The following is a 72,089-nucleotide window of genomic DNA, read 5'->3' as shown; positions in this document are numbered from 1 at the left end:
AAGTACTAGTCTTATGACTGATAAAATCTGGGTTAGGGTTTCACATTCCTTGCTACCTGACTCCACTGTTTTCTCCAGTACCAAAATATGCTAATTCTTTGGGGTTTTTTTAACTTTTTATTAATTAATTAATTTACTTATTTATTCACTTTATATCCCAAAAATCCCAAAATTAAGCCTTTCCTCCTCTCCTCCCATCCCCATCCTCCTTCCCACTCTTCCCTAACTCCCCTCCCCCACTCCTCAGATAAGGAGAGCTGCCCCCTCCCAACTCAGACCAGCACAACCAGTCCCATTAGGAATTAACACATCTTCATCCCCTATGAAGGTAACCCTGCCAGAGAGAAGTGACTGAAAAGCAGGCAACAGAGTCCATGTCAGAGACAGCTTCCTCTCCCATTTCTAGGGGACCCATATGTTGGCCAAGCTACCCAACCTCTATGTATGTGTAGAGGGCCTAGGTCAAGTTCATACTTGGCCTTTGGTTAGTGCTCCATAGACCCCTGGGCCAGTATTAGTTGGTTCTGTTAGACTTTTTGTAGAGCTCCTATCCCCTCTGGGTCCTTCTATTCTTCCCCCATTCTTTCACAAGACTCCCTGCACTCCACCCAATGTTTTGCTGTGAGCCTCAGCATCTGTTTCAATCCATTATTGGGTGGAGCCTCTCAGGACAGATATGCTAGTCTCCTATCTATAAACATAGCAGGGTATCACTAATAGTGTCAGAGGTTGGCTTTCTCGCATAGAGTGTGTCTCAGGTTGGGCCAGGCATTGGTTGTACATTCCCTCATTGACTGCTCTATCTATATACCTTCACATCTTATAGGAAAGGTAAATTTTGGGTCAAAGTTTTTGTGGGTGGGTTAGTGTTACCCTCCCTCTACTAGAAGTCCAGTCTACTTAGAGGGACTGGGCATATATCCAAAAGATGTTCGACCATACAACAAGAAAATTTGCTCAACTATATTCATTGCAGCTTTATTTATAATGGCCAGAACTGGGGCTGGAGAGATGGCTCAGAGGTTAAGAGCACTGTCTGCTCTTCCAGAGGTCCTTAGTTCAAGTCCCAGCAAGCACATGATGGCTAACAACCATTTATAATGGAATGTGATGCTCTCTTTTGTGATGCATACATACATGCAAATAGAATATTCGTATGTATAAATAAATAAATCTTAAAAAAAATAATAGCCATAAATTGGAAACTACCCAGATGTCTCTCATCTAAAGAATGGATAAAGGAACTAGTACATTTACACAATAGAATACTGCTCAGCTATTAAAAACAGGGAAATAATGAAATTTGCAGAAAATTGTATGGAACTAGAAAAGATCGTTTTGAGTGAAATAACCTAGATCCAGTACACATATGTATGTGCTCACTTATAAGCAAACATTAGCCTATAGTACAGGATAACCATACTACAATTCATAGAGTCAAAAAAAGATAAGTAACAAGGAGGATTCAAGGGAGGATACTTAAATATCACTCAGAACTGGAAATAGAATAGAGAGTAGTTGTTAAAGAGAGGGAACAGGATTGAAGCATAGAGAGAAATGAGGGTATGGATCAGACTGGGGAGAGGGGGTGGGAGGACAGAGAGCTTGCAAAGGGAAGAGAAACCATGGGGGGCATCTCTGAGACAAGCTGGAAGTATATGGGGGTGACTCTAATTGAGATTCTTAGTAGCAGGGGACATAGAGACTGATGAGTCTACACCGATTCTTTGTACATTGGTTTCTGGGTTATTTTGCACTGGGAGTGAATTGAGATTGGCTTGAGACTTCCCCCTAGTGGTTCCTGAAGAACATGTGGACACAATCACCTTTTCTTCAGCATTTAGACATGAATCCCTACATCCAATGCACCTCCCATTTGTCTTTCAAAGTGAGGATTGATCATCTTTCTTGTTTATCTTCTTTAGGTGCATAGATTTCATTATGTTCATCATATCTAATAGGATTATAAGAGTGAGTATATACCATGTGTGTCTTTCTTCTTCTATGATACCTCACTCAGAATGATCTTTTTTAGTTCCCACCATTTGCCTGCAAATTTCATGATTTCCTCCTTTTTGATTGCTAAGTAGTATTCCATTGTGTAAAAATACCACAATTTCTGTATCCATTCCTCTGTTGAGGGACATCTGGGTTGTTTCCAGGTTCTGGCTATTACAAATAAAGCTACTAAAAACATGGTTGAGCAAATGTCCTTATTGTGCACTTGAGCAAATTTTGGGTATATGCCTAGGAGTGGTATAGCTGGATCTTTAGGAAGCATTATTCCTAATTGTCTGAGAAAACGCCAGACTGACTTCCAAAGTGGTTGTACCAGTTTACATTCCCACCAGCAATGGAGGAGGGTTCCCCTTTCTCCACAACCTCTCCAGCATGTATTGTCATTTGAGTTATACATCTTAGCCATTCTGATGGGTGTAAGGTGAAATATCAGGGTTGTTTTGATTTGCATCTCCCTGATGGCTAAGGATGTTGAGCTTCTCTCCGTAGCCCATTTTTTAATTGGATTACTTGATTTATTGCTTTTTAACTTCTTTAGTTCTTTATATATGCTGGATATCAGCCCTCTGTCAGATATAGGGTTGGTAAAGATCCTTTCCCAATCTGTAGGCTGTCGTTTTGTTCTGACAACAGTGTCTTTTGATTTACAGAAGCTTTTCAGATTCATGAGGCCCCATTTATTGATTGCTGCTCTTAGAACCTATGCTGTTGGTGTTCTGTTCAGAAAGTTGTCTCCTGTGCCAAGGAGTTCTAGGCTCCACACACACACACACACACACACACACACACACACACACACACTTTTTCTTCTAACAGATTTAGAGTATCTGGTTTTATGTTGAGGTCTTTGATCCACATTGGATGTAGGAGAAAACAAGTAACAGGACAGGAGCTAACTGCAGAGGGCCCCTGAAAGACTCTACCTAGCAGTGTATCAAAGCAGATACTAAGTCTCATAACCAAACCTTTGGGAGAGTGCAGGGAATCATATAAAAGAAGGGGAACTTAGTATGACGTGGAAAGAATAGGACCTCCACAAGGACCAAATATATCTGGGCACAGGGGTCTTTTCTGAGACTGATACTCCGCCAAGGACCACGTATGGATATAACTTTGAACCTCTGCTCAGATGAAGCCCATGGTAGCTCAGTAACCAATTGGTTTCCCAGAGTAAAGGGAACAGGGACTATCTCTGACAGGAACTCAATGGCAGGCTCTTTGACCTCCCCACCCCCCGAAAGAGGAGCAGTCTTGCTAGGCCACAGAGGAGGACTTTGCAGCCAGTCCTGAAGATACTTGATAAAATAGGGTCAGATGAAAGGGGAGGAGGTCCTCCCCAATCAGTGGACTTGTAAAGGGGAAGGGAGGAGATGAGGGAGGGAGGGAGGCTTTGGGAGGGAATGAGGAAGCAGGATACAGCTGGGATACAGTTAATAAAATATAACTAATAATAAAAAAATTAAAAATTATTTAAAAAAGACATGAACCCCTGTCATGGACAATAAATAAAGGATATTATATTAACCAAAACAAGCCAGTGATAGAATACAAATGTTTTTTAAGATTTATTTTTGCTTACACATATGAACACTCTATTTGCATGTATACTTGCATGGCAAAGAGAGCATCAGATTCCATTATAGATGGTTGTGACTCACCATGTGGTTACTGGGAATTGAACTGAAGACAGTTCTCTTAACTGTCTTAATTAACTCTTAATTGAACTGCAGACAGCACTCTTAACCACTGAGACATCTCTCCAGCTCCAATAGAAATATAAATGTTACAGCATTTAACCCATGTGGAATCTAAAAACATTGATCTTGTATAAATGATATTACACAGAAACCAGAGACAGGAGATGGAAAGGGCATGAAGAAGTTGGCTGGTGAATGCAATGTTACATTTAGATAGAATGAATAAGTTCTGGTGTTCCATAGCACAGTAGGTAGCTATAGTTTCAAATAATAAGTGAATACTGTGCCACTCAAATTAGTTAGAAATGAAGTTCTTCTGACAGCTGTCTTATAGGATGCTTGAAGGAATCTGAGTGTTTTTAAGTGTGTCATTTTACTTGGACAAGAATCAGAATCACAACTGAATCTATTTTTCTAGTTAGAAAGATATCATCATATATTGATTTGAGATTTCTCTTATGGGATAAAGTTTTCTTGACATAGGATTCTTTTCTAGAATCAGTAATTATTTCTGTGTATTTTCATCTCTGCTGCCATCTATGTTAATATGTATTTTTGTCTTTCCAACACCGTCATTTCAATTGTATAAAACAAGACATTCTTCATAATAAATAGTCTAACTTCATATTCATATTCATATTTTACCTTCCCATCTCTCTCTTTTCCCATCTTCCTGTAGCTCCCCTCCCCTCTGCCTCTCTTCTCTCTCTTGTTCTCTCACTCCTTTACTTTGCTCTTTCTATCCCTCCTCTCCCTTTCTGTCTCTCACCTCTCTTCTATTTTCTTCTCCTTCTTGTCTCTCTCCTTCCCTCACCCCTTATTATTCTACATAAGTAATTTGGGCTTCAAAATTGAGAGAATAAAAATATCATTCCTAAAATGGACATGCTAACACAGAAAGGGAAACATTATAAGGTCCTACCTTTAGACAAAGAATTACAGGCAGCTAACATCTGCTGAGAAAGGAAGAAATAACCTTTCCCAAGGATGAGCTTTCTCATTGTATTTCTCAATACAAACTGTTTAGCCCTAAATCATACACACACAACCAACAAAAATAAACTTGGAAGATAGTATTTATACAGGTATGCATCTGTGTATATATAACACATATGTAACAATAATAAAGTAAAGAAGGCCATCAATAATGAAATTTGCAGGCAAATGGTGGGAACTAGAAAAGATCATCCTGAGTGAGGTATCACAGAAGCAGAAAGACACATATGGTATATACTCACTTATAAGTGGATACTAGACATATAATATAGGGTAAACATACTAAAATCTGTAAACCTAAAGAAGCTAAGCAAGAAGGAAGACCCTGGGGAAGATGATCAATCCTCACTCAGAAAGACAAATGGGATGGACATTGGAAGAGGGAGAAAACAGGAAACAGGACAGGAGCCTACCACAGAGGGCCTCTGAAAGACTCTACCCAGCAGTGTATCAAAGCAGATGCTGAGACCAATAGCAAAACTTTGGGCAGAGTGCAGGGAATCTTATGAAAGAAGGGGGAGATAGTAGGGCCTGGAGAGGCCAGGAGCTCCACAAGGAGAGCAACAGAACCAAAATATATGGGCTCAGAGGTCTTTTCTGAGACTGATACTCTAACCAAGGACCATTCATGGATACAACCTAGAACCCCTACTCAGATGAAGTCCATGGCAGCCCAGCATCCAAGTAGGCACCCTAGTAAGGGGAGCAGGGACTGACTCTGACATGAACTCATGTCAGAGTGGCTGGCTCTTTTATCACCTTGAGGGGGAAACAGCCTTGCCAGGCCATAGAGGAGGACAATGTAGCCAGTCCTGATGACACCTGATAAAATAGAGTCAGATGGAAGGAGAAGAGGACCTCCCCTATCAGTACACTTGGAGAGGGGCATGGGAGGAGATGAGGGAGGGAGGGTAGGATTAGAGCAGAATGAAGGAGGAGCTACAGCTAGGATACAAAATTAAAAACTGAAATTAATATAAAAATTTTTTAAAGAAAAAAGATAGTGTGAGGGAGGAACATAGGAGGAGTTTGAGAGATGAGAGAAAAGGAATGAAAAAAGTGATATAATTATATTTTAATTAAAAATTAGTAATGATTAATAATGATTCTTTGTTGCTTTTAAAGACTTAATTTTGACTGAACTTGGAGCTAGATATAGAAGCCCTCAGCAAGGATAGACTATGTTTCTTGACAATCTATTTCTAACATTTCCTTGCCTTTCTTAATTCTCTTGGCCAAAAGCTGAGCATATTCCACAGCTCACTCTTTGTTTTCCTTGGTGTATTGTTTCTTCAACACAATATTTTGGCATTTGAATTGCAGAACACCTTAGATAATGTCTTTATTAAAAAGTAGCTCATACACAATAGCTGGCATAAGAGGTGTAGTGAGAACTTCCCATCTATGGTCCACTTGACAAAATATTCTGTTTAAGAAAGAATGGGATTCACCCCAAGGAGAAAAGAGAAGGATTTCCTAAATCTACAACAGTCGTGCTATAACTGCTGAGCAGTGCTAAAGGAAGAGAGGGGCAAAACACTGAAGAGATAAATAAGTCAAAGGACTAGGAAATGGCTCCATGGCTAAACCACAAAGATAATGACTACAGTTCAGATTCTCAATTCCTACATAACAAAAAATGCCAAGTACAAAGAATAGACCACTTGTAGTCCCAGTGCTAAATTAGTAAGCTGTGAGTCAATTAAGAGACATTGCTTTTTAAAATATATATGGGTTGTGTGGTTTTTATTAAATTTTTATTTTTTATATTAAATAAAATTTATTCATTTTGAATTCCAGATGTAGCCCAATCCCAATCCCACCCTCTGTGACTTCACAAAATGAGTTTGGTAATGTTCTTTCGGTTTCTATTTTGTGGAATTGTTTGAAGAGAATTGGAGTTATCTCTTCTTTGAAGGTCCTGATGGTTTCATTCTGTGCTAAAACCATCTGGCCCTGGCCTTTTTTTGGGTGGGAGACTTTTGATGACTGCTTCTATTTCCTTAGGGGATATAAGATTATTTAATTGATTTACCTGGTCTTGATTCAGCTTTGGTAAGTAGAATCAATCAAGAAAATTCTCCATTTCATTTAGATTTTCAAATTTTGTGACATATATGGCTTTTGTAGTAAGACCTAATGATTGCTTGGATTTCCTCAGTGTCTGTTTTGCTGATTTGGATAGTTTCTCTCTGCCTTTTAGTTAGTTAATTTCTCCTTGAAGGTGCTTAGTGCTATGAATTTTCTTCTTTTTTTTTTCAATGCAGTTTATTCAGGAACCTTGAACAATCTTCTGACCCTGGAGAAAGCCAGCCCACAGCTTAAATAGCCTCTGGGTAGCCAACCCCAGCGTGCCACGTGGGCAATGCAGATAGGTCCACATAAATGGAAGCAAGCCAGATCCTCAGCCTTAGCCCAATATGAGTTGTTGTGACAGAGAGCACTCACCATCGGGAAGGTGGAAGGCGGAAACCAGCTCCATCTTTAAGGCGCGGCATTACGCAGCTCTCTACAGTTCCCCCTTTTTGTTTTAGACACATCAGGCAAGAGTAGAGGTCTGATCTCTGATATTAGAAATAAATTGGGACTTTGTACCGATGTTCATTTAGGTGTCATCCACCCAAAGAGCATCAGACCCGTCCGATACCTTTTTCTCAGAGGCGGGAACTGGGGCATCAACCCGCATGCAATCAGACATGCTCTTCTCTGGGTCGAAATCTTAACATTGCTTTCATTGTGTCCCATAAGTTAGGGTATGTTGTACCTTCATTTTCATTGAACTCTAGGAAGTCTTTAATTTCTTTCTTTATTTCTTCCCTGACCCAGCTGTTATTGAGAAGTGAGTTCTGTTTCCATGTGTGTGTAGGCTTTTTGCTAATTTCTGTTGTTGAGGTCTAGCTTTAGTTCGTGGTGGTCAGATAGGATACAAGGAATTATTTTAATCTCCTTGTATCTGTTGAAGCTTGATTTTATGACCAACTATATGGTTTATTTTGAATAAGGTTCCATGAGGTGCTGAAAAGCTATACTCTTTTGAATTTGGGTGAAGAGTTCTGTAGACATCTATTAGGTCCATTTGATTTAGGACTTCCTTAGGTGCCTTTATTTCTCTATTTAGCTTCTGTCTAGATGATCTGTCCCTTGGTGAGAGTGGAGTGTTGAAGTCCCCCACTCTTAAGGTTTGGGATTGATGTGTGATTTAAACTTTAATGATGTTTCATTTACAAATGTAGGTGCTCCAGGAGACAACTTCCTGAACAGAACACCAACAGCACAGGCTCTAAGAGCAACAATCAATAAATGGGACCTCATGAAACTGAAAAGTTTCTGTAAAGCAAAGGATACCGTCATCAAAACAAAACGACTGCCTACAGATTGGGAAAGAATCTTCACTAACCCTTTATCTGACAGAGGACTAATATCCAGTATATACAAAGAACTAAAGAAGCTGAAAAGCAGCAATCCAAGTAATCCAATTAAAAAATGGGGAACAGAGCTAAACAGAGAATTCTCGACAGAGGAATATCAAATGGCAGAAAAACACTTAAAGAAATGCTCATCCTCATTAGCCATCAGGGAAATGCAAATCAAAACGACCCTGAGATATCACCTTACACCCATCAGAATGGCCAAGATGAAAAACTCAAGCGATAACACATGCTGGAGAGGTTGTGGAGAAAGGGGAACCCTGCTCCACTGCTGGTGGGAATGTAAACTGGTACAACCACTCTGGAAAGCTATCTGGCGCTTTCTAAGACAAATAGGAATAGTGCTTCCTCCAGACCCAGCTATACCACTGCTAGGTATATACCCAAAGTTTGTTCAAGTACACAAAAAAGGACACTTGCTCAACCATGTTTATAGCAGCTCTATTTGTAATAGCCAGAACCTGGAAACAACCCAGATGTCCATCAACGGTGGAATGGGTACAGAAATTGTGGTATTTTTATACAATGGAATACTACTCAGCAATCAAAAAGGAGGAAATCATGAAATTTGCAGGCAAATGGTGGGATCTAGAAAAGATCATTCTGAGTGAAATATCCCAGAAGGAGAAAGACAAACATGGGATATACTCACTTATATAGACCTATAAGATATGATAAACATAATGAAATCTATACACCTAAAAAAGATAATCAATTGAGCGGACATGGGGTAAGATGATCAATCCTCGTTTAGAAAGACAGATGGGATATGCATTGAATGTATGACAGGAGTCTACTGAGCGCATCTGAAAGACTCTAACTAGCAGTGTTTTCAAAGCAAAGACTCATGACCAAACCTTTGGCAGAGTACAGGGAATCATAAGAAAGAAGGGGAGTTAGTCTGATGGGGAAAGGATAGGAGCTCCACAAGGACCAAATATATCTGGGCACAGGGTCTTTTCTGAGACTGACATTCAACCAAGGACCATGTATGGATATAACCTAGAACCTCCACTCAGATGTAGCCTGTGGTAGCTCAGTAACCAATTGGTTTCCCAAAGTGAGGGGAACAGGGACTATTTCTAACAGGAACTCGATGACTGGCTCTTTGGTCTCCCCACCCCCGAAGGGAGGAGCAGTCCTGTTAGGCCACAGAGGAGGGCTTTGCAGCCAGTCCTGAAGATACCTGATAAAACAGGATCAGATGAATGGGGAGGAGGTCCCCCCCATCAGTGGACTTGGAAAGGGGCACGGTGGAGATGAGGGAGGGAGGGAGGGAGGGACTGGGAGGGAATGAGGGATCGGGACACGGCTGGGATACAGAGTTAATAAAATGTAACTGATAAAAAAAAATAAAAAAAAATACAAAAAAAAAAAAAAACAAATGTAGGTGCTCTTATATTTGGAGCACAGATGTTCAGAATTGTGACATCCAGCTGGTGGATTTTTCCTTTGATGAGATGAAGTGATCCTCCTCATCTTTTTTGATTAATTTTGGTTGAAAATCTATTTTATTAGGTATTACAATAGCTACTCCAGCTTGTTTTTTTGGGTCAATGTGCTTGAAAAACATTTTCCCAGCCCTTTACTCTGAGTTAGTGTGTTTCTTGGATGTAGCAGAATGTTGGATCTTGTTTTTGCAACCATTCTGTTAGTCTGTGTTTTTTTAATTGGAGAATTGATTCCATTGATGTTGATAGATAATAGTGACCAATGAATGTTAGTTTCTTTTATTGTGGAGTTGGTGGTGTTACTGTATTTTATTGCTTGTTTTCTTTTAATTTATTTGTTGTGAAGTTATCTACACCCTGTTTTCTTGGGTGTAGTTGTTTTCATCAGATTGGAGTTTTCCTTCTAGTAACTTCTGTAGGGCTGGGTTGCTGTGTAAATATTGTTTAAGTTTAGTTTTGTCATGGAATATTTTGTTTTCTCCATCTATGTTGATTGAGAGCTTTGCTGGGTATAATAATCTGTGGTCACTTAGAGTCTGCATGACATCTGCCCCCAGGCTCTTCTGGCTTTCATAGTTTCTGTTGAGAAGTATGGTGTGATTCTGATAGGTCTACATTTATATGTTACTTGGCTTTTTCCCCTTACTTCTTTTAATATTTTTTCTTTGTTCTGTTGATTTAGTGTTTTGACTATGATGTGACATGAGGAGTTTCTTCTCTGGTCTAGTCTATTCGGTGTTCTGTGGGCCTCTTGTATGTTTATAGAAATATCTTTAAGTTGAGAAAATTTTCTTCTATGATTTTCTTGAAAATTTTTTCTGCACCTTGGAGCTTGAAATCTTCTTATTCATCTATTCCTGTTATTCTTAGGTTTCATCTTTTCATGGCATCCTTGAGTTCTTGAATGTTTTGTGTTTGGAACTTTTCCAATTTTACTTTTTCTTTGAAAGATGTATCAATTTCTGCAAGTGTATCTTCATTACCCAAGATTCTCTCTTCCATCTTTTGTATTCTATTGATGATGCTTACCCTTGTGATTCCTGATATTTTCTCTAAGTTCTCCAGCTCCAGAGTTTTCTCTGTTTTTGTTTTCTTTATTGATTCTAATTTTGTTTTCATGCCTTGCACCATTTCCTTTATCTGTCTGAATGTGGATTCCTGTCTTTCTTTGATGCCTTCAATTTTTTGTTTGTTTTCTCTCTATATGCCACTAATTGTGCCTCTATTTATGACTCTATTTGTTTGGCTGTATTTGCCTGTATTTCTTTGAGAGCTTTGTTCATTTCCTCTTTATGTGCCTCTAATAACTGAATAAGCGTAGCTTTAAAATCATTTTTCTGTTTCCAATGAATTGAAATATCCATTGATTTGGGGGGTTGCTGATGAAGCCATGGTGTCCTGATTTTTGTTGGGTGTGTTCTTAAGCTGACCTTTGGCCATCTGGTTATCCATAACCTTCACTATTTGATCCTGGAGTCTGTTCTGCAGACTGGGTTGGAGTGTTCTTCAGGAAGATGAGAGAGGTCTGAGAGTGTGAATTGGTGTTTCAGCTGTACCTAAGGGAGGAAGATCTGCAGGCATGGGTGCACAAGTGAGGGCAAGCAAGTGTGCATGTGTACATAGAAGTGTGCCTTAAAGCACAGGGTGCTAGAAAGTGTAGATGCCTGAAATATGGGACAGGAGGGTACAGGCACAGGAGGGAGTTCGGGTGCTGGTGCTGTTTGGGGGCACAATGCACATGCGCAGATTCCCTGAATATCTCAGGGCCTACAGGCCTATCATGCTGTCCTTCTGGTATTCAGATCTGTCTGGGCTCCGGGAGTTGTTTGTCTGGACTCTACTGGTAGACTCTCAGAACAGGGGCTTCAACGTTGAGAATGCTGTCTCAAGAATCCCTATGTTGTCCACATTGGGGCTATGGGTGGGAGGGATTTGATGTCTAGCTGCTTGGGTAGAGGTACCCTGGATCTGGGGCTCTGCACAAACTCACTTGAAGGCGCACTAATTCTCTAGCAGGCCTAATCAGAAAGCACAGGGGTCCTCCTGTTCTCTACTCTCATATTTGGGCCTGCCGGGCAAATGCAAGTGTAGGCTATCCATCAGCTCAGTGGTGCTACAGCCACAGAACTTAGAGGCTGGTCCACTGGTAGTCTAGCTACAGCAGCAGAACTGAGAAGCTGGTACAGATGCCTGCTGGGAGGCTCTGGAGAGCCACAGACCTGGTTGGCCTGGCAGACCTGGTTGGCCCAGAGGACCTGGGTTGCTCAGCCAACCTGGATGGCCCGTACATCCCGCCACCACAGAGGTACTGGGAGGCCTTTCTTCTCTGTCTCAGATACCGAACAGGGAGTTCTGTGCTAGGAGCTGGGGACACTGCACCCCACCTCCACTGAGGAGAGAGGAGGGAGGCCTATCAAGGGGAAGTGCAGGGGGGTTGAATATTCACCACTTTCAGTCCCCAGAGAAGTCCTCGGGTGACCTGGATCTAAATGGTCTCAGCTCACAGGTTGTCCCCTCTCACCCAGGAAGCCTCAGTGTTGAAGTTCTGGTTTCAGCTTCCCCTCCACTCACCAATTTCAGAGTTTCAGATCCTCTGCCCCTCAAATAGTGTGCGCTGGTTGCCGCCATCTTGGATCCCCGGTGTGTGTGTGTGTGTGTGTGTGTCTTTTCACTAAAATAGAATTATTTCATAAGTGTTGCTACTACTCTTCATCAAAGAAGTGTCTCTTTACAGCAAATGGAGACCATCACAGAAGACCACAACTGGTTAATCAACTCATAGTCATATCAGACATCAGTCTAAATTATCATAAGAGCATACATTCTAGGTTTAACAAATACATATGGTTTTATAGACAGGTCAATTACATAAAGGTAGGTAAGTCTTCAAAATTTTCAAAGACCTACAAAATATGGCATTTTAAAATGTCTTCATTATTTTAAAGATTCTTTGACAATGAGACAGGTCATCTCCTGGAAGCACCCAGCCTACCTCAAAGAAGATGATGAGAATCAAAGAACCTCCATGTGGAGATGGCTTCAAATGTGGCAAGCCAGTCACCCGGGTAAGGAAAATACCCTTGTTTCAAGACAGACAAAATTCTGCCAAAAGTGGACAAGCTTAAATGCAGGACAAGTTGACTGCCAAACTCTGCCAAGACAGGGTAAGCAAGTCCTAAATAGTTCCTGCTTCGCATGTATGTCTCTCAAATATTCTGAATCTGAAGGCTGAAGATGATGCTCCAATGTTATAAAGAGTTATGGGTGACTGTTCAGGCAGCAAACTGTCTCTGTCAATTTTATATTTTTTGGAAGCTGCTAACACGCACTTCCTATTTATTCTAGTAACTAATTTTATTCCTTCTCAAGTCTCTGATGGGGTTGAAGACCAAATAGTTATAGTTCCACAATTAAGCTTAAGTTGTTTAGAATTTAAGAAAATATTTTTATATAGATAATACCATGATAGAATTCAATTTAAGTATAGAACTCTAAACTTGTCAAGATAGGATAGATAATCAAATACTTTCTCCTAAGTTGCCAAATGCACATGGACTGGACATTGCTCATGTAAATCTTACTTAATAGTTTTCATAACTCTTTTATAATTATTATTGTATTAAAAGAAAAGGAGCCTTTTTGGGGGAGAGATGTCGGTATAATGTTCTTGTGGAATGTATACAGTTTATTCAAATGCTGATTTCTTTACCCCACTATCTGGTATTTGTGATGTTTATTCTAAGCATCACCTGTCTCAGGTTTGCGTAAACATACCACCATTTGTTCTCTGTAATTTCAATAAAACAACCAAGCAATGCTACAAAAGGGAGAAAATAGGGTGGGACATACTGGTCTGGAGGGGAGAAGAAGGAAGCGAATGAGAGGAGTCAGAGTGAGAGCAGAGATAGGCAGGAGAGGACTTGGAGCCATGAGGAGAGATGAATTGGACCTAAGATATGACTAAAAATAAGTATAATGTGGGAAATCTAAATGGGAGGAAACTATACAGGCTTGGAGGCTTGGGATGGAGTAACCATTGCCCAGCATTTTGCTCTAGGTTAATTAAATAAATCCTAGTGTCTGTGTGGTTATTTGGGTGTACAGCTGGTTTAGGAATAACCACTGCTTAACTAAAAGATAACTTAATAGCAAATTTTAATAACTAACAATGGAAGAGGTAGCTACACTCCTCATGGCCAGAAGAGCTCCCTAAATGAGAATAATTCTAGATTTTTCTACCTCTCTGCCTGAAGTGAGCTGATAGATCAACTTCTGCAGCCTCTTATGTGCCATACATAGCTGCAGAATAAGAAACACTGAAGGTAAGCTGTGATATCTATAGCTGCTTGGATATGCATACCTACAGGAATTTGAGGGATTATAATGACAGGACTTCCATTCATGTAGGTTTCAGTACTGTTGCTCTCACATTCCCAACATGGCCAGAAGAAATGTCCCCTAATTCATACATCAACCACCCCAGAAGATACCATCAGAGTCTGTAAAATTTAAGAAAACATGGCCAAGTCCAGAAACCACAAAGCTCATTTTGGCCAATAGAGAGCATTGTGGCACAAAGAAGAGACAATACTAAAGCCAAGGCATATCTGTAAGTCTAACACAGGCTCAACAGCCAACGTAAACTATCCAACAGACAAAAGTCTGCAAGTTCAACTGTCATTCCTCCTATCCAATTAACTGTCAATCTCCAGTCTTCAAAGACTCAGAAAGAAGTTGTGAGAATACTTTTTTTCTTGTTTTCTTTTTTTTGTTGTTGTTAATTTTCCTCTTGTCATACAATACATACCAACCTCAGTTTATCCTCCCTCTACTGTTCCCAGTCCTCTTGCCCAGCCTCTCCCCCAAATCCATCACACACACACACACACACACACACACACACACACACACACACTGTCTCACCCCAGAGAAGAGCATGCCACCCAGGAACATCAACCAAACATAGCATAACTAGGCACAAACCCTCAAATCAGTGTTAGACAAGACAGCCAAGGAGGAGGAAAAGGGTCCCAAGAACATTCAAAAAAGTCAGAAATATATCCATTTCACACTATTAGAAGTCCTACAAGAATACCAAGCTACACAACCATAACATATATGCAAGAGGGCCTAATGCAGACCCATGCAGGCTCCCTGATTGCTGCTTCAGTCTCTGTAACTGCTATGATTAGTTGACTGGAAGAAGATCATGTTTTTCTGGTGTCCTCAACCCCTCTTGCCCCTATAATCCTTCTTCACCATCTTCCTACAGGGTTCCCCAAGCTCCACCCAATGTTTGGTTGTGCATCTTTGCATCTACTTCCATCAGGTGCTGGATAAGGATTCCCTGGTGACAATTGGGCTGGGTACCTATATGACTATAACAGAATATCATTAGAAATTATTTCATTGACTTTTGGGGGTTGTTTTGTTTTTTGTTTATTTGTTTGTTTTTGGCCAGTCATGTTTGGTTCTACCCTGGGTCTCTGAACCATCCAGCTTCCAGATCCTGGCCATCCAGGCAGTATCAGTCATTGGCTTCAGTCCATCATGACAAGAAAATGGAACACTGAGATCAGCTGTAGCTATGGAAACAGAAGCATGAAACAGCTAGTCACATTGTGTTCACAGTAAACAAACAAAAAATGGGTCCTAGTATTCCATTTACTTCCTTCTTTGTACTCAGTCCATGACCCCAGACCATGGAATGGTGCCACTTTCATTCAGAGTAACTTTTCTTCTCTCAATGGAAATATTCTATAGAGAGAGTGAGGCAAAGTCAGATATAGGTTGGTATCAGCCAACCCAACAAGTGTGAAAAATGCAACAGGCCAATTAAAAAGGACTCACTAAGTGATTATAAATCTCTTGCCTGCCTCAGAAACAGGCATTCTTTCTATTCAATTTATAGTTTCTCAACTATACCTCTGCAGTCATCAACATCACAGCAAAAGTAGCCACCTCACTCTTCAGTCAGCAGGAACATAAATCATGGGCCTCCACACAGTTTCTGGCAACAGCACAGACCATGAATACTACCATGAACATGGCCCCCAGATGCAGTAGGACAATAGACCCAAACAAGACCCTTGAAGGCAGCCTGAACCATGGACATCAACATGGCCTTCAGTGGAAACATGGGCCACAGACATCAACACAAACCTTTAGCTGCAGCAAAAACACTGGCCCAAACATGACCCTTGGTGGCAGCACAAACCTATACACCACCATGTCTTCAGGTGGAAGCATAGGCCACTCAGAACAGTATGGACCCTGGCAGCATCATGGTCCATGGATTTCAACCTGGCCTCATGTTGCCAGCTGCAGCACAAACCACAGACATCTGCCTGACCTTCAGTGATAACATGGAACACAGATATCAACATAGCCTCCAACAATATCAGGGCCACCAACTCACTCATGGCCCTCAGCAGCAGCATGGACCACAGACCTCAATATGGCCTCAATTGTCTGCACAGGCCACTCACATCAACTTGGGCCCCTGAGGCAAAAAAAACCCAAGGACATCACCACAGCTTCAACCAAAGGCAAAGACCACATACGTCCACATGGATCTCAGGCTTCATAACACCCTGGGGAAGCAGCATGGACCACAAACAAAAGCTCCAGTGGCATAGCAGACCATGGTAATCTTTCAAGGAAGTCCAATCCAGAAAGTGAACTGTTCCTCATCTCAGGCCTCTGTCCTTGTCCAGAGCCAGAGAGGTCCCAAGGCTGAATGGCATATTTGGGAACTGAATCTTTGTCTTTGTAAGTTCGAGGCTACTGCATACCATACTGACTTAATTAGGCAGCAACATGTTCTACTGTCAACCTCAGCCCCCTCTCACACCTGTCACCACCACTGTGTCTCCAGTTCTACCTTTCTCCAAAGTGCACATACCATTCAATTTTTTATATCTTTCCCACCTCTCCAGAACATGTTTGTTCATCATCATATGGGCACCTACAATGAGGCAGGTATGTCCTGGCTGCTTCTGCTGCCTTACCCTGAAACTTACTCTTACTTGATACTTCCAAGAAAATTACCCAGCCTTGCCTGTGGTATATATGCAAGATTAGAGTCTCACAACAGTGTGATGCAGCCATGATCATTCAGGCCTTTATAGCCATTGAAGCAGGACATTCTCCCCAAGCATGGTTGGATACCATAAAAAGCTAAAATGCTACGCTCAGGATGCGAGGCTAAGCACTGCACTCAGGGTCAGCCCCTTTGGACCCAGAGAAGAGCATGTCTGATTGCATGCGGGTTGATGCCCCAGGTCCCGCCTCTGAGAAAAAGGTATCGGACGGGTCTGATGCTCTTTGGGTGGATGACACCTAAATGAACATCGGTACAAAGTCCCAATTTATTTCTAATATCAGAGATCAGACCTCTATTCTTGCCTGATGCGTCTAAAACAAAAAGGGGGAACTGTAGAGAGCTGCGGAATGCTATGCCTTAAAGATGGAGCTGGTTTCCACCTTCCACCTTCCCGATGGTGAGTGCTCTCTGTCACGAACAACTCCACATTTGGCTAAGGCCGAGGATCTGGCTTGCTTCCATGTATGTGGACCTATCTGCATTGCCCACGTGGCACGCCTGGGTTGGCTACCCAGAGGCTATTTAAGCTGTGGGCTGGCTTTCCCCAGGGTCAGATGATTGTTCAAGGTTCCTGAATAAACTGCATTGAGAAAAAAAAAAAGAAAAAGAAAATTACCCAGCCATAGTACATAGTCTTGCACCAGCTAGGAGCTTTTTAAAAAAAAAAAGTCTAGTCAGATAATGAGGAAAGCAGAAAGAATAAACTGTGACTTAATCACAGAAAACCTAACCAAGCAAAATGTATATCAATAAACATCTTATCAGCGGAGTCATTCCATGCAAGAATTGTGGTCAAACCCCAGTGGCTTCCATTAGAGATTAGTTGTGTGGCTGGACCTAGCTGGATCCTTGAAATTGTTCTCAGGTAAAAACTTGTGCCTTCATAGAAACTAACCCACCAGCCAAAGAACATGCATGGGCTAGACCTAAGCTCCCTACACAGATGTACCATACATGCAGCGTGATCAACATGTGGGTCCTCTAACAATGGGAGTAGGGGCTGTCTCTGACTTTGTTACCTGCCTCTGGATCCCTTTTGCCTGGCTGGGATGCCTTGACAGGACTCAGTGGAAGAGAATTCACTGCTGTGACTTGCTGTACCAGGGTAGGTTGGTGCCCCTTGGCAGCCTCCCATTCTCTGAAGAAAGGGAGGAATGAGAGGAGGGGGCATGAGAGTAGGACTAGGATGAGAGGAGGGAAAGGGATGGGATTAGGCTCTAAAGTGAGTACATTAGAAAAAATGTAATCACTAAAAATGTATGCCTTTCTTCCTCATCCCCAACACACACACACCCACAAAACAGATATTACCAACATTGTCAACAAATGCAAGATACACTATCAAAAACCATGCTTATTTCAGCCTCAAGAAGACAAGCTAATGCTTGAGAAATCAGGAGAAAGGCAAGTGGTGAAAAAATATGCACACTCTTTGATGGTTTGGGAACTCCTGACCTGGAACAAAAGGTTACCCAGTGGTCAAATGCAACTTTGTTGGCCAGTCTCCATCATGAGCTCTGATATGTGTCCCCCAGAAGAAACTGGCATGCCCTGCACCATCTTATGTACCCCACACAGAAGCAGGTAGTCATGATGTGGAAAGTCTGTCCTCACCTTGACACTAGTATTTTTCCATTATCCATCTGTACATCTCTTCATGGTAATAAGGCTTGGTCAACTACATACATCAGCCCTATTTATTCATATGTAGATCCTCCATGTGTTTGGATCCTGATTCGGATGGCACAGCTGTGCTGATTTTCAACACTCCCCAGCAAACATTTCTCTCATTCCTTCATAAATACACACTACTATAAACAAAATCATAAGTCAAAAAGGAGGGATATTTGGAAGACTCCAAGGAGAAATTTATTTCGTAGTTGGAGGCTCTAACCCAATCCATGGTTGATTGTCTCTATTGTCTTAGATCATGTGGTGGCAGAATACTATAGCAAGAAATAAATGGTTAAAAAGAGCTGCTCATCTCATGATGCTTCAATGGAGAATGGTAAGAAGTGTCTTGACTATCAACATAGATCTCGAGGGCTCACTCCAATAACTGAACATTCAATTAGGCTCCACCTTCTAAAGGTTTCACATTCTCCCAAAGTTATCACAGGCTGACAACTGAGACTATAAGTCATAGGACTCTGGACGACATTAAAAATCTAAAACATGATCCCCAGGCATGATGGATCACACCTGGAATCCCAGAAATGGGATGGCTGAAGCAGAAGGATTGCCAAGAGTTTGACACCAGACTTGGCTATATAGTGAGTTAAGGTTAGGCTAGGCTACAGAGTGAGACCTTGTCTAAAATACTTGTGGATAAAAATTCAAACAAAAACAGATAATGGACATTGTTTTTATTTCATTTCTAAATGTGGTACTGAGTCAGAGAAGCTATGTGTGATTTTTAATAATTTATTTATTTATTTATTTAGTAGATCTGAGTCATAATAGGTTTCTATTGCTGTGTCAAAAAGAATGACCAACTACTGAAGGCATCTGAAAGACTCTAACTAGCAGTGTTTTCAAAGCAGATACAAAGACTCATAACCAAACCTTCGGCAGAGTACAGGGAATCATATGAAAGAAGGGGAGTTAGTATGATGGGGAAAGGATAGGAACTCCACAAGGACCAAATATATCTGGGCACAGGGTCTTTTCTGAGACTGACATTCAACCAAGGACCATGTATGGATATAACCTAGAACCTATGCTCAGATGTAGCCCATGGTAGCTCAGTAACCAATTGGTTTCCCATAGTAAGGGGAACAAGGACTATTTCTAACAGGAACTCAATGGCAGGCTTTTTGACCTCCCCATCCCCCAAGGGAGGAGCAGTCCTGATAGGCCACAGAGGAGGACTTTGCAGCCAGTCCTGAAGGTACCTGATAAAACAGGATCAGATGAATGGGGAGGAGGTCCCCCCCCATCAGTGGACTTGGAAAGGGGCACAGTGGAGATGAGGGAGGGAGGGAGGAACTGGGAGGGAATGAGGGATCAGGATACGGCTGGGATACAGAGTTAATAAAATGTAACTGATAAGAAAAAATAAAATAAAATAAAAAGAATGACCAAAAGTGACCTGGGGTTGGAATGGTTTATTTGGTTTACAGTCTACCATCAGGGGAAGTCAAAGCAGGAGCTAGAGTCAGGAGCTAAGGCAGAAGCCATTGAAGAGTGCTTCTGATTGTATTGCTTCTCATGGATTTCTTATCTTGCTTTCTTGTACATCTCAGAATCCACCTCCAAAATGGTCTGGGACCTTCCATGTCAACCATAAATCAGACTTGTGTATGTAAAAATTTCAGGAATCACTTCTCTCCTTCCAGTCTGTGGATCCTAGAGATAAAAGTCAAGTCATTAGACTTGGCAACAGTCATCTTTACCCAGAAGGCCATCTCACTGGCTCTGTTATATACCATTTCTTTGAGGTAGGAAGTATTAGAATAGGAATCCAATATCATGCTTTGATTCATTTTTCAGTGTCCCCTGTCTTTTTTTCATTTTTTTATTTTTATTAATTACAGTTTATTCCCCCTATAGCTCTCTCCCTCCTCCCCTCCCAATCATACCCTCCCTCTCCCTTCTCCACCCATGTCTATCAGGTCTCATCAGGAGTGGCTGCCTTGTCTTCCTCTGTGGCCTGGAAAGGCTGCTCCCCCCTCAGGGGGAGGTGATCAAAGATCAGGCCAATCAGTTCCCTGTTCCCCTTACTAGGGAACCCACTTGGTTAAGTGGTTGTGCTTTTTTTCTGTTTTTCAAGACAGAGTTTCTCTGTATAGCTCTGGCTGTCCTGAAACTTGCTCTGTAGATCGGGCTAGCCTCAAACTCATAGAGATCCACCTGCCTCTGCCTCCCAAGTGCTGGGATTAAAGGAATGTGCCACCATCACCCAGTCAGTGCCCCCTGTCTTGGTCATCAGAAAAAAATAATAGTAGAAAGGAAAGTGAAATCTAGGTTTAAATAGAAGGTTTAGTATTAATTTAAATATAGGTTTTACTATTAATTTAAATCTAGGTTTTAATATTTAATATTTACAACTTCTGCACATAGGTTAATTCTCCCTTCACATTAATCAGCACATCTGTAACTGAGTATATGATTATGGTATTAAAGTTTTAAAAATCTGATAAAAATTTTATTCTTGTGGAGGCTGATTAATAAATGTCTTTTAGTGGCTACCATAAATAATTTCCCAGTAGGTCCATTTTATTAATCCTAGCTGATATTTACTCTTCATACCTCTCAGTGACTTTTTAAACTATTTAAATTATGACTATATATATATGTAAAACATGTTTGTCATTTTGAAATTTTAATATATATGTTAGTGGTGTTGTTTTATATTTTAATGATCACAATAAATATTTCAAACCTTTTGAAAGTCACACCCAAAAAGTTATTTTATACTTATCAGTCAGTAACCCCTTATTCTCTCTGTCTTTTAGCCATTGGCAACTCCTGATTTATTTCCTGACTCTACAAATTTGCCCAGTATAGATACTTTACACAAATGCAATGTGACAGATTTGCTCAAGGATCACCTAGGAGATACACCAGTAGCAATGTTTGTAAGAGCATATCCAGAGAGGTTTAACTGAGGAAAGAAAGAATTTCATGCTAAATGCAGGTGACATTGTCTTATAGACTCCTTGATTCTAAGTGACTAAAATGAATATAGAAGGTGAGCAGTTGCCTTTCTGTGTTTCCTAGCTATAGATGCTATGTGAGCAGATGTCTCATATACCAGCTACCACACCTTTCTTAACATAGTGAACTGTAGTCTTTGGAATTGTAAGCCTAAATAAATCCCTCTGCCTGTTAAATAATATTTTAACTTACTTTTGAAATTTTCATATATGTATTCAATGTATCTTGACCATATCTCCCACCAGCCTCCATCTTCCTTCCTACATCATGTTGTTTTACAGAAATGAAAATCCCAACTTTTCTATTTTACCAATAAAGACTCAGGTGCCAGATGCTAGAGTGAAAACCTGCTAACTCAGGGAGGCAGAGAAAGTACCCAACTAACCTTCCTTCTCAGCTTAGGACTGTATGGAAAAACCCAAAAAGCTCACTAGCCTAGTTGACAGCCCAGGAGCAAAAGTCCGAAAGAAAGAAGAAAGAAAGAAAGAAAGAAAGAAAGAAAGAAAGAAAGAAAGAAAGAAAGAAAGAAAGAAAGAAAGAAAGAAAGAAAGGAAGGAAGGAAGGAAGGAAGGAAGGAAGGAAGGAAGGAAGGAAGGAAGGAAGGAAGGAAGGAAGGAAGGAAGGAAGGAAGGAAGGAAGGAAGGAAAGACTGAATGCTTACTAACTCAAAGCCCAAAAAGCCAGAGAGCTGAGAAGCTGAAGCCTAAGCTAAAGTCAGAGCTTAACCTAAAAGCTCTTTCTTTTTCTCCACTCTGACTTAAATGCCCCTCAACTCAAAGTCCCTCTTAGTCTTTAATCCCTGTCAGCTGCTTTCTTGCTCTGCCTCTTAACCTAGGGTTAACTTTATTAACTTCTTATACAGAAAACCTTTGGATTATAGGTGTGTGTGTTAGGACTGGGTGAACCACACCATAATCACCTGTTTACAGTAAGCCAAAAGTTCTTGGATTGAAGGTATGTGAAGGGCTCAACCATACCAAAGAAACAGGGTTTTACAGTTCCCAATTCTGGGATTCACAATGGGATCAAATATCCTGCAATATCATGTTATACTTTTGTTTTATATTTATTTATATTTTACTCCACTGGGTCCAATTACTATGGCCCACATGTGCATGAGTGGGATGGGGGTCATCCATTGGCTACCAATACACCCCAAAGAAAAAATGACTCTACTTCTTTCAGTAACCTTTAACTGCCAATAGCTCTTGAGCTAGAAGTAAGGCCTAATCCCTCTGTATGTACATCTCTCTGGCTTGGTGAGCTCTGTACATCAGACCCATCTATCTGCATGCAGTTCATCCATGTGTTTTGAGCCTGTTTCAGATGGCACAATTGTGCTGGGCTTCGTGACTCCCCAGCAGTTATTGCCATCATTCTTACATGAATACTCATAAAATAAGTTATTTGATTATTTTATTTTTTACATTTATTTGTTTATTTTATTACAATTTATTCACTTTATGTCCCAGCTGTAGCCCCCTCCCTCATCCCCTCCCAAACCTGCCCTCCCTCCCTTTCTCTTCTCTTCCCATGCCCCTCCTCCAGTCCACTGATAGGGGAGGTCCTCCTTCCCTTCCATCTGACCCTAGCCTATCAGGTCTCATCAGGACTGGCTGCATTGTGTAGGGGACAGAATTCCACAAGGAAAACAACAGAACCAAAAAAATCTGAGCACATGGGTCTTTTCTGAGACTGATAGTCCAACCAAGGACCATGCATTGAGATAACCTAAAACCCCTGCACAGATGTAGCCCATAGCAGTTCAATCTCCAAGTGGGTTCCCTAGTAAAGGGAACAGGGACTATCTCTGACATGAACTCAGTGGCTGGCTCTTTAATCACCTTCCCCTTAGGGATGGGGGAAGCAGCCTTACCAGGCCACAGAGTAGACAATGCAGCCAGTCCTGATGAGACCTGATAGAATAGGTTAATAAGCAACAATACTGTTGAAATGTCAGGATGAGTGCACCCATGGCCTCTCCCACATTGTTTATGCTTTCGGACATTTGTAAAAACCTGTAACTCTGATATCCAGGACACTCATCTACTGTTTCTGTGTCTGACACAGAGAAGTCTTTAGACAAGAGCTTACCTTCCCTGGTGAATTAAGAGCCTTACAATCAGCCACTATGCAATCTTCCCTATTTGTTTAGACTATCTATCTATCTATCTATCTATCTATCTATCTATCTATCATATATCTGTATCTAAGTTTGTCTGCCTCTGTCTCTTTGTGTATTTCTCTGTGTCTCTGTTTCTGTCTCATCTCTTTGTCTGTCTGTCTGTCTGTCTCTCTCTCTCTCTCTCTCTCTGAACTTTATTCATTAAAAATAAGGGGAAAATACAAAGAATGAAAATGATCCTCTGGTCTTTATTGTGGAGTCATTAATAAGATGGTAAAATAATTCATATAAAAAGTTCAGGCAGTCCTCTCACTTAGTAGGAACACCCTGAAACTTACACAATCTATCTGAGGTTCAGACTTCATGTACATCAGATGTATGCTATGTCCCATGGCCAGGAACTAGCTGCAGGTCTCTGGAATGCACATCCATGACTTTACAAACACAAAGGCAAATCTTCCAAGTAAGTGTAGCTCAATCCATTTAGGTTACTTGTTCTGATAAGAATATTAAATAAATGAACTGCCCCTCTTTGAAAACTCTCAATCTCCCCTTTTGACAATAATCATGTGTGTAAAAGATGAAATGGCATGTGAGACTCACTGGGGATAGCAGGGCTAGGCCCAGTCAAGTGCCAAGAGATGTTAGGAGGTAAAAGGAGCAAATTTCCTTTGTCTTTGTTGTGAGGTGCTATTGCTTACTTTCTGCCACTGAATGGGAATGGGCTTCCCATGCAACAGTTATTCCCTTTCTAAAAGTGAAGTATTGAGATAACCCTGTGGTAGAGCCCCTACCTAGCTTCCAAGAGTCCTCATATTCAATGCCAGTAGAAGAAGGCACAGACACACACATGAAGAAGGTTGAAAGAGAATATGAACATTAGCCAAGACTGAAAGTACTGAACTGACCAGGGCATCTATGTTCACCTTCCAAAAGGCAGGCCCTTCTCAGAGGAGGGTTCATAATCAAGTTTTTCTCTGGATATCTGTGAGAAGCCAAACTGTGAAGAACACTCCTGACCACCTTGCTTCTCTTAGCTCATATTTCTCTGGGGATCAGGAAGGTTTTCATGAAGATATTTTGAACTGCCATGCTTAGAAAAATTCTGTTCTACCTCATCTGGTAACTGTCCACAATGGCCTCTGAATTCACATATGTGTGTGAAATCCCTTCACTGGGTTTCCCTTAGAGAAGCCCATTGTCGCTCCTATGGACTAGAAATAGGCTTTTTCAAGATTCTCATGTGATCCATAGTTAAATAAATATTGGAACATAGAATTACCTTTCTCACTCATTATCCTCTTAGCCTCCTGCATCACAATAGTTGGCTACTTTATCTCACTGGCATTTGTTTTTTATGTCTCTAGGTAACATCGCTTTCCTAGTGATCATTGGTTCTGTATTGAATTCACTGACTTTTTCCTCTCCTAAATTTCTCATGAATAGCATGTTTTAAAATTTCTTTCAGTTCTTCTTGTCTTTGTTTGTTCTTTCCATGTGTATTTTGAGTATTACTGATAATTTGGGTTTGGGACGGGGGTTTGCAAGGATGGTTACTGTTTGGTTGGTTGGTTTTTAAGACAGGGACTCATGTAGCCCAGACAGACCACAAACCCACAAGAATTATCTTCACCTTCTGTTGTCCACCTTCCAAGTTCTGGATTACAGGATTTTGAAGTCATGTCTAGTTTATGAAGTGCTTGGGATGGAGCCCAGGAACTTGTGCATGCTAGTAAAGTGCTACAACAAATGAATAGAATAGCCCTACTTCTATTGATCTGTAATTCCCACTTTTACAGTAAGTTCTGCATCTCCATATTGCCAAGCCTTTAAAAAATCAAATTTCTTTTTATTTTATGAAGTGAACAAGTAGCATAGTACTGATTATTAAAATGTCAGATTTTTCTGGGACTTTTTGTTATGGTTTTGCATTTGTACATAATCAATTACAATTACAAAAAGTGGTGATATATTGAATATTTAGTTCTCATTTGGTCATGTCATACCAAGAGAAATCGTTATCACTATGAGAAAGCATTATTCCCTTTACAGTATGGTCCTTAATTTTCAATTAGATTTCTTTACCTTTAATTGAGTGAAAGCAAGCAGGCTTCAGAGGACAACTTTCAGGAGGCTGTTCTCTCCTTCTACCATGTGGATTCTAGGAATTGAACCCACATTCAATCAGCAAGCTCTGCAGCAAGTGCTATTACCACTGAACCATATTATCAGCCACTACACTGTGATCTTCAAATGCCCTAATATTGCAGAAGGCATGGTGGTGAAGTCCAGTAATATCAGCACTTGGGAGGCCATAGTAGGATACACACCAGTTTAAGACAAACTTTGTTTATCTATTAAGACCTCATCTTTTTCTGAAACATTATAAACATTGCAATGTCTGCATGGGTGGGGTAGTTATGTTTGAACCTCTTTGAGGCACAAAAATCTTGGGAATGGAAACCTAGACTTCCAGTTTGTATTGTGTTCTTGCATTAACTCTTATGTCCACCTCAGTCCCAAATCATTTCAGATAACTTTCAGGAACTACTGTCTGTTGCCTAGATAAGAAAAAACACAGACTCCAAGGCTCCAATTCTTAGCTTTCTGTTTTTAGAGACTGAGTGGGTACTGATGTCTATTGAGATCACTTAGCATCCAAGAAAATTTAAGGCCTAGATAGGCATAAAGATTGCTACCTGAATTTCAAGCTGGGGACCACTGAACATGGTGCCCAGCATCTTGTCAACCCTTTACCTGACCATGTTGACAAGCTCACTGCATCTACTACAATCATCTTGTTACATAATAACACCAGTTCCATGGTGGTTGAGGTTTGCACATGCTCCTTTATGTTCTAGATGAAGTAGGAGACAAGTGTAACACCCACTATTTCACACAAGTACCTGATACAGCTCCTACTGTCTAGAGTTAAAAGTACCTCAGTATTTTCTATTTGTAATCCTTTTTTTGATACACTAGTGAATTATAATGCAAGAAACCATACTCAGAATGAAAAAGGCTTTGGTCGTGAATCAAAAATTTAATAAACAAATGCATAACTATTTTTAGGTTAAAGCATTTGAAATGTAAATTGTATAGCTTCCCAATAGGCCTAGCTTTGCATAAATGATCAAATAGTAGTCCATATCAAATCATGAAAGAAGCATTTCTACTAAATAATCATGCCAGAGGCCTGAACAGCAGGTCCCAGGCTGCTCAGTTTTCTCTCTTACTACATATGAATTTATTTACCTGAATCCTTGACTTGTGGTAAACTCCATCAGGGAAGAGATTATACCTCAAGTTTTATGTATTATCATTCTCAATATATTCACTAATCCACATTGTATTAGAGCTAGCTAAACACAGGTTTCTCCTTCCGCCAGCCTCCTCTGATCCTGAATTAGTTACATTTCTCACTGCTGTGATCAAATTTCTGATAAGAATAACTTAAGAGTTTATTGTAGCTTTTAGTTCAAGGTGGCATAGCACATCATGGCAGGAGGGTATGGTAGCAGGAGAATGAGGCAACTGTTTGTGTTGCCTCTGCTATCAAAAGACTACAAGAAGTAGGGATAAACTAAGATGCCTCAAGGAAAGCTCCTACTTCCTTGTTGTACATCCACTACCTCTACTTAAGCCTAAGATAGGGCCTGACTCCAGCTGGGATTGAGTTAAAACACTATTTGATATGCCACACAGTTGTGCTTGGAACTGTATACTCCCAAGGTAAGGCACTCTACCATATGCGTTTTTGTTTTGAACTAATAAGACACAAAGAAGCAATAATGCCACTCAGGAAAATAGAAGCAACTACAAAAATGAGTTGTGGCTCAATTTCTGTTCTTAAAATTTTTAAGTAACACAATAGTTAACCAACAGTTTGAGGAAGCTTAGCTATAAAATGAGATAGAAAAAAGTGGCTGAGAGGGTGGGTGATGTTAAAAAGAAGAGATTGTCTAAAGACACAGGTGGCTAACGAACTAGAGGTTGCTGACTCCCTGCTCAGATGTAGTCCATAGGCAGTTCAGTCTCCAAGTGGGTTCCCTAGTAAGCAGAGCAGGAGGAGTATCTGACATGAAGTCGGATGCCTTCTCTTTGATCACTTTCCCTTGGCAGGGTGGCGCTACCAGGCCACAGAGGAAGAGGATCCAGTCAGTCCTGATGCAACTTGATAGGCTAGGGTCAGATAGTAGGGGAAGAGGACTTCCCCTTTTGGGTAGACTAAGGTTTGAGGGGGAAGCAAGGGAAAGTGGGACCAAGAGAAGTTGAGGAAGGGAGATATAAAGTGAATAAATTATAAACATTAATAAAATAAAAATTAAAAAAGAAAAGGAATGCATTTTTAAATTCTGTTCAATTTACTTCCCCTTTTGAACAATTTGCTTCACACTACAGCATTCCAAAGCTGCTTTGTGTTGCTGTGGCATTTCCATGACAAAATCCTTTTCATCTGTTAGGGTAAGTTTGAGGGTCAGCTATCTTTCTGGATGAAAGGATTAGGCATTTGCTGAGGATTCTTCACTGTCAAATACAAACGGTCCTAAGAGGAGAAAGGGCAGAGTATAAGGTGGCATGGTTCAGATATAAAGCAAAGTTGACACAGAGCAGGGCAAGAACTATGTTCTCAGAATTAGGACTTTCTTCAACAATTAACTTCTAATTGACTTAATTGGACTGCTTTCATCTTCAAAGCAAAATCAAGTAGAAATTATAAAGATTTCCCATATTTCCTTTGTTTCTTCACATGCTTCATCTCCCCTGTTATCAATGCCCCCATCTAAGTAGTGTGACTATGACAACTAAAGAAACTACATTAACTTACTGCTCTCACCTGATGTGATTTTATTTTTAATTTATTTACTTTACATCTCTATCACGGCTCCCTCCCTCCTCTCCTCCTGTTTCCACCCTCACACCAATTTCCTCCTCTATCCCTCCCCTTCTCCTCAGAAAAGGTGAACCCTCCCACCAACCCCCACCCCTGCCCAGCACATCAAATCAGGACTAAGCTCATCCTCTTCAACTGAGGCCCAACAACCCAGCTGGTAGAAAGTGATCCAAAAGTAGGCAACAGAGTCCCTGTCAGAGACAACCCACATTCTAATTGCTAGGGGACCCTCATAAATATCAACCTGCCCATCAGCTATATATGTGTAGGGAACCTTGGTTTTGTTCAAGGGCTTCATTTTATACCCATAGCAAATAGAAAGTGGAGGATGAACAATAACATTCCATCTTTAATCATAGCAGTAAGGGGAGCAGAAGCAAGTGGATCTCTGTGATTTCAAGGCCAGCGTGGTCTACAGAGTTCCAGGACAGCCAGGACTACACAAAGAAACCTATCTCATTAAAACAAAAATCTTATAATCCATCATCTAAACCCTAAGTCATACACAGTCAGAGCATCTTCAACTTGCATCCCAGAAAAAGAAACTTTAAATTTAAACAAAAACTTGTAATGAAGATTCAAGTTCTTCCTCTCATGACCAAAAGAAAGGGGAAGAATCCCTTTCCAAGAAGAATCAGTATACTCCTTTCTTGTCCCCTTGTCCCAGTTCTTCTCATCCTTATCATGCTCATCATCATCAACATCATTCAGCAAATCTCACCATTATGTACAATATTTCCAAATCTGGTCTTTGTTGTAATTTGGGGTGAGTGAACACCACTTTTTTCCAAACACCTCCCCATCCTCCGTACAATCCCAGTAGATCAGGTGTCTGTACCAGAAGGGAAAGGCACATGGAGCATAGTCTGTAAGAGAGTCAGTAAAAAGAGGAACATTTTCTTCTTTGCAACACACACATACACACACACACACACTTCTGTACAATATGCTCTTCCCTAGTCCACCAATAGCTTAAAAAATAAGATTGGTACCACTTGCACTCTATTTCTCCTTTGATGTTCTACAAGGAGTTTTCTTGTCAATATGTTGAAGTCAAAACACCATTAATACAGATGTATTAGACTCTATGTGATTTTGATGCTGTCAGAAATTATGTATCTCATGGACTTGGAAGACAACTCAGTATCTAAATTCCTGTGTTCGTGGATGACCCAAATAAAAAGCCAGGCATCATATTACATGCCTTTAATTTAAACACTGGGAAGGTAAGGGCAGGTGGGTCCCTGGGCTTACTGACTGGGTAGTCTCACCAAATTAGCAAGCTCCAAATTTAATGAGAGACCCTGTCTCAAAAAATAAATAATAATAAAAAGGTAGAGAATACTAGAAAGAGATACATGACATTGATCTTTGGCTTCTACGTGCTCAAAGGTACACACCCATACATAAAACATTATGCACTCACACCTAACAACAAAGAGGTTGTGTGACTCTAATCCTCACAAAAAAAATACTCTGGATTCTGAGTTCTTGTCTATCACACAAAATGGTTTCTAAGACAAGGGATGACACTTGCATCTGTGAAATTTAGAGTCAAGACACTTACCTGACAGAGAACAGTACTTCCAGTAACCTTGAAAAGTCTTGTTCAAAGAACACCACTTGTGTTTTGCATTGAAATTGACACAGTCATAGAATATTTCATTTCTATACCAGAATGGAAAGGCACATTCACCATCTAAAGGAAAACAAAAATCCTTTATCCATTCCTGAGTGTGTTATTAGTGTTTTTTAAAACTGAATTTCTGCCCTAAGACATCTACATCAACACAGAGAGAGAGAGACAGAGACAGAGACAGAGAGATGGAGAGGCAGAGACAGACAAACACACACACAGCTCAGGGAACATCTCACAAAGGGGGTGGAAAGAATATAATGCCAGGGGGATGAAGAGCTATGACATGCTGTCTTCTAGACATGCCATGGTCACTGCTCTCATGAATTCACTGCAGCTGTGGTGACCTGCCTAAGATCAAGCCAACAAGATCAGCCATCACTATTAAACCCAGTGAGTTACCAAAAAGGGGACATGAAAGGAGAAAGGGGATGTTAGAAATGTGAGGAGTGGGCCTGGTTGTTAGAGATGGATAGGATCAAAATACATTATTTACATGTGTGAAATTATTGAAGAATAAATACAAACCATTCTAATGTGACAGAGTTTCTGTTAATATAGAATTATTACACCTCCCTCTCCTTTAAATGTGTTAAATTTATATTTTTTTAATTGTTCAATTTCAAAAGTCTTAACTGAGTTTTTTCAGGGCTCAGTGGTTAAGAGCATATACTGCTATTACAGAGGACCCTTGTTCAGTTCCCAGAATTCCAGCATGGTAACTCATAACCACCTATAATTCAGGCTCCAAGGGAAAGGGGATACTATATATATGGCCTCTACAGGCAACTGCACTCACATGAGCTCACCCAAATACAGTTTTAGGCACATACATAACTAAAACCTAAAAATAACTCTTAAAACAAAAAGGTGAGTTCTTCCTCAGAATCCCTGACCTCAGAAATCAAAGCCACTATTAGAACTGTGAATGCCATTATGACAAAAAATGCACAAGACCTGTGTCTTAGTTAGGGTTTCTATTACTGTGAAGAGACACTATGACCATCTCTTATAAAGGAAAACATTTAATTGGGTTTGGTTTACAATTTCAGAGGTTTAGTTCGTTATTGTCATGGCAGGAAACATGACAGCATTCAGGCAGTCAGGGTGCTGGAGAAGGAGCTGAGAAATGTACATTGGAATTGGCAGGCAGCAGAAAATGAACTGGCTTGAGTTTCTGAGACTTCAAACCCCAGCCTCTAGTGACATACCTTCTCCAACAAGGCTATACCTCCTAATAGTGTAACTCTTTATGAGTCTATGGGAGCCATTTTTATTCAAACCATCATAACCTGCACCAAACAAGCATCAAAAAATATTGCTTATTTGACTCTGCCTAGGTTGGTGCCATGTTTTTGTTTGTTTGTTTGTTTATGCCCTCATGTTCTGTGTTATGATTACTCATGTCAATATTACTAGTTTATAACTACTTTTTTAATTCTTTATTAATTACATTTTAGATGTCATGTTTTTATATTGAAATATCTATACTATGGTTAGACAATGATTATAAAACTAAGTGGTCTTCTACTTCAGTGTTGTTTTATTCACAATATCTGAAATTATTATTGGTTGATTTTCTATATAAAATTTAAAATCTGTAATTTCCTATTAGAATGGCAGAAGTTCAGATGAAAAGGGAGGAGGACCTCCGCTTTCCATGGACTTGGAGAGGGGCATAGGAGAAAATGAGGAAAGAAGGATGGGATTGGGAGGGGAAGAGGTAGGGGGCTACAGCTGGGATACAAAGTGAATAAATTGTAATATAAAAATAAAAAAAGAAAGGCAGAAGTTTAAAAGTATAAATTTTTAGTGCTGGTAAAAATTCATGGTGGCAGGACACAGAGGAAGACAATGCAGCCAGTCCTGGTGAGACCTGACAGACTAGGATCAGATGGAAGGAGAGGAGGACCTCCCTTATCAGTGGACTGGGGGAGGGGCATGGGTGGAGAAGAGGGAGGGATGGTGGGATTGGGAGGGGAAGAGGGAGGGATCTACAGATGGGATACAAAGGGAATAAACTGTAATTAATAAAAATAAAATATAATAAAAAATTCACTGTAGCATAATCCACTGTTGTATCTGCTTACAAGGAACATATGGAATGTTTAATGAAAAAAGAGAAAAAGAAAACTTTTATTAGAAGCAAAATCGCTAATGTTTCCATTTTATGGCATCAGTAGAGAACTCATGGGGACTGAAAAGATAGCTCAGTGGTTAAGAGACTGGATGATCTTCCAAAGTACCTGGGTTCAGTTGCCAAAACCCACATGGCTGCTCACAGCCATTTGTAACTTCAGATCCAGGGGATCTGATGCCTTTTTCTGGCCTCCTCTGGCAGTAGGCATAGATGTTGCAAACAGACATACAGACAGGCAAAACACCCATATGCATAAAATTGAAATTAAAAATAAACAGCATGTATTAATAATAAAAAATTTCTGATCAACTTACCTTCTACCTCTGGATTTTTAATTATAGAATCTGAAAAATAAAAATTTTGGTAAAGTTTATTTTAATCTTAGACTTTAAAACAGATTCTTCTAACAAATAACATTAATAGATATGTTAGTCTGAGGAAAAACAACACTGGCATGAAATTATGTCAAGGATATTGTCTTACTGTTTCATTGCTGTGAAAAGACACCATGACCACAGCAGCTCTTACAAAGAAAAACATTTAATTGGGGCTGGGTTACAGTTTCAGAGATCTAGTCCATTACCATCATGGTAGGAAACATGGTAATGTGCAGGTAGACATGATGCTGGGGGAATCGAGCTTTCTACATCTTGATCCATAGGAGGCAGAAGGAGACTGTACCACACTGGGCAGAGCTTGAGCATAGGAGACCTCAAAGCCCACCCCTATAGTGACACATTGTTGCCACACCTAATCCAACAAAACCACACCTCCTAATAGTGCTGCCACCTATAGGTCACACAAATGGGAACCATACCTATTCAAACCACCACAGATATCACACATGTTCTGTTTTCAGATCCAGTTTTATGCTCCTGAAATAATTTATTTTACAAAAATCCTACATATTTGTTCATTGCTGGGATTGAACTCAGGGCCTTGTGCATTCTGAGAAAGCACTTAGCCATGTTTCTAATCCCTTACCGGAAAAACTCTTGCAGGCTCTCTAGTAATCCTGTACCTGTCTTGATGACTTAATTCCAAAGTACTTCATCATCAGTGTAAGAACTTTATCTCTTATCAAAGTTTGATTGGCTCTTAACATTAATTATCCAGAAAATGTATTTATAATACATTTATCTTATAGTAGCTACAAAGCCAGAATCTAATATTTTTATTAGATTTACTAGTATTATTTTAAATAGGCTTATAGTTATTTCTTTCTCATAATATCCCATATATTAGAAGTCATCTTTCCAGTCAAGTTAACTAGGATTGTTGACAATAGATAACGTGTGTTTCTGGGTTTAGTTAAAATGACATTCCAATTCACAGCAGTTCGCTCAGAAAATCACAACTGGTCCAAGTGCAGAGGATAAGTGTCTATGGAGTATTGCTACAGATGAAACATCTGTATAATAAACCCTACCTCTGAGGCTTAAGGAATAACATGGATGAAGGGTAGAGATTGCAATAGCCAAAGACTAGGTAAAGCCAGATGAGGGAATGTAATGCCCCCTCCTGGCTGCTATGAGTACCAGCACTAATACACACATACCCCCACAGAGACATACACTTACATATGAAAAATTAAGAGTAAAATAATTCAGCCAGGTGTGGTGGTGCACAACTGTAATCCCAGCACTCAGCAGGAGATAATAATTTGTGAATTTGAGGTCAGCATGGTCTATAGAGAGAGTTCAGGAAAGCCAAGGCTACAAAAAGACACCCTGTCTCAAAAAACAAAAGCAAACAAAACCCCTCTTTTTAAAAATAGTGAATTAAAATTAAAATGTTAGTCAGTAAGAGAATACATGCTTTATAGTATACTAAGTGTAAAGAAAAACATGCTTTATAGTGTAGTAAGCTGTAACCAAAAATGACCATACAAACAGACACAGAAAAGTTCTGCTTCATAATTTTTGAAGTATTCAGTCTTTGAGAAAAGAAAATAATAGTTTGATATGTGCATAACAGCACAGTTAATCACATGAAAGTACTGATAGAAAATTATTATTAATATTTTTGTTACTTCTTTAAGAATCTCATGCATATTTTAATTATACTCATTCACTCCAGTAAATTTTTCCAGATCCACACCAGATTCCACACTCACCCAAATTTGTCCCTATATATTACAGAGTATGTAGCCATACTAGAATCCACACTCTTGAAGAGATGTAACTCTTCCTCTCTCAGCAGCTATCAACTCACAGTAGCTCCTCAGCTAGGGGTGGAGCTTATTGCCTATTTCACCATTCCTAATAACTTATCATTATACCCACAGATTATTGCAGCACTCAACACTCATCAGAAAAGCTTCTTTTTTAATTAATTTTTTGTTTTTGTATTTATTACCATTTATTCATTTTGTATCCCAGCTGTATTTCCCTCCCTCATTCCCTCCCAATCCAACTCTCCCTCCCTCATCTCTTCCCACGCCTCTCTCCAAGTCTACTGATAGGGGAGGTCCTCCTCCCCTTCAATCTGACCCTGTTTTATCAGGTCTATTGGTATAATGTTCTTTTAAAATGTATACACCTTACCCTTCTTCATTCAAATGCTGATATCTACACCACCACCACCCCCCCGTTTCAATCTGGATGTTGCATTGTGATACTCATTCTAACCATCCTGTCTCAACTCTTGTGTAAACTGGCCAAAATGAAGCAACTAGACACAATGTTGAGCGGGGATGAGCCAGAGGACAGGAAAGGAGTGGGAGAAGAAAGGGTGAGAGGAGAGCTTAGGGAGAGCTTGAAGAGGAGAGCTGGAAGAGAGATCTTGAAACTACATGGAAAGATGGACTGGACCTAAGATATCACTAAAAGCAAGTATAATGTGGGAAATCTAAATGTTAGGAAACTATGAGGGCTTGGAGGTTTAGGATGGAGTAACTATTGCCCAGCATTGTGTTCTAGGTTAACTAAATAAGCCCAGTCTCTGTGTGGTGATTTGGTTATACAGCTGCTGAGGATTAACAGCAAGCATTACCAGAAAATAAATCAATAGTAAATATTAATCGTCACTTACAACAAATGGCACCCAACTAATCTAAGTATCCATACCCTTTAAATCATATTTTATCATAATTTGGTGGGGAGAATAAGCTCCCAGTGATAAAACCCAAACTTAAAACAAAACAAAAAAAAAAGCCCAAGTCAATTACTGTCTCTATAAGAGAGACTCTTAAACCTGCCCAGGAGCAAAAGACAGCCTCCTGTGGGTAGACCTGAGACTTCCCTAACAAAACTGGCTGCTGCTGCTGCAGTTTAACTGAGCGGTACACAAGCATGGCTCTTTTATACTGTGGCTGGCTCAACTGGCTCAGCTATACAGCCATGGCAGGAAAGAAAGGAACTGGAGGCAAACAAACCTCTAGACAGAGTTTGGTCTAAACTGCATCTAAAATAAAAAATAAAAAAAATTGCTATGGAAGAGGATATTTTAATCCCTTTGTCTTCATTTTGGCTGTCATATTCATGGATCTGGTTGCAGTATGTTTAATGGTGTTGGTTCTTCTCCATGCCTTTTCCAAGATAGATCAAGGAGAAAATGGGGGAAAAGCCAAGGATTGGGATACTAAGTTACTGATAAGAAAAAGGGCACTCTTCCTAATAATTAGATTAATAATGGCTAAAATCCAAAGCTCACTGGCTACAAGATACTTGGCAGCTCTTTCTGGTAAGGATCCCCCAATTCACTGAAACATCAACAAAAAATAACCAACTGGGCTTTGTTTGTTAAAAAGCGTAAATTGGCACAACTGACCCCAAACTTAAAATTTTCTTGTCTGTCTGTTTGATTTTCATTTAAAGGCTTTGATTTACAATGATACTGATTTGATATATACATATGCATTTAAACAAGTATGTGAAGTCACATGCCTTTCTTTCCAATACAAAGTAAAAAGAAACAGGCAAGTCTCTGAGTTCTGGATCAAGCTTATTTACATAATGAAAGCCAGGATGTTAACTCCTGCTGTTTAGCCATTTACAGAGATAGTCTAAGATTCAAAATGACAAAATTTTCCTTAAGTTTACCATGTAAATTCTTTTTTCTTAATAATAGATGTTATATCCTTACTGATCTAAAAGTTGGATTCACAACAATTTTAGGTTTATGTAAAGAGAGATAATGTCACACTGCTCTGAAAACTGTCTTATCCTTTTAAATGTGAGATCTTTTCACTGGGGAAAAATGTTGGTCATGCCTGATGTAAAAAAGATTCAAGAGGCTTAAAGATGTCAAAGTACATGCCAACCTAGTTTAGTCCCAAAAACTCAAAAATTATGTTCATATGTTTAAAAAACAAAACTGTCCTTCCCATATCAAAAAGGGGTAAGTCAAAGAATAGCCAAAGCAAATGTAAAAATACAGGTACAAGATGCCTAGGATATATTTAAATGCAAAGGGTAAGAGAGTTTATATGCTAATGCTAAGAGAGATTAAATAAAGTTCCACTAAAAAGGCATAACTGTCCACTCTGTATAAAAAAAGAACTGCCAAAAAATAGCCACAAACAATGTAAAACCCAAGTACAAGATATGTACTAGGGTATGCTTAAATACTAAGGGTAAGAGAATTTATATGCTAATGCTAAGATAGTTTATATAAATGCTAAAAGTAAGAGGGAGTTTAAATAAAGTTTGGCGATAAAGGCACAACTGCCCATCGTGTATAATAAGGGGCAAGCCAAAAAAAATAGCCACAAACAATGTAAAACCCAAGTACAAGATGCCTAGGGTATGCTTAAATGCTAAAGGTAAGAGGGAGTTTAAATAAAATTTGTCTATAAAGGCATAACTACCCATTCCATATAAACAAGGGGATAGGACAAGTAGCTACAACATATATAAAAATGTAGGGCTAAACCTCAAAACAGGTACAAGATACCAACAGTATGCTTATATTCTAAATTAAAAAGGAGTTTATATAAAGTTTACTTAAAACATGTGTTTTCCATGGAGTTAGTCAATTGGCATGGAGCACGTCTCGCCCCTGGGGGCAATGGTCTCCTGAACCTACTCAGACCTCGGACACTACCACTGCTAGTTCTAGAACTGACACAGGATGTTCCAACGAGGGGTTAAGGCTTCTCATAATATTTCCTATAAGCCCACACCTGTTTGTCTATATCCCCCATTTTTATTCATTATTAGCCAGATAGAGCCAAGTAATTGTGGTAATGATACTTGCTTTTTTGCCCAATGCTGGAATGCTAGTAAATTTAGGTATGCCCTGGTTACTCGCATGCCTCACTGGGTGCCTGTGCCCATTGATGCCCCTCACGCTATGACTCTCTTCAGACAGAAAAGGGATCTTGGAACTACAGCCACCATTGTTACTACCATCTCATTGACGGCTGTTGGAGCTACCACCAGGGCATTAGCCATGAGTCATACTGAGCAGACTGCTCAGACCCTGAATAATCATTTAGCCAATGTAGCTCATGCCTTAGTTGTACATAAAGGAATTAATGCTCAACTAAAAGGAAGCTTGATGGTGTTCAATCAGAGGATTGACCTCTTGCAGGAGCAAATTGATACCCTATGGCAAATCGCTCAACCTGGCTGTCAATGAAAGTATGCTGGACTTTGTGTCACTACCATACAACATGAGAATTTTTCCTGTGCTGCAAATCTGTCTAAACAATTGTCGAGCTATATTTTAGGTAATTGGACTGGAGAATTTGATATTACGATGGAGCAGCTGAGAGTGGCCATTGTCACAGTAAATTCTACCAGAGTGGACGCAGGACTAGCCACAGGATTATCAACATGGATTGCTGCAGCCATGAATCATCTGAAGGAATGGGCGGGCATGGGAGTATTAGCAGGCCTTCTGGTGTTGGTCTCCTTGGTTTGCCTGTGGTATATATGCAAGATTAGAGTCTCACAACAGTGTGATGCAGCCATGATCATTCAGGCCTTTACAGCCATTGAAGCAGGACATTCTCCCCAAGCATGGTTGGATACCATAAAAAGCTAAAATGATAAGCTCAGGATGCGAGGCTAAGCACTGCACTCAGGGTCAGCCGCTTTGGACCCAGAGAAGAGCATGTCTGATTGCATGCGGGTTGATGCCCCAGGTCCCGCCTCTGAGAAAAAGGTATCAGACGGGTCTGATGCTCTTTGGGTGGATGACACCTAAATGAACATCTGTACAAAGTCCCAATTTATTTCTAATATCAGAGATCAGACCTCTACTCTTGCCTGATGCATCTAAAACAAAAAGGGGGAACTGTAGAGAGCTGCGGAATGCTATGCCTTAAAGATGGAGCTGGTTTCCGCCTTCCACCTTCCCGATGGTGAGTGCTCTCTGTCACAAACAACTCCACATTTGGCTAAGGCCGAGGATCTGGCTTGCTTCCATGTATGTGGACCTATCTGCATTGCCCCCGTGGCACGCCTGGGTTGGCTACCCAGAGGCTATTTAAGCTGTGGGCTGGCTTTCCCCGGGGTCCGAGGATTGTTCAATGTTCCTGAATAAACTGCATTGAAAAAAAAAAAAAAAAAAAGAAGAGTCAGCGAAAGTACAAGCTGCTAAGTACTTATTTTTAAAATCTTAATCTTTGAACAATAATGCAAATCTTTGTGCCTTATTAAAATTTAATTCAATCAAGATGGCTGAGTAGGTAAAAAAAAAAAATCTTGTCACTAAGCATGGAAATCTGAGTTTGGTAATGGGTGCCATAGATGGAAGGAAATTATTTAGATAGCTGTACTCAGATGTCTACAGATTGTGGCATACTAAACTTGGGTGCACACACACACAACAAATGAACAAATGTAAAAAATTATTTTCAGGCAATAAAACTAAGTGAAGATAAAGCTAAAAAAAAAATATGTCTCTAGCCAAAGTTTCAATATTACATGACCAAGAAATCCTTGGCTGTAATATGTTCAAAATGTATTATGCTAACCTTTTAATTTGCATAGATAAAATTGGCTTACAGCTTAGCTTCATCCTGCACATCTCATACACTTATAATTTTAGAACTCTGTAATGTCTGTGAGAAATTATATGTTTGCAGAACAAAAGAACTGGACACCAAAGATGCTGGATCAAACCTAACAGAATCATTCTTCAGCATGCTGAGACATTGACACATCTGTTCCAACATCTTGCATGTTCTAGCATTCTGCTTGTTCCTGCCTCAACTGCTTCAATTGCCATTTCTCATCAAAGCCTGCTCCCAAAAGAACTTTGAAAAAAAGCTACTAATTTTACTGGTACAGCATTTCAGACTGTTCCAAAGGGAACTTTTATTAAGCCTGAAATTTCTCAATACTCAAAGACTGAACCACAAATGTTATTGCCATAACATAAAAATTAACCATTTTTATTTGGGCCCCCTACAGGATTTCTACATGTCCAAAATGTCAGCTAGAAGAAATCCAAGAGAACAACATCCAATTTTCCTTAAAGGGGGTTGGGTATGTTTTTGGTTGTTTGCTATGGCTACGAAATTTTACTGTCATTGGGAGATGTTTATTATTAATGGTCTTAATCAAAGTGAAACAAGAAATATACAGGGATATCTTATAGGAATAGAAAAAAGGTAGATTATTGAATCTACTCAAATTAGGGTTTTATTTGTTATTCCCAAATGAGGTTAATTTTAACTCTGGTATAGGATTTTGCATATTGATGCAAAAATAAGTCTATTTTTGATACATTTGTATAAGCTTTAGTATATTGATAGAAAGTCAAGGTTACTTCCAATACTTTTAAACAGTTATTAAAAATGGGTTAAGGTATTAGGTAATGCAATTTATTTGCTAGTTATTGAACTCATAGTCATGTCAGACACTAGTCTAATTTATCACAGGAGTATACATCCTAGGTTTAACAGATACATATGATTTTATAGACAGATCGATTATATAAAGATAGGTAGTCTTAAAAAATTTCAGAGACCTACAGAATATGTCATTTAAAAATGTATTTATTGTTTTAAAGATTCTTTGACAATGAGACAAGTCATTTCCTGGCAGCACCCCACCTACCTGAAGGAAGATAATGAGACTCGAAGAAACTCCATATGGAGATGGCTTCAAATGTGGCAAAGACACTCAGGTAAAGAAAATACCCTCGCTTCATGACAGACAACTTTTGCCAAAAATGGGCAAGCTTAAATGCAGGACAAGTCGACTGCCAAACTCTGCCAAGACAGGGTAAGCAAGTCCTAAATAGTTCCTGTTGCACTTATGTCTGTCAAATATTCTGAGCCAGAAGGCTGAAGATGATGCTCCAACATTATAAAGAGTTATGGGTGATTGTTCAGGCTGCAAACTGTTTCTGTCAATTTTTATTTTTTGAAAGCTGCTAACATGCACTTCCTATTTACTCTAATAACTAATTTCATTCCTTCTCAAGTCTCTAATAAGGTTGAAGACCAAATACTTATAGTGCCACAATTAAGCCTAAATTGTTTAGAAGTTAAGAAATCCTTTCATATAGGTACTACCAATAAAGATAAAAGTTAATTTAGGTATAGAACTTTTAATTTGTCAACATAGCCAGGATAATCAGATACTTTCTCCTGAGTTGCTAAATACACATAGACTAGACATTGCACGTGTAGATTTTACCTAACAGTTCTCATAATTTCATAATTATTGTATTGAAAGAAAAGGGGCCTTTTATTGGACTTAAAGGGGGAAATGTTGGTATAATGTTCTTTTAAAATGTATACACCTTACCCTTCTTCATTCAAATGCTGATTTCTACACCCCCCCGTTTCAATCTGGATATTGCATTGTGATACTCATTCTAACCACCCTTTCTCAACTCTTGTGTAAACTGGCCAAAATAAAGCAACTAGACACAATGTTGAGCTGGGATCAGCCAGAGGACAGGAAAGGAGTGGGAGAAGAAAGGGTGAGAGGAGAGCTTAGGGAGAGCTTGAAGAGGAGAGCTGGAAGAGAGATCTTGAAACTATATGGAAAGATGGACTGGACCTAAAATTTCACAAAAGCAAGTAAAATGTTGGAAATCTAAATGTTAGGAAACTATGAGGGCTTGGAGGTTTAGGATGGAGTAACTATTGCCCAGCATTGTGTTCTAGGTTAACTAAATAAGCCCAGTCTCTGTGTGGTGATTTGGTTATACAGCTGCTGAGGATTAACAGCAAGCATTACCAGAAAATAAATCAATAGTAAATATTAATCGGCACTTACAAGAAGGTCTCATGAAGACTGGCTGCACTGTCCTCCTCTGTGGCCTGACTAGGCTGCACCCCAAGTCAGGTGGAAGTGATCAAAGAGCCAGCCAATGAATTCATGTCAAAGACAGACCCTGTTCCCCTTACTAGGATGCCTACTTGGGTACTCAGCTGCCATGAGCTACATCTGAGTAGGGGTTCTAGGTTATATCCATAAATGGTCCTTGGTTGAAATATCACTTTCAAAAAAGACCTCTAGGCCCAGATTTTTTGGTTCTGTTGCTCTCCCTGTGAAGCTCCAGTCCTCTCCAGGTCTTACTCTCTCCCCCTTCTTTCATAAGATTCCCTATACTCTGCCCAGAGTTTGGCTATGAGTCTCAGCATGTTTTGATACATTGCTGTGTGGAGTGTTTCAGAGACACTCTGTGGTAGGCTCCTGTCATGTTTCCTGCTTTCTGCCTCTTCCAATGTGCATCCCATTTGTCTTTCTGAGTGAGGATTGATCATCTTCCCCAGGGTCCTCTTTCTTGCTTAGTTTCTTTTTTATTTTTCTTTATTAATTACACTTTATTCACTTTGTATCCCCCCTGTGGCTTCCTCCCTTCTCCAGTCCCAATCACTTCCTTCCTCCACCCTCTGCATGCATGCCTCTCCCCAAGTCCACTGATAGGGGAGGTCTTCTTTTCCTTCCTTCTGATCCTAGTCAATTAGATCTCATCAGGAGTGGCTGCATTGTCTTCTTCCATCTCCTGGTAATGCTACTTCCCCCTCAGGGGGAGGTAATTAAAGAGCAGGCCAATCAGTTCATGTCAGAGACAGTCTCTGTTCCTATTACAATGGAACCCACTTGGATACTGAACTGCCATGGGCTACATCTGTGCAGGGGTCTTAGGTTATCTCCATGCATAGTCCTTGGTTGGAATAGCAGTCTCAGGAAAGACCCCTGCGCTCAGAATTCTTGGTTCTGTTGCTCTCCTTGTGGAGTTCCTGTCCTCTCCAGATCTTACTGTTTCCCACTTCTTTCCTAAGATTCCCTGCACTCTGCCCAAAGGTTGCCCATAAGTCTCAGCATCTGCATTGATAGTCTGCAGGGCAGAGCCTTTCAGAGGTCCTCTCTGTCAGGCTCCTGACTTGTTCCTTCTTTTCTCCTTCTTCTGATGTCCATCCTCTTTGCCTTTCTGGATCTTGCTTAGTTTCTTTAGGTGTACAGATTTTAGTATGTTTATCCTATATTATACGTTTAATATCAACGTATAAGTGAGTATATACCATGTGTGTCTTTCTGCTTCTGGGTCACCTGATTCAAGATGATCTTTCCTAGATCCCACCATTTGCCTGCAAATTTTATGATTTCCTTGTTTTTAATGGCTGAGTAGTATTCCACTGTATAAAGGTACCACAATTTCTGTATCCATTCCTCCATTGAGGGGCATCTGGGTTGTTTCCAGGTTCTGGTTATTACGAATAAAGCTGCTATGAGCATAGTTGAACAAATGTCCTTGTTGTGTACTTGAGCATATTTAGGATATCTGCCTAGGAATGATATAGCTGGACCTTGAGGAAGTGTTATGCCTGAATGTCTGAGAAAGCACCAGATTGATTTCTAAAGTAGTTGTACAAGTTTGTATTCCCACCAGTAATGGAGGAAGATTCCCCTTTCTCCACATCCTCTCCAGCATGTGTTGCCACTTGAGCTTTTGATCTTAGCCATTCTGATGGGTGTAAGGTGAAATCTCAGGGTCGTTTGCATTTCCTTGATGGCTAAGGATGTTGAACATTTCTTTAAGTGTTTTTCTGTCATTCTAAATTCCTCTATTGAGAATTCTCTGTTTAGATCTGTAGCCCATTTTTTAATTGGATTACTTGATTTGTTGCTGTTTAGTACTTTAGTTCTTTATATATTCTGGATATTAGCCCTCTGTTAGATATAGCGTTGGTGAAGATCCTTTCTCAATCTGTACGCTGTTGTTTTGTTCTGATGACAGTGTCCTTTGTTTTACAAAAGTTTTTCGGATTCATGAGGTCCCATTTATCGATTGTTGATCTTAGAGCCTCTGCTTTTGATGTTCTGTTCAGGAAGTTGTCTCCTGTGCCAATGAGTTCTAGGATCTTCCCCACTTTTTCTTCTAACCGATTTAGTGTGTCTGGTTTTATGTTGAGGTCTTTGATCCACTTGGACTTTACTTTTGTGCAGGGTGATAAATATTTTCATTTTTCTGCATATAGACATCCAGTTAGACCAGCACTATTTGTTGAAGATGCTATCTTTTTTCCATTGTATGGTTTTGGGATCTTTGTCAAAAATCAACTCTCTGTAGCTGTGTGGATTTATTTCTGGATCTTCTAGTTGATTCCATTGATCTACCATTCTGTTTCTGTGCCAGTACCATAAAGTTTTTATTACTATTGCTCTATAGTGTAGCTTGAGATCTGGGATGGAGATACCTCCAGATGATCTTTCATTGTACAGGATCATTTTGGCAATTCGGGGGGGGGGGGTTCTTATTGTTTTTGTTTTTTCATTTGTCCATATGAAGTTGAGAATTTTTATTTCAAGATGTGTAAAAAATTGTGTTGATATTTTGGTGGAAATTGCATTGAATCTGTAGATTGATCCATAAGCACTGGAGATCTTTCCATCTTCTGAGATCTTCTTCAATTTCTTTCTTCAGAGAATTGAAGATTTTTTCAAACAGGGCTTTCACTTGCTTGGTACTTTCACACCAAGGTACTTCATGTTATTAGTGGCTAATAACACCTATGAAGGGTGTTGTTTCCCTAATTTCTTTCTCTGACCTTTTGTCTTTGATATGCATGAGGACTTCTGATTTTTTTTTTTTTTTTAGTTAATTCTGTATCCAGCCACTCTGCTGAGAGGGTTTGTCATCTGAAGGAGTTCTCTGGTTGAATTTTTGGGGTCACTCATGTATACTATCATATCATCTGCAAATAGTGATACTTTGATTTCTTCCTTTCCAATTTGTACCCCCTTGATCTCTTTTAGTTGTCTTATTGCTCTAGCTAGGACTTCAAGTACTATGTTGAAGAGATATGGAGAATGGGGAGCCTTGCCTTGTCCCTGCTTTCAGTGGGATTGACATAAGTTTTTTTCCATTGAGTTTGATGTTGGCTATATGCTTGCTGTATATTGTCTTTATTATGTTTAGGTATGTGTCTTGTATCCCTGATCTCTCCAATACTTTAAACATGAATTGATGTTGGATTCTGTCAAATGCTTTTTTGGCATCTAAAAAGATGATCATGTGGTTTTTCTCCTCTAGTTAGTTTATATGGTGGATTACATTGATGGATTTCCATATATTAAAGCACCCTTGCATAGCTGGGATGAAGCCTACTTGTTCGTGGTAGATGATATCTTTGATGTATTCTTGGATTCTGTTTGCAAGTATTTTTCTGAGTATTTTTTCATCAATGTTCATAAGGGAGATTGGCCTGAAATTCTCTTAATTTGTTGGGTCTTTGTGTGGTTTAGGTATCACGGTTACTGTGGCATCACAGAATGAGTTTGGTAATGTTCCTTTTGTTTCTATTTTGTGGAATAGTTTGAAGAGAATTGGAGTTAGCTCTTCTTTGAAGGTCTGGTAGAATTCTGCACTGAAACCATCTGGCCCTGGGCTTATTTTTGGAAGGGAGACTTTTGATGACTGCTTCTATTTCCTTAGGGGATATAAGACTATTTAATTGATTTACCTGGTCTTGATTCAGCTTTGGTAAGTAGAATCAATCAAGAAAATTGTCGGCCAAGATGGCGGCACCAGAAGAACACTGCATCTGAGGAGCAGGACAACATTTTCCGTACAACGACCAAGAGACTGAACTCTGGGCCATAAAACAATCATGTTTCCCAGGTGAGAGGAAACCCCCATGGTGTGCGAATCAGTCGGGTCCACTCTCAGGTCCCCCAGCCAGAACCCAGAAGAGATCCCGGGTCGCCCAGGCACTAGGTCGCCAGACCAGAGCCACAAGCCTGCGTATCCCGATCACCTTCTCAGGCTGATTGGTGGGCACAAAAACACCAGAGACTGGGAGCCCCAGTCACGAGAAAAACCCACGGGGAAGGAAAGTAGCTGGACTGGCCACGGGTCACCCAGTCTTTCCCTGGAAAAAGTCTCTCAGACCGGTGGGTACAAGCCACCATCACTGAACTGGGCTCCAGGCATCAGCATGAGGAAGGTTTGTGCACCAGCTCTCTGACACAGATGGAACTTCATGCCCCAGTGCAACAGAATCTGGGAGGCCCTGTTGGAAGAGGGACCCACAGGGAAGGAAGGAAACAGTGCTGACTTGGACCACCCAGGCTTTGTCAGGGGAAAGTCTCTCACAGACCTGCAGGTACAAGCCTCCATCACTGAACTGGCCCCAAGCTGGAAGCACAGAGAGTAGTTGGGCACCCAGCTCCCACAGACTAGCAGGCAAGCGGTCATGCTGCCAGCCCAGAAACCTGCTTTGCACCAACTATTCCTCACAGACAGAACTGTGAGCCCCAGGACACCAGACACTTGGAGTCACTGTCTGGAGAAATCCTCACAGGGAACAAAGCAAAGGGGACAGACTTAGACCACCCAGTATATCCCCAGAAAAGGTCCCGAAGACTGACCCAAACCAGGGACCTGCTGTGCACCAGATAGCCTGCTATTACCAGGAGAGCAGTACACACCCGCCACAGATTACTGCTTGGGTACTGGGGCACAGAGCCCCAACCTCAGACTTACAAAAACCCGGGATCACTGAGATCAACCCCCAGATACTGCTCCAAGGGGCAACCAGTTATCCCTAACAAAACTGACAGGACACACAGGTTACAGCAGCAGCTCACTAAATTCACAGCAAGAAAGAGCACAGCTGTCTTCAGGACTTCTCCTGGTGAGAGGAAAGCCCTCTCAACTAACAAGGACCACAATTACCATTCAGGTCTCTATGCCTGAGGTGAGCAGCAGCAACTCCTGAAAAAGACCAGCCATCCAGTGACTATACACAAAAAGCTGAGAAGGCTTCCTTCAGAAAAAAACCATCTTCCTGCCAAAGGGATTCTCTCCACCACAGTATTCCAGGAACTACCAGAAACCAACTCCAAACACCTAAGATAACAGAATGGGTAGAGGCAAGCATAAAAGTTAAACCAATAAAAGCCAGAGCAATATGGCATCTCCAGAACCCAGTGATTCAAGGACAAGTAGCCCTAGACACCCCAGCATAATTGAAATTCAAGAAGATGACCTAACATCTATGATCATGAAGAAGATAACGGAGGAAACAAATAAAATGCGCAAAGAAGATAAAAACAAACAGATTATGGGCATCCGTAAAGAAACAGAGGAAGTTTCAGCCAAACAGTTTGTGGCCTATAGAAAGGAAATGTTTAAATCACTGAATGAAATAAAAGAAACGGAAGATTGTTCAAACAAACAGCTGGAGGAATTGATGGAAAAACAGGAAAATACAGTCAGACAGGTGAAGGAAATCAACAAACTGGCTCAAGACCTGAAGATAGAATTAGAAAAAATTAAAAAAAAAAAAACAACACAAAAGGAGGAAATTGTGGAGAGAAAGAACTTAAGGAAGAAAACAAGAACTAAAGAGGTAAGCATAACCAATAGACTACAAGAGACGGAAGAAAGAATCTCAGGTGTGGAAGATACAATGGAAGGAATAGATGTATATGTCAAAGAAAATGTTAAATCTAAATAAATCCTGACACAGACCATCCAAGAAATCCAACACAACATAAAAAGACAAATCCTAAGAATAATAAGAGTAGAGGAAAAAGATTCCCTGGTCCAAGGACCAGAAAATATTTTCAACGAAATCATTGAAGAAAATTTCCACAACTTAAAGGAGAGGCCAATAAGAATACAAGAGACCTACAGAACACACAATAAATTAGACCAGAAAAGTAAATCCTCCCGCCACATAATAATCAAAACAGTAAGTATACAGAACAAAGAAAAACTACTAAAAGTTGCAAGGGAAAAAGGCCAAGTAACATATAATGGCAAACCCATTAGAATAGCACCTGACTTTTCAACAGAGACTATGAAAGCCAGGAGGGCCTGGACAGATATCATGCAGACCCTAAGAGAACACAGATGACAGCCCAGGCCACTATACCCAGCAAAACTCTCAGGCATCATAGACAGAGAAAACAAGATATTCAATGACAAAAACAAATTTCAACAATAACTACACACAAATCCAGCATTACACAAGACACTAAAAGGAAAAATACAACCCAAGAAAACTAGCTACTTTCAAGAAAACATAGGAAATAATTAACCTCACTACAGTAAAACAAAAAGCAACCAAGCACACAACCTTATGATCACAGCCAACATCAAAATCAAGAGATATAATAGCCACTGGTCATTAATCTCTCTCAACATCAATGGACTCAATTCTCCAATAAAAAGACACAGATTAACAGAATGAATGCATAAACAAAACCCAGCAATCTGTTGCATACAAGAAACACACCTAAATTACAAAGATAGACATTACCTAAGGGTTAAGGATTGGAAGACAGCATTCCAAACAAATGGACCCAAGGAGCAAGCAGTAGTAACCAGTCTAATAGCTGATAAAATAGACTTTCAACCAAAATTAATAAAAAGAGATGGGGAAGGACACTTCATACTCATCAAGGGAAAATTCCAACAAAAAGACATCAAGACCTTGAACATCTATGCCCCAAATACAAGGGCACCCACATTTGTAAAAGAAACATTGATAAAACTTAAACCACACATACATTCCCACACATTAACAGTGGGAGACTTCAACACCCCACTCTCAACAAAGGACAGGTCAACAAAACAGAAATTAAACAAAGAAACGATGTCTCTACCAGAGGTCATGTGTCAAATGGACCTCACATTTACAGGACCTTACACCCAAACACAAAAGAATTTACCTTCCTCTCACCACCTCATGGAACTTTCTCCAAAACAGACAATATAGTGGGTCACAAAGCAAGACTCAACAGATACAAGAATATTGAGATGTTCCCTTGTATCCTATCTGATCACCATGGAATAAAGCTGGACCTCAACAACAACAGAAATAGCAAAAAGCCTACACACACATGGAAATTGAACAACTTGCTACTAAATGACAGCTGGGTCAGGGAAGAAGTAAAGAAAGAAATTAAAGACTTCCTAGAATTCAATGAAAATGAAGGCACAACATACCCAAACTTGTGGGACACAATGAAAGCAGTGCTAAGAGGAAAGTTCATAGTACTAAGTGCCTTCAATGAGAAATTTGAGACAGCTCATTCAAGCAACTTAATGGCTCACTTAAAAACCCTACAAAAGGAAGAAGCAGACACACGAAAGAGGAGTAGATGGCTGGAAATAATTAAACTCATGGCTGAAATCAATCAATTAGAAACAAATAAAACAATTCAAAGAATCAATGAAACCAAAACCTGGTTCTTTGAGAAAATCAACAAGATTGACAAACCCTTAGCCAAGCTAACTAAAAGGCAGAGAGACATCATCCAAATCAACAAAATCAGAAATGAAAAGGGGGACATAACTACAAACACTGAGGAAATCCAAACAATCATTAGGACTTACTTCAAAAGTCTATATGCCACAAAATTTGAAAATCTAAATGAAATGAACAATTTTCTTGATCAATTCAACTTACCAAAGCTGAATCAGGACTGGGTAAATTAAGTAAATAGTCCTATATCCCCCAAGGAAATAAAAGCAGTCATCAAAAGTCTCCCACCCAAAAAAAAGTTCAGGACCAGATGATTTCAATGCAGAATTCTACCAGACCTTCAAAGAACATCTAACTCCAGTTCTCTTCAAACTATTCCACAAAATAGAAACAGAAGGAATATTACCAAACTCATTCTATGAAGCCACAGTCACCTTGGTACCTAAACCATACAAAGACCCAACAAAGAAAGAGAATTTCAGGCCAATCTCCCTTATGAACATTGATGCAAAAATACTCAACAAAATACTTGCAAACCGAATACAAGAACCCATCAAAGATATCATCCACTATGACCAAGTAGGCTTCATCCCAGGTATGCAGGGGTGGTTCAATATACAGAAATCCATCAATGTGATCCACCATATTAACAAACTAAAAGAAAAAAAAACCATATGATAATCTCCCTAGATGCCAAAAAAAGCATTTGACAAAATTCAACATCAATTCATGTTTAAAGTATTGGAGAGAGGGGGGCAAGATGGCGGCACTGGGAGGACTCTCATTCTGAGCAGCAGCAGCAGGATCAGCACAGTGACCACTAATCAGAACTCGCGGCCATAAAACACAGTCATTGTGTTTCCCAGGTGAGAGGATACCCCACGGTGGGGGATTCAATCAGCTTTTAACTCACCTGGCTAAACCACAGAAGAGATCCCGGTTCCGCCAGACGCTTGGCTGCCTGCTACCAGCCGCCAGCCCCAGCCCCGGCCCAGAGCCACAAGCCAGGGTCTCTGGTCATGGTCCCAGACTGAACCATGCGCAAAACACTATCAGAGACTGGAATTTTCAGTCGAGAGATAACCCCAGGGTACAGGAAACGACTGGGACCGGCCTTAGGTCACCCAGACATCCCCTGGAAAAGACTCGGGTCCACGGGCACCCCAGGAGCCAGCCCGGAGCCAGAGCCCGAAACCCAGGTTCCGGCACTGAGCCCTGCCTGCCTGCGCACTTGACTCACCGCCTGAGATAGAACTGTGGGCACCAGGGCACCAGCGAATGAGTTTCACTGTCCGGTGCAAACACACAGGGAGGGAAACGGCTGGTCTGATCTCAGATCACTCACCCGCCAACCCCAACCTGAAAAGGTCCCCAGAAAATTACTCAGCTTAGGGAGGCACCCAGGTTCCCAAAGGCTGCAAAGGCAGACACAGGCAGTTTCTGCGCACCAGACAGCTGGCAGAGACTGAGCCGCCATCACACAGCTGTGCTCCAGGCACAGGCAGTTTCTGTGGCCAGCCAGCTGGCGGACACTGAGCAGTGCGCACCAGGGCAAAAAAAGACACTAGGAGTCCGTGTCTCCAGAGAATCCACAGGGAAGGAAGGAAACTGTACTGACCTAAATCACCCAATCCTTCCCTAGAAAAAGTCTAGCAGACTAATGGGGCCGAGGCACCAGCACTCAGCTGTGCTCCAGACACAGGCACAAAGAGTTGATGCACGCCTGATGTCCAACTGGGTCACAGCAGCTGATCATTAAATTTACAAGAAACCCAGAAACAGGGCAGCTGCCCCAGAAGAACCCTCTCGACTAACAAAGACCACAGTTACCACTCAGGTCTATATCCCTGAGGTGAGCAACTCCTGAAAAAACACCAGCCATCCAGGGACTATACCCAAAAAGCTGAGAAGACATCCTTCAGGAAAAAACAGCTTTCTGCAAAGGGGATTCTCTCCACCACAGGATCCCCAGGAACCACCAGAAAATAACCCCAAACACCTAAGATAGCACAATGGGTAGAGGCCAGCGTAAAAGCTCAAGCAACAAAAGACAGAGCAATATGGCATCTCCAGAACCCAGTTACCCAGGGGCAAATAGCCCTGGACACCCCAGCATAACTGAAATCCAAGAAGATGACCTAACAACTATGCTCATGAAGATGATAACAGAGGAAACAAATAAGATTCGTAAAGACATAGAGGAAGATAAACTCAAACAGAATATTGCCATCTGTAAAGAAACAGAGGAAGCTGCAGCCAAACAGTTTATGGCCTTTAGAAAGGAAATGCTTAAAGCACTGAATGAAATAAAAGAAACAGAGTTGAAGGAACTAAAAGAAAAACAGGAAAGTACAATCAGACAGGTGAAGGAAGTAAACAAAACAACTCAAGACCTGAAGATAGAATTGGAAAAATTAAAGAAAACACAAATGGAGGAAATAATGGAAAGGAAGAATCTAGGGAAGAAAACAGGAACTACAGAGGTAAGCATAACCAACAGACTACAAGAGATGGAAGAAAGAATCTCAGGTGTAGAAGATACAATGGAAGAAATCGATGTATCTGTCAAAGAAAATGTTAAATCCGAAAAATTCCTGACACAGACCTCCAAGAAATGCAAGACAATATGAAAAGACAAAACCTAAGAATAATAGGTATAGAGGAAAAAGAAGACTCCCTTCTCCAAGGCCCAGAAAATATTTTCAACAAAATCATTGAAGAAAATTTCCCCAAGCTAAAGGAGAGGCCAATTAGAATACATGAGGCCTACAGAACACCCAACAAATTTGACCAGAAAAGAAAATCCTCCCGCCACATAATAATCAAAACAGTAAGTATACAGAACAAAGAAAAAATACTAAAAGCTGCAAGGGAAAAAGGCCAAGTAACATATAATGGCAAACCCATTAGAATCACACCTGACTTTTCAACAGAGACTATGAAAGCCTGGACGGATATCATGCAGACCCTAAGAGAACACAGATGTCAGCCCAGGCTACTATAACCCGCAAAATTCTCAGTCCTCATAGATGGAGAAAACAAGATATTCAATGACAAAAACAAATTTCAACAATACCTACAAACAAATCCAGCATTACAGAAGACACTGGAAGGGAAAATACAACACAAGAAAGCTAGCTACATTCAAGAAAACACAGGAAATAAATAACCTCACTTCAGTAGAACAAAAAGCAACCAAATACACAACCTGATGACCACAGCCAACATCAAAATCAAGGGATCTAACAGCCACTGGTCATTAATCTCTCTCAACATCAATGGACTCAACTCTCCAATAAAAAGACACAGATTAACAGAATGGATGCATAAACAAAACCCAGCAATTTTTTGCATACAAGAAACACACCTAAGACACAAAGATAGACATTACCTGAGGTTAAAGGGTTGGAAGACGACTTTCCAAGCAAACAGACCCCAGAAGCAAGCAGGAGTAGCCATTCTAATATCTGATAAAATAGACTTTCAACCAAAATTAATAAAAAGAGATGGGGAAGGACACTTCACACTCATCAAGGGAAAATTCCACCAGGAAGACATCACAATCCTGAACATCTATGCCCCAAATACAAGGGCACCCACATTTGTGAAAGAAACAGTGATAAAATTTAAAGCACATATAGATCCCCACACATTAATAGTGGGAGACTTCAACACCCCACTTTCAACAAAGGACAGGTTAACAAAACAGAAATTAAACAAAGAAACAATGTCTCTGACAGAGGTCATGAATCAAATGGACCTAACAGACATTTACAGAACTTTACACCCAAACACAAAAGAATTTACCTTCTTCTCAGCACCTCATGGAACCTTCTCCAAAATAGACCATATAGTGGGTCACAAAGCAAGCCTCAACAGATACAAGAAGATTGAAATAATCCCATGTATCTTGTCTGATCACCATGGAATAAAGCTGGACCTCAACAATAACAGAAATAACAAAAAGCCTACACACACATGGAAACTGAACAACTTGTTACTAAATGACAGCTGGGTCAGGGAAGAAATAAAGAAAGAAATTAAAGTCTTTCTAGAAATCAATGAAAATGAAGACACAACATACCCGAACTTGTGGGACACAATGAAAGCAGTATTAAGAGGAAAGTTCATAGCACTAAGTGCCTTCAAGAAGAAATTCGAGACAGCTCATTCAAGCACCCTAATGGCTCACTTAAAAACCCTAGAAAAAGAAGAAGCAGACACAACAAGAAGGAGTAGACGGCTGGAAATAATCAAACTCAGGGCTAAAATCAATCAATTGAAAACAAATAAAACAATTCAAAGAATCAATGAAACCAAACGCTGATTCTTTGAGAAAATCAACAAGATCGACGAACCCTTAGCCAACCTAACTAAAAGGCAGAGAGACACCACCCAAATCAACAAAATCAGAAATGAAAAGGGGGATAAAACTACAGACACTGAGGAAATCCAAACAATCATTAGGACTTACTTCAAAAGTCTATATGCCACAAAATTTGAAAATCTAACTGAAATGGACAATTTTCTTGATCGATTTGACTTACCAAAGCTGAATCAGGACCAGGTAAATCAACTAAATAGTCCTATATCCCCCAAAGAAATAGAAGCGGTCATCAAAAGTCTCCCATCCAAAAAAAAGCCCAGGACCAGATGGCTTCAGCGCAGAATTCTACCAGACCTTCAAAGAAGAGCTAACACCAATTCTCTTCAAACTATTCCACAAAATAGAAACAGAAGGAATATTACCAAATTCATTCTATGAAACCACAGTCACCCTGGTACCTAAACATCACAGAGACTCAACAAAGAAAGAGAATTTCAGGCCAATCTCCCTTATGAACATTGATGCAAAAATACTTAATTAAATACTTGCAAACCGAATCCAAGAACACATCAAAGATATTATCCACTATGACCAAGTAGGCTTCATCCCAGGTATGCAGGGGTGGTTCAATATACGGAAATCCATCAATGTGATCCACCATATTAACAAACTGAAAGAAAAAAAACCACATGATAATCTCCCTAGATGCTGAAAAAGCATTTGACAAAATCCAACATATATTCATGTTCAAAGTATTGGAGAGATCAGGGATACAAGGCACATATCTAAACATAGTAAAGGCGATATACAGCAAGCCTATAGCCAACATCAAACTGAATGGAGAGAAACTTAAAGCAATCCCACTGAAATCAGGGACAAGACAAGGCTGTGCACTCTCTCCATATCTCTTCAACATAGTGCTGGAAGTCCTTGCTAGAGCAATAAGACAGTTGAAGGAGATCAAGGGGATACAAATTGGAAAGGAAGAAGTCAAATTATCACTATTTGCAGATGATATGATAGTATACGTGAGTGACCCCAAAAACTCTACCAGGGAACTCCTACAGCTGATAAACACCTTCAGCAAAGTGGCTGGATACAAAATTAACTCAAAAAAATCAGTAGCACTCCTGTATACAAAAGACAAAAGGGCTGAGAAAGAAATTAGGGAAACAACACCCTTCACAATAGCCACAAATGACATAAGGTACCTCGGAGTAACCCTAACCAAGGAAGTCAAAGACTTGTATGAAAAAAATTTCAAATCTCTGAAGAAAGAATTAGAAGAAGATATGAGAAGATGGAAAGATCTCCCATGCTCATGGCTTGGCAAAATTAACATAGTAAAAATGGCCATCTTACCAAAAGCAATCTACAGATTCAATGCAATGCCCATCAATTTACCAACACGATTCTTGACAGACCTGGAAAGAAAAATTCTCAACTTCATATGGAACAACAAGAAACCCAGAATTGCTAAAACAATCCTCTACAATAAAAGATCTTCTGGAGGTATCTCCATCCGTGATCTTAAGTTGTACTATAGAGCAACAGTTTTAAAAACTGCATGGTACTGGCATAGAAACAGAATGGTGGATCAATGGAACCGAACAGAGGACCCAGAAATAAACCCACACACTTATGGACACCTGATCTTTGACAAAGACGCCAAAACCATACAATGGAAAAAAGATAGCATCTTCAACAAATGGTGCTGGTCTAACTGGATGTCTACATGTAGAAAAATGAAAATAGATCCATACTTGTCACCCTGCACAAAACTGAAGTCCAAGTGGATCAAAGACCTCAACATAAAACCAGACACATTAAATTGGCTTGAAAAAAAAGTGGGAAATACCCTAGAACTCATTGGTACAGGGGAAAACTTCCTGAACAGAACACCAACAGCACAGGCTCTAAGAGCAACAATCAATAAATGGGACCTCATGAAACTGAAAAGCTTCTGTAAAGCAAAGGACACCATCATCAAAACAAAGCGACCACCTACAGATTGGGAAAGAATCTTCACCAACCCTTTATCTGACAGAGGACTAATATCCAGTATATATAAAGAACTAAAGAAGCTGAAAAGCAGCAAACCAAGTAATCCACTTAAAAAATGGGGAATAGAGCTAAACAGAGAACTCTTTGTAGAGGAATATCGAAAGGTAGAAAAACACTTAAGGAAATGCTCAACCTCATTAGCCATTAGGGAAATGAAAATCAAAACGACCCTAAGATTTCACCTTACACCCATCAGAATGGCCAAGATGAAGAACTCAAGTGACAACACATGCTGTGGAGGCTGTGGAGAAAGGGGAACCCTCCTCCACTGCTGGTGGGAATGTAAACTTGTACAACTACTCTGGAAAGCAATCTGGCACTTTCTCAGACAACTAGGAAAAGCACTTCCTCAAGATCCAGCTATACCACTCCTAGGCATATATCCAAAAGAGGCTCAAGTATACAATAAGGACATTTGCTCAACCATGTTTGTAGCAGCTTTATTTGTAATTGCCAGAAGCTGGAAACAGCCCACATGCCCCTCAACTGAAGAATGGATGCAGAACTTGTGGTACATCTAGACAATGGAGTATTACTCAGCAATGAAAAATAAGGAAATCATGAAATTTGCAGGTAAATGGTGGGACCTGGAAAGGATCATCCTGAGTGAGCTGTCTCAGAAGCAGAAAGACATACATGGTATATACTCACTCGTATAGACATATAACATAGGATAAACCTACTAAAATCTGTACATCTAAAGAAACTAATCAAGAGAGAGGACCCTGACTAAAACACTCAATCCCTATCCTGAAAGGCAAAGAGGATGGACATCAGAAGAAGAAGAAAACAGGAAACAACCTAGGAACCTGCCACAGAGGGCCTCTGAAAGCCTCTGCCCTGCAGACTGTCAAAGCACACGCTGAGACTTATGGCCATCTGTTGGACAGAGTGCATGGAATCTTATGTAAGAAGTGGGAAATAGTAAGAGCTGGAGAGAATGGGAACCACACAAGGAGAACAACAGAACCAGAAAATTTGAACACAGGGAACTTCCCAGAGACTCATACTCCAACCAAGGACTATTCATGAAGATAACCTAGAACCTGTGCACAGATGTAGTCCATGACAGTTCAGTGTCCAAGTGGGTTACATAGTAATGAGAAAAGGGACTATTCTGACATAATTGGCAGATTGGCCTGCTCTTTGATCACCTCCCCCTGAGGGGGGAGCAGCCTTATCAGGCCACAGAAGATGACAATGCAGCCACTCCTGATGTGATCTGATAGACTAAGATCAGAAGGAAGGAGAAGAGGACCTCCCCTATCAGTGGACTTGGGGAGGGGCACGAGTGAAGAAGGGAGAGGGAAAGTGGGATCAGCAAGGGAGAAGGGAGGGTCTTATGGGGGGATACAAAGTGAATAAAGTGTAATTAATGAAAATTTTAAAAATTTAAAAAAAAGAAAATTGTTCACTTAATTTAGATTTTCCAAGATTTGTGGTATATAGGCTTTTGTAGTAAGACCTAATGATTGTTTGGATTTCCTCCGTGTCTATTGTAATGCCCCCCCCTCAACAAAGCTCTTTTTGTAACAGATGGCAATTAACAGACACCCACAAGCCACAAGTGGTCAACATGCAGAGAACTTGGAATACTCAGCCTTAAATGGGACATTTATATTACTCTCTAACCTCCCAAGATTCGGGGATCATTTTGAATAAGGGAGCAGAACTATTATCAGAGCCAGACACAGAAGGTAAATATAAGGAAAAAGTGTTCTTTATACACAGCAGGACAGTTGCACATTTAAACTTAGAGCAACTGTGACACCATACAAAAGGACCATATAAACTCAAACCATACAAAATCCTTGGCTATTTTTAAAGGAATTTACTTTGTCTTGTATACATATGTAAAACTGTATTTTATCTTTCTTCTTTTAGAAGTATTCAGTAACACACTTGTCACAACATTTTTTACAAGTTCTAATAAAAGTTCTTAAACACAGTTCACCCACAGTTGGATAAAACTCTGAAAGACACAATTTGGAACAAATATTTTTTTCACTGAATTTAATATTTTAAATTAAAGAAACAAAAGTATCTCATTAAATTCAATTGTGAAAAATTGTGTACTGATGATCATAGTTTCTACAGGACAAGAGAAGACCCTGTGTGACTGTGATTCTACTCCATTGGCCTTGGAGGCCAGTGAAGAGCTGAGCTTTGGTTCCTGTGTTCAGTATCCCATAAGAAAGTAGAGCTTTGCACAGAGACTGAAGTAAAAATCATGAAGCCTGCAGCAGTCTGTGCTAGGTCCTCTGCCTTATATATTATGGTTGTTGGCTTGGTGTTTTTGTGGGACTACTAACAGTGGAAGTGGAGGTGTCTCTGACTTTCTCCTGCTCTAGGAACTCCTTTTCTTCTGCTGGATTACCTCACCCAGCCTTAATATGAGAGTTTGTGCCTAAACTTATTTGATCTTGCTATGCCATGTTCCACTGATATCCCTGGGAGGCATGCTTTTGCGTTGAAGAGAAATGGAAGAATGGGTGAAGGGAGAGAAAAAGTGCTAGGGTGACTGAAGGGAGTAGAGAGAGGGGGGAAACTGCTGTTGGAATGTATTATATGAAAGAAGAATAATTTATTTTTTAAAAACGGAGCTCTGATCTTTTAAGTCATTGTGTGAGTTGTCTTTCCATTTCTAAAGCTGAAGTTGTCACTGCAGAACCTCAACTCTATACAGTGGTCCCAGAACTTTTTCTGGGTCTGAGTCTTTAACCACAGCTCCCAGTTAGTAGATAGACATTATTGGAGCTGAAGTTGGTGTCCTGTCTCCAGATGATTCGTAGAACCCAAGGGGTAACTGAGGTTTTGACTTCTTCTAGACACCTTGGTGCTAAGTATCCAGCCTCAGCCCTGTTGTCACATAGCCAATACAGGATGACTTCAGCAAAGCATTCAATAAACAGCTCTGTATTTCATCATCCCCCTAGCTGCAGATATTCCTTTAGTAAGAGTCACACACACATACACACACACAAAATAAACAAACAAGCAAACCAGAACATCCCAATAATCTCAGGAGAAGAGGAAATCAAAACAAACCCTTTCCAATAAACTTACAGAACAGAAAAGCAACACAAAGAAATTAACACTACCTCCACTTGTGACCTACCAACCAACTCCTCCACTATAAGGCAATCCTAAAATACAGAAATTAAAAAGAGAAACGGCTTTCAAGAATAGTAATTTTAGAAGTGTTCCCTATTACTAACATCAAAATGTAAGTAATGAGAGATTTGAAACAAGAAAACATAGAATGTTGAATGTTCAGCCTTAAATGGGACATCTGTATCAAGCCCCTCTCACAGGAGCTTGGGCAACATTGCAGAAGAGGAAGTAGAAAAAAGTGTAAGAGCCAAAGTGTGGAGAGACGTGTTGTGAAATTATGTCCTCTGGATGTGGCATGGCTTGGTTATCATACTCGTGAATGCACAGCAGTTGTGGTCATCTTGCACATGATCAATAAAGCCAAAGTTCCAGCATAGATGAAGGAAATGAGGGAGGTGATCTTTGTAGGCCTATGCCTTACTAGGAAGCTATGGTAGCCAAAGCTTCTGGGAGAGAGTGTCACTTTTTTGAGGGTGTGGTTTACTGACAGGATTCCATGGCTCCCAAGTGTGGATGGCCTACACCCATGCACACATGGGTGGGTGCCAATAATTAAAATTAATAGATTTTTTTTAAAGGGGGTTAGGGTTTCAGGTGGCAGAAGACACCCAGGCTGCCTGCCTTTATGGGACAGGTGGTGGCCACCACTATTCTGAACAAATAGTTGATGGAGAGATTGGAAAGATGAAGCAGTATATGCACTGTGGAGAGAAGCAGATCTGGAGACATGACCAGATGCAACAGCAGTAAGGACCAGACTAATGTGAGTGGCCAGCACAGCCATCTAAGGCCATGGTGATATCTTAATCAGTGCTACCACCAAGGACTATGTCTGGGGCTGAGGTCTAATTGTGTCTGGGGTCTGTATTAATGTCAGTGGTCTGCATTGCCCCCTGATACCCTGTTGATCTCCATGGGCCATACTACTGTCAGGAGGCTATGGATCTGACTGGCCTGCACTGCCCCGTGAGGCTATGGTGATGTCTGGGCCAGTGCTGCCACTGAAGGACATGTCTGGGTTCACAATCCTACTAAATGTTGGGATTTGTGTTGATGTTCATAGGCTACAATACCAACTAAGCCCATGATGATGTCCATGGTGTGTGCTGTCACCTAAGGCCATGTTGATGTCTAGGGGTCTTGCTGCCTCTGGGAGATATACTGATATATATGAGTGGTCTGTGCTGCCATCTGAAGCCATGGTAATGTTTAGATTCATGCTGACTTTGAGAGCCTGAACCCACGGTCCTACTGCAGCGTGCATCTGTGCTGATGTCTATGACTTGTGTTACCACCAAAGGCCATGTGGATGCCTGTGGTCTGTGCTGTAGCCTGGGTCCATGTCAATGCCCATGGACCATGTTGCCACATGGGGCCATATTGATGTGGGTGGCCTGAGCCTCACCAGCTGAAGCCATGGTGATATTCAGTCCATGCTGCCACCCAGGGCCATGTCTGTTTCCAAAGTCCTACTGCAGCCTGGGTCTGTTGCTGATGTTTATAGCTATGCTGCTGCCAAAAGCCAAGTGGATGTTCGTGGTCTGGACTGCCACCCGAATCCATGCTGATGGTGATGGGCCTTGCTACCACCAGAGGAATGTTGATGTGAATGGCTTGTGCTACCACTTGAGTGATTTCTGTGGTCCAGGCTGCCTCCAAAGGCTTTTTCTGGATCAGTGGGCCTACTGTAGGCTGGGGCTCTGTTCATAGTCTGTGTTGTCATCAGAAACCATGATTAAGCCTATGATCCATGTTCCTGTTGACTGTAAAGACCAAGGAAGCTATTTTTGCAGAGAGATCAATGATTGTAAATACATACTTGAGAAAAAGAGACATGGAAGGCTTCTATGACAACCCCTACCCCCACCACAAAAGAAGCAGCATAACAGGAAGCCATAAAAGAGAATGCTCAAAAAGTGTGACAAAGCTAAGATTGGGATATAAAATGAATAAATTAATTTTTTTATGTAATTTTATTTTTTTCTTATCAGTTACATTTTATTAACTCTGTATCCCAGCCATGTCCCTCATTCCCTCCCAGTTCCTCCCTCCCTCCCTCATCTCCACCGTGCCCCTTTCCAAGTCCACTGATAGGGGGGACCTCCTCCCCATTCATCTGATCCTGTTTTATCAGGTATCTTCAGGACTGGCTGCAAAGCCCTCCTCTGTGGCCTAACAGAACTGCTCCTCCCTTGTGGGTGGGGAGGCCAAAGAGCCAGTCATTGAATTCCTGTTAGAAATAGTCCTTGTTCCCCTCACTTTGGGAAACCAATTGGTTACTGAGCTACCACAGGCCACATCTGAGCGGAGGTTCTAGGATATATCCCTACATGGTCCTTGGTTGAATGTCAGCCTCAGAAAAGACCCTGTGCCCAGATATATTTGGTCCTTGTGGAGCTCCTATCCTTTCCCCATCAGACTAACTCCCCTTCTTTCTCATGATTCCCTGTACTCTGCCAAAGGTTTGGTTATGAGCCTTTGCTTTGAAAACACTGTTAGTTAGAGTCTTTCAGATGAGCTCAGGAGACTCCTGTCATAAGTTCAATGCACATCCCATCTGTCTTTCTAAACTAGGATTGATCATCTTACCCCATGTCCACTCTCTTGATTATCTTTTTTAGGTGTATAGATTTCATTATGTTTATCATATCTTATAGGTCTATATAAGTGAGTATATACCGTGTTTTTCTTTTTCCTTCTGGGATATTTCACTCAGAATGATCTTTTCTAGATCCCACCATTTGCCTGCAAATTTCATGATTTCCTCCTTTTTGATTGCTGAGTAGTATTCCATTGCGTAAAAATACCACAATTTCTGTACCCATTCCTCCGTTGATGGACATCTGTGTTGTTTCCAGGTTCTGGCTATTACAAATAAAGCTGCTATAAACATGGTTGAGCAAGTATCCCTTTTGTGTACTTGAGCAAACTTTGGGTATATACCTAGGAGTGGTATAGCTGGGTCTTGAGGAAGCACTATTCCTAATTGTCTTAGAAAGCGCCAGATAGATTTCCAGAGTGGTTGTACCAGTTTACATTCTCACCAGCAGTGGAGGAGGGTTCCCCTTTCTCCACAACCTCTCCAGCATGTGCTGTCACTTGAGTTTTTCATCTTGACCATTCTGATGGGTGTAAGGTGATATCTCAGGGTCGTTTTGATTTGCATTTCCCTGATGGCTAATGAGGATGAGCATTTCTTTAAGTGCTTCTCTGCCATTCGATATTCCTCTGTCGAGAATTCTCTGTTTAGCTCTGTTCCCCATTTTTCAATTGCGTTACTTGGTTTGCTGTTTTTGAGAATAAATTAATTTTTAAAAGGATGCCTTCCGACAGGGGAGTGGGAGGGAAAGGACTCATTTCTATTTGAGGAGCAAGCTACTGAGAGTTTGACCATGCTCCAGTGAGTATGGAGATAACACAAATTGCACTTATTTTTTCTTTTTGGCAAGGAGGTCACAAGGCTGGGGGTGGACATGGAAGGACTGGGAAATGAATGTGATCAGGATGCATGAAGTGAAATTCCCAAAGAATCAATAAAAAAGAAGTTGGGTATAGGACATGTTGGGGTAAAGTGAAGGGGGAAATAATGGTATGTATGTATAATCATATTTTGTTGTGTGTGTATATATAAAATTCTTAAGAATAAATAAAATTTAAACAAAAACAGAAGAAACAGAAATCAAAAGAGATTACCATTTGCCAGCTTTTGGTTATATATTTTATTCTCAAAATAATAACAATTTTGACCATGGAATGAGATCACTCAAACCAGCCCTCTGTGAAGTGTTTCCAAGTCAATCACTTCATCTCTAGACCATGATTATAAATGGTTTCAGCATGTACCACTTAAGGCCTATTTCTTCTGTCTTCCCACTTGTCTATTCAAACATTGGTTGAAGATACTTGTGATGTTTAATTCTTCTCACCCCAAAACCTACCATGCTATCACTGCCAAAATGCTAAAAATTGATAATTTTCATTATGTGATTTCTCAGGAAGGAGGAATGCCTCTAACTTCTGACCACATGCTCACATCTTCAGACTTGCTATTGCAGTAAAATGATCATTACAGCCCACACTGGCTACAGTATGCACGTCAGTAGCTCAAACAAAAGCCCCATAGGCACTTGGCAAGTAAAGGTACTTGCCCCCAAGCTAAGTCTGAGAACCAGACTAAGATCCTTAGCTCCCACATAGTAGAAGGAGAGATTTAGGTCTCACAAGTTGTCCCCTGACCACCACATAGGCACTGTGATGAGCCACCTCCCACAAAGAAAATGTAAAACAAAACTGAGGTGACACCTGGAAAGATGGTTCAGTGATTAAGAGCACTTGCTTCTCTTGCAGAGGACCTCAGCCAGTGCTCAGGGCTCACATGGCAACTCACAACCATCTGAAACTCCATTTCCAGGGCATATCTTCCACCCTCCATTGTTACTAGCCATGCTCATGGTGCATGTATATATGTGCAGGCAAAAAATTCCTATAAAAGAAGATTAAGTCTCTTGGTGGAAAAAAAGAAAGCCTTTGTACCCTTCATAACTCCAAGAAGCAAATGTTCATGTACTGTCTAAAGAAGGATCATAAATAAGCAACAGTTGGATGACCGAAAACAAACCATCACTGCATCATTTTAACTACAGGCTAACAAGCCCTGGATCCAGGAGATCTCACTCTAGATAACAGAGATGATGTTAATAGTATATGGAGTGATAAGACATCAATACCCTAAAAAGCCACCTGCTGAAAATGGAAAGGTCTTAGGAACATCTTAAACAGCTTCTTAACCTATCTACTGTCTAAAGTGTACATGGTAAAAGGGAGAAATGAGCCAACAAGATGACACAAGGGATAAAACTGCTTGCTGCCAAAGCCTCATGATCTGACTTTGATCACCGGAATCCACATGGTGGAAAAAGGGAAAATACTCCTGCAAGTTTTGCTTTGACCTACACATGCACACCATGAAATGCAGGTGTGCTTGCACATACACAAATGAATATTATTTAAATTTTAAAATAAAAAACACATAGCTAAATTTGAAAGTGTTGTTTTTCAATAATCATAAAATAAGAATTCCAGTTGATACAAAATGAGTCATAGGAGAATCTTTTCTTCCTCTTTTTTTCTTTAAAACTGTTAAATACTTATCTACTCTGGCTTTTATTCATTTTTAGATGCAAAGACGTGCTGAGGAGTACTTAAATGAATATGTACTGTCAGCCACTCCATAAAAGTAGCTTGTAGAGCTCTGCACAATCCTCACAAGCCATGAACCAGAATGAAGTCCTTCCTTAAATAGCCATTTTAGAGTCATTAAAGACAACACAACTGTGATAAAGAAATAAAATAGGTTTTGCAAAAGTAAGCTTCCTTTTCTCCTTATGTAGACATTTAAAACATATCAAAGTGGAGAAACAACTTGTTCTATGATATGACTTATGACAATAGAACACCACAATTACCATTTCTATTCTTTCTACTCTTGTTAGTTTTATCTTGCTGGTTTTGAGAATTTTGTTTTCTACACACACACACTCACATGGAAAAAAAAAAAACTTGAAGATAGACAACTTGCATTTTCAATTATTAGGATACATGAAGTCAAGGTGGCCCCTCCGCTACAAAACATCTGAGTTTGTTACATATGGAATTGATTGCAAGGCTAATTCATCAAAAACTCGCCACCAGCTACACCAACCCTTACCTTCCTCTTGAAGACTGGAAATGCTGTGAAACAGGCAGATCAAAACCAGTAAAAACCGTACAGGCTGGGCCATCATGCTCCTGTCAGGGAATGGTTGGTAAACCTAGCTCACTCTCAAGATCTTGCAAACCTGGTCACAGCCAGTCTCCTTCTTGTCCCATCATCTTTCCCCTCCTCCCTCCTCTTCCCACTCTTCTTTCTTTCTACAGCTACAATCAGTCTGCTACTTTTTCTTATCCTTTTCTATTGAAAATGTTTATTTGGTTTCTCATCTCCTTTCTTTCTTCCTCTCTCTCCCTCCTCTATCTCCAACTTCTCATTCATTCCCATCTCTTATTTTCATCATCTGTCCCACTTACTCCACTTCTAACTCCAGATCACCTTGTCTTCTACTGTCTGCTTCCCCTAACCCCATTGATTACCCTCTATATTCTCTACTCCCTGCTCCACTTTTTTTCCCTCTTCTCTTCATTTTCCTCCTTCACCTTCCTCTACTCCTCACTCTGTTTCTCCATCTCTCCCACAACTTTGTTTCTTCCATGTCTTTACCTTTCTCCAGACTACAAAGCTAAACCACTAGCCTTGAAATTAATTATATACATGAAAAGAAACACTTCACAATAGTAGCACTAACTATAAACAAAGAAAGATGAGGAAATTCAAGGTGTTCCCATAAAGATAATCATCCAGATCACATGGAAAGTCATGTGCATAAGGATGCCCTTGTCTATCTTCATAAACCAGAGTTGCAGAAAATGTTACAGAGACCCAGAAAAGCTTCTTGTTTTATAGGACCCTTTAGGGAATTAATATATTGGATGGCTCCCTGAATAGTGTTCTTTTTATACTACACGAAGTACTTACTAAAATGTGTTTAGTAATGAAACAGGAACATTTTTCAGTGTGGCTGTGTTACCTCCTCCTCCTGGAAACTCCACAAATCCTGTCTTGTACCATCTGCTAGTCATTCCTTGGGGCACTAGGAACATAGTGACCCATCCATCACTTGCCAGTTCAGAAGACATCTGTATGACAGAATTCTGACACCTGTGTTTGGAAGTGTAGTCGCCCAAAACCACCAAAAGTAACTGCCTGCACTAGGGTCTAGGAATTAAAAGAGACAGAGAACACGAAGACATGACACCAAGACAGTGCTCTGATCAAGGTGTCATCTTTATTACAGAGTAAACCACTTATATAGGTAAACCACAAGGGACTTTCCAAGTAAATATATCCAAGCAAAACAGGAGGCTTAACCAGGCAAAACAGGAAACTTAAGCAAGCAAAACAAGAGGTGTCTGCTGAAAACAACAAGAATAGCGAGCCAGCATGATTTGCACACACGTGACCATCTCAGGTCTAATGGAATGGCTACTTCAGTTCCCCCTTTTTCGTTTATGACCAAAGACTCATAAGGCTCCTTTTCTTTTAATACAATAATAATTATGAAAACCGTTAGGTAAAATCTACATGTACAATGTCCAGTCTATGCGTATTTAGCAACTTAGGAGGAAGAATCTGATTATCCTATCTATCTTGACAAGCTTAGAGTTCTATACCTAAATTTATAACTCTATACCTAGAGTTCTATACCTAAACTTTTATCCTTATTGGTATTACCTATATGAAAGGATTTCTTAACTTCTAAACAATTTAAGTTTAATTGTGGAACTATAACTATTTGGTCTTCAACCCCATCAGAGACTTGAGAAGGAATAAAATTAGTTATTAGAGTAAATAGGAAGTGCATGTTAGCAGCTTTCAAAAAAGTAAAAATTGACAGAGACAGTTTGCTGCCTGAACAGTTACACATAATACTTTACAAAGTTGGAGCATCATCTTCAGCCTTCTGGCTCATAATATTTGATAGACATAAGTGTGAAGCAGGAACTATTTAGGACTTGCTTACCCTGTCTTGGCAGAGTTTGGCAGTCGACTTGTCCTGCATTTAAGTTTGCCCATTTTTGTCAGAATTTGCCTGTCATGAAGTGAGGGTATTTTCTTTACCCCAGTGGCTCATTTGCCACATTTGAAGCCATCTCCATATGGAGGTTCTTTGGTGCTCATCATCTTCTTTGAGGTGGGGTGCTGCCAGGAAATGACTTGTCTCATTGTCAAAGAATCTTTAAAATAATAAAGGCACCTTTAAATGCCATATTCTGTAGGTCTCAAGGTTTTGAAGACTACCTATCTTTATGTAATCGATCTGTCTACAAAATCATATCTATCTGTTAAACCTAGGATGTATACTCCTGCGATAAATTAGACTAGTGTCTGACATGACTAAGAGTTGAATAACTAGCAATTAACTTGCATTACCTAATACCTTAACCCGTTTTAATAGCTGTTTAAAAGTATTGGAAGTAACCTTGAATTTGTATCAATATACTAAAGCTTTTACCAATGTATCAAAGATACTTATTTTTGCATCAATATGCAATAATTTTAACCATAGTTAAAATTAACCTTATTTGAGAACAACAAATAAAACCCTAAGTTGAGTATATTCAATAACCTACCTTTTGTCTTATTTCTTATTTTTGCATCAATATGCAGAATCCTATACCATAGTTAAAATTAACCTTATTTGAGAATAATAAAACCCTAAGTTGAGTAGATTTAATAATCTACCTTTTGTCTTATTTCTATAAGATATACCTGTAGATACTTTGTTTCACTCTGAATAGATCATTAATAATTATAAACATCTCCCAATGACAATAAACATCCATGACCACAGAAAACAACCAGAAACCTACCCTTTAAGGAAAATTGGATGTCGTTCTTATGAATTTCTTCTAGCTGACATTTTGGACACATAGAATTCCTGTTATGGGGTCCAAAGAAAATCGGGAAAATGGTTAATTAAGAAAGCAATAACATTTGTGGTCCAGTCTTTGAATGTTGAGCAATTTCAGGCTTAATAAAAGTCCTCTTTGGAACAGTCTAAAATGCTGGACCAATCAAAATTAGTAGCTTTCTTCAAAGTTCTTTTGGGAGCAGGCTTTGATGAGAAACAGCAATTGACCAAACACTGCCTATCCTGGAAATCCTACCATGATGACACAGTGCGTGCTGGTTCCCAAATATTTCCTCCACTAATCTTGTCAGCTACTACAAATAGTCTGTGACCATTTATCTCTCTAAGGGCTGGTCCTGTTGTCACCGGAGTCTTGGGCTTTGCATTATATCATGTGGATGCTATATCTTAATACCCAGGGAGAGTCAAGAATTTCCTAAGAAATGCCTCATACACCCTCAGGTTTCCAAAGTGCCTAAGAATGAAGACCCCATTGAGACAGTGTCTTCATTGAACACCTCACTGAAGGTGCCTGGGACTCTGGCCTAGATCATTTCATTGATCTTAGTCCACTCGTCAGAGTTGATGAGAAGGTATCTGTAGGCATGGATATGATTGTTATAAGAAGCACAGTCCTCAGATGGGTCCAGGCTCTTTCTCTTGATGGGCGAGGACATTGGGGAGGGAGGTGGCGAGCAGGGATGCTCCCTTTGTGGCTTGCCACTTGGGCTCGGTGCCACCGCTTTTGCTCTCTCGCAGGCGAGCTCACCCCTCCACACATAAGGACGGTCAACCACGTTCCCTTCCATCCAGTCCAGCTGCTGTACCTTCCTTCTCAAATAGGAAGACTGAAGAAGGTACATACACTTTGGTCCCTGGTCTCTGGAACATGTGCCTCAGGCTGCAAAAGCTAAGGTGACTTCTATAAAGCCTGAAAGCGGTTTTGCTCTTGAACAGGTACGATGCTCTGCATTATGTGCTGAAGGCAAAGTGCAACTGAGATTTTGTTAACTATTTGCTTATATGTCTAGTCTGTGGGACAACAATCTCTTCACATAATTTTGCTTATTACAGTTCTTTCTCCAAAGACTGAATTTAAAAGTATCCACAACATTTTCAATTACAGTAAGACATTAATAAATTATAAATTAACAAAATTTTTATATTTACTTAAAAAATCATTTATCAAATGCTAGCTTCCAGATTATCTGGAAAACTAAAGATACAAGTTGCTAAAAATCTGGGTTCCCAATTAAATTCTGATTTTTAAAAGTATATAAAATGTCCCTCAAATTACTCCAAGTCCATTGCAGAAGTGTTTATTTCACCCTTTTCATAAGGTATTTAAGTTTACAACTTGCTAAACATTTTATCCAAACATGGGCAAACTGCCTGGAAATGCATAGTACAATGAAGTAGGACGGAGTCATTTCGGCCCCAGCACTGAGACCTGCAAATCTAGACTTTTCAAAGTTGCATAGCTGCAAGATGGTCATTGCTAACAAGCTATTGTTCAGTTTTATTTCAGAAGAAATAATGTATTTCAGAAACTGGAGTTCAGTAGACTGTTCTACATTTACTCTTTGGATGGACCAAAGAAAAAAACCCAAATACATTAAAACAGCAGCTCCACAGAACTTAATAAAAAAGTAAATCAACTTTGCAATTAGTTATCTTTGGCATCTGAATACAAAATGTTTATCAGTGTTGTCTATACAGTGATTAGTCCAGGATATGCAGCATTTTCAAAATCCCTGTGTGTCCTTATATGCAAGTTTCTCTTCCCATAAATTATCAGGCAATCCTTTAATGACAAAAGGTTTCACAGTTCCTGAATTTTCCTCCTCATCTTTCCAAGTAAGCATTTGAGAACTATGTTCAGTATTTTGAGAATGCCCAATTCCCTGAAGGTGGGTAAGGGTAGGCCCTTTAGGCCAATTCTGGGGTTACCCACTCTGTCCCAAACCACTATATTCAAAGTCCCACTTTCAGGAAACCAGGGACAATTAGCATCTACTTGACTTAAAAAGTCCTCAAGAGTTCAACTTTCAAACCCAACTCCTCGTGTTTTGAGTAATTGTTTGAGTGTTTCAATAAACGCTCCCCTGCTATTGCTCTGTCCATTATTGCGCTGTCTGGCCCTTACCTTGCACTCTTGCTGATGGGCGATCACTGATGTGCTTTCCTTTTGGCCAAATGGACATCCTAAGTCACAGCATTCCTCAGCAAGTCCGTCTTTGTCAGGTTCAATGCCAGGTTTCTACACCACCTATAGTCGTCCGCGACCACCAATAGTAACCACCTGCACAAGGGTCTGGGAATTATAAGAGAGAGAGAGAACACAAAGACATGACACCAAGACACCAAGTGCTCTGATCAAGGTGCCATCTTTATTACAGAGTAAACCACTTATATAGGTAAACCACAAAGGACTGTCCAAGTAAACATATCCAAGCAAAACAGGAAACTTAACCAAGCAAAACAGGAGGCTTAACCAAGCAAAACAGGAGGTGTCTGCTGAAAACAAGAATAGCGAGCCAGCATGACTTGCATGCACGTGACCATCTCAGGTCCAGTGGAATGGCTACCTCATGGAAGCAGCAGTGAATGTGGTGGATGGAGTCTGGATAGTTGTCTTTTTTTAAGATTTATTTATTATGTTTGTACACTTGCATGGCAGCAGAGAACACCAGATCTCATTGTAGATGGTTGTGAGCCACCGTGTGGTTGCTGGAAATTTAAAAGAGGACCTTTGGAAGAGCAACAAGTGCTCTTAACCTCTGAACCATCTCTCCAGCCCTGGACAGTTGTCTTGTAGGGAACACTGTTGGCTTTCTAGCCAGAATGATCACACTCTCCTGTGTATGTGAGGTCAGGATGCAGCAAGGAGTCACAGTGGACTCTCCTCTAAATTCCTAGCTCCCATGAGTTCAGAACTCTGTCAAAACACAAACACTAGAAAGTCAAGGCAAGAGTGTGAGAGTTTATTCTTTTGCAATTTTCTTTTTGAAAATTTTGGTTGGCTGTGAGATTGATTGGTTAATTGGACTTTTTTAGTTCTTTATTAATTATTACACTTTATTCACGGTTAATTGGATTTTTTAGACATGGTTTTCTATAGCCCAAGCTGACTTCAAATTCTCGATGTAGATAAAAACAGATCTTGAACTCCTGATCCTCCTGCTCCACAGTGCTGGGATTATAGGCATGTGTGACCAGGCCCAGATTCAGCAGTCATTTTTATTGATTAATACTGAACCCATTAATGAGATATAATTTTAAGTTCTTCCGTATTTTACAGTGTAGATGGTGATAGCAAATTAATCAAGAAATATATCACCTCAAAAATGTATTACATTTGTGAGCAAAGTATTGAAAGTTTTTTTAATGTAATGCTTTTATGTTTTAAGGTAGTAACAAAGCACATGTTTCTTTTTCACTTTTGAAAATGATCTAAGATTTTTATTTTGGGTAATTCTTTATGATATAGCCTGATTAGAGTTTTTTCTCTTTCTACTCCTCCCAGCTCCTCCCCACCTCTCCTCACATCCAAATGTACTCCCTTTCTGTCTCTCATTAGAAAAGAATAGGGTTTTTTTGTTTTTTGTTTTTTGTTTTTGTGGGGGAGTTGGTTTGGACTTTTTGGAGTTGTTTTTTTGTGAATGTGTTTTATTTGTTTGTTTTGGGAGACAGGATTTCTCTTGTGTAGCCTTGGCTGTCCTGGACTCACTTTGTAGACCAGACTAGCCTTGAACTCACAGAGATCTGCTGGCCTCTGCCTCTGCCTCTGCCTCTCTGAGTTCTGGGATTATAGGCATGCATTATCACTCCTGGCTGAAAAAAAAAAAAAAAAACAGTTTTTTTAAAGAGATAACAAAACATAACAAAATAAAATATAAAATAAAACAAAAACCAAAGTTAGACAAAGCAAACCAAAAGAAGAAAAAAAGTCCCAGAAGAAGGCACTAGAACCAGAGACTCACTTGTTCAAACTCTCTAAAAATACTAAACTGAAAGCCGTACTATATAGGCAGAGGACTTTGTGAAGACCTATGTCAGCTTTGTGTGTGTTGCTTCAGTCTCTCTAAGTTCATATGAGTTTTGCTCCATTGATTTAGAAAGCCTTGTTCTTCTGGTGTCCTCCATCCTCTCTGAATCTTACACTAATTCTACCTCCTCTTTTATGAAGACCCTGAGCTCTGAGAGAAAGGATTTGATGGAAACATCTGTAAAAGTAGCTTTTATTCACCTGATATTTTTGTCATCTCCATTTGATAACCTAGGCATAGTCCTGGAAACTTCTAGCCTCTGTACTATCTAATCTAAGCCTAGAATGAGTTCAGCCTCTGACTTACTGCTAAGTAAGCTCACTCTTTCTAGTTCTCTCTCTCTCTGGCTGGCTGGTTCAATTTGCTGTTCTGGATCAAACTCCTTTCCAAGCTGACTGATTCAGTCTGACTTCTTTCAGTTTCTCAATGAATTTCTCTGCTTGGCCTCAGACTAACTCTAGAAATCTTCTGGCTATTTCTTATTCTGTGGCTTGTTTCCTCTTTCAAACTCTCTAAACTCTCCTGGTAAAACTGCCTCCTCCTCCCATCCCCCGCCCTGCACTGCTCTCTTAAGTCACTTCTCTTTCCTGTCTGTTCTCATGAGAGTTGGGCATTCTGTCAAATCTTTCTTTGATTTGTCATTTTGTCTGCCACTCAATTAGACATCACTTTCAAACATGGGTGCTTTCTTCTCCAAACTAACTTCACCTTCATTGTTTGGGATTAAATTTTGCAGTAAAACTATGTCTGCATTCCAACTGGATCAAACAGGCCTAGAAGGTCTTTGGATGTGATCAGAACAGCCAAGCTGCTGGAATAAAATTCCTCTATAAATATCCCATTTAGAGCTATGTCTTTCAAGGACTCTCTTCTCTCTCTCTCTCTCCCTCTCTCTCCCTCTCTCTCTCTCTCTTTCTGTGTGTGTGTGTGTGTGTGTGTGTGTGTATGTATGTGTGTGTGTGGTTGATGTCTGGCTGTGCTTCTTTGTATTTGTTCCCATCTGCCATAGGAAGAAGTTTCTCTGATGATGGCTGAACAAAACAATGATCTATAAGTATTTTATTGTTTTTTTTTTTTTTTTTGAGACCAGTAGTATTTGTTTTTACCCTAGGTTTCTGGGCTATCTCATCTCTGGTTCTTGGTTACCCAAGCAGTGTCCAGGATGGGTTTAATCTCCAGGCATGGGGCTTAAGCCAAATAAGGTATTGGTGGCACAAGTGTTGTGCCACCACTGCCCTAGCATAT

At 40.2% G+C, this 72,089-nt stretch overlaps 1 protein-coding gene across 1 annotated transcript; it reads right to left on the bottom strand.

Moving 5' to 3' along the window:
• Window positions 1-29,097: 29,097 nt before the first annotated feature.
• On the bottom strand, window positions 29,098-68,999 carry Bsph1 (binder of sperm protein homolog 1). Its single transcript, XM_060386146.1, has 4 exons — window positions 68,942-68,999; window positions 32,465-32,494; window positions 29,942-30,073; window positions 29,098-29,240 (listed from the first exon to the last, which is right to left on the bottom strand). Exons 1-4 carry the CDS (start codon window positions 68,997-68,999, stop codon window positions 29,098-29,100), a joined length of 363 nt encoding a protein of 120 aa, XP_060242129.1.
• Window positions 69,000-72,089: the final 3,090 nt, after the last annotated feature.

This window comes from Meriones unguiculatus, chromosome 6 (genome assembly GCF_030254825.1).
Source record: "Meriones unguiculatus strain TT.TT164.6M chromosome 6, Bangor_MerUng_6.1, whole genome shotgun sequence".
NCBI classification, from domain to species: domain Eukaryota; kingdom Metazoa; phylum Chordata; class Mammalia; order Rodentia; family Muridae; genus Meriones; species Meriones unguiculatus.
Note: the sequence above shows the minus strand (reverse complement) of the source record. Positions and strands in the feature narration are given on the sequence as shown.

Bases quoted from the DNA above. Each gene is read 5' to 3' on its own strand.
- Bsph1 (XM_060386146.1), bottom strand. From the start codon at position 68,999: ATGTCCATTTGGCCAAAAGGAAAGCACATCAGTGATCGCCCATCAGCA. The intron at 30,074-32,464 runs GTAAGTTGATCA...GTTTTCCTTTAG, and splicing joins TAAAAATCCAGAGGTAGAAG to ATGGTGAATGTGCCTTTCCA. The intron at 29,241-29,941 runs GTAAGTGTCTTG...ACTCTCTTACAG, and splicing joins GAAGTACTGTTCTCTGTCAG to ACTATGCTCCATGTGCCTTT.